Here is a 71,684-nt window from a genome sequence, read left to right as displayed (position 1 = left end):
AGAGGCGCAATTCCAGGAGGCACCCGGCAATTTAAAGCCACAGGACTCTGAACCATTGTCCAGGCTTTTTCCCTGGGAAACAAAACTCACAAGCCACTGTTCTGGGTGTCAGTTTGCAGGAGCCACCTGGCACTCTCAAACCAGACCAAGTTGGCACTGGTGTCATTTTGCGTCTGGGAGGCATCATGCGAGAGGCGGATCTCCAGGAGGCACCCGGCAATTTAAGGCCGCAGGACCCTTAACCATTGTACAGGCTTTTTCCCTGGGAAACAAAACTCACAAGCCACTGTTCTGGGTGTCAGTTTTCAGGACCCACTTGGCACTCTCAAAGCAGACCAAGTTGGAACGGGTGCTACCTTGCGTCTGGGAGGCATCCTGCGAGAGGCCGAATTCCAGGAGTCACCCGGCAATTTAAGGCCTAAGGTCCCTGAACCATTGTACAGGCTTTTTTCCTGGGAAACAAAACTCACAAGCCACTGTTCTGGGTGTCAGTTTTCAGGACCCACTTGGCACTCTTAAACTAGACCAAGTTGGAACTGGTGCCACCATGCGTCGGGGAGGCATCCTGCGAGAGGCCGAACTCCAGGAAACACCCGGCAATTTCAGGCCTCAGGCCCCTGAACCAATCTACAGGCTTTTTCCCTGGGAAACAAAACTCACAAGCCACTGTTCTGGGTGTCCGTTTTCAGGACCCACTTGGCATTCTCAAACCAGACCAAGTTTGAACTGGTGCCATCTTGTGTCTGGGAGGCATCCTGCGAGAGGTGCAATTCCTGAAGGCACCCGGCATTTTAAGGCCTCAGGCCCCTGAACCATTGTACAGGGTTTTTCCCTGGGAAACAAAACTCACAAGCCACTGTTCTGGGTGTCAGTTTGCAGGACCCACTTGGCACTCTCAAACCAGACCAAGTTGGAACTGGTGCCACCTTGCGTCTGGGAGGCATCCTGCGAGAGGCCGAATTCTAGAAGGCACCCGGCAATTTAAGGCCTCAGACCCCTGAACCATTGTACAGGCTTTTTCCCTGGGAAACAAAACTCAGAAGCCACTGTTCTGGGTGTCAGTTTTCAGGACCCTATTGGCACTCTCAAACCAGACCAAGTTGGAACTGGTGCCACCTTGCGTCTGGGAGGCATCCTGCGAGAGGCCGAATTCCAGGAGGCACACGGAAATTTAAGGCCTAAGGTCCCTGAACCATTGTCCAGGCTTTTTCCCTGGGAAACAAAACTCACAAGCCACTGTTCTGGGTGTCAGTTTTCAGGACCCACTTGGCACTCTTAAACCAGACCAAGTTGGAACTTGTGCCACCTTGCGTCTGGCAGGCATCCTGCGAGAGGCGCAATTCCAGGAGGCACCCAGCAATTTAAGGCCTCAGGCCCCTGAACCATTTTACAGGCTTTTTCCCTGGGAAACAAAACTCACAAGCCACTGTCCAGGGTGTCAGTTTTCAGGACCCACCTGGCACTCTTAAACCAGACCAAGTTGGAACTTGTGCCATCTTGCGTCTGGGAGGCATCCTGCGAGAGGCCGAATTCTAGGAGGCACCCGGCAATTTAAGGCCTCAGACCCCTGAACCATTGTACAGGCTTTTTCCCTGGGAAACAAAACTCACAAGCCACTGTTCTGGGTGTCAGTTTTCAGGACCCACTTGGCACTCTCAAACCAGACAAGTTGGAACTGGTGCCACCTTGCGTCTGGGAGGCATCCTGCGAGAGGCGCAATTCCAGGAGCCACCTGGCAATTTAATGCCGCAAGACCCTGAACCATTTTACAGGATTTTTCCCTGGGAAACAAAACTCACAAGCCACTGTTCTGGGTGTCAGTTTGCAGGAGCCACGTGGTACTTTCAAACCAGACAAAGTTGGCTATGGTGTCATTTTGCATCTGGGAGGCATCATGCGAGAGGCGGATCTCCAGGAGGCACCCGGCAATTTAAGGCCGCAGGACCCTGAACCATTGTACAGGCTTTTTCCCTGGGAAACAAAACTCACAAGCCACTGTTCTGGGTGTCAGTTTTCAGGACCCACTTGGTACTCCTGAACCAGACTAAGTTTTCACTGGGGCCACCTTGCGTCTGGGAGCCATCCTGCGAGAGGCCAAATTCCAGGAGGCTCCCGGCAATTTAAGGCCTCAGGACCCTGAACCATTGTACAGGCTTTTTCCTAGGGAAACAAAATTCACAAGCCACTGTTCTGGGTGTCAGTTTGCAGGAGCCACCTGGCACTCTCAAACCAGACCTAGTAGGAACTGGTGCCATCTTGCGTCTGGGAGGCATCCTGTGAGAGGCCGAATTCCAGGAGGCACCCGGCAATTTAAGGCCTCAGGACCCTGAACCATTGTCCAGGCTTTTTCCCTGGGAAACAAAACTCACAAGCCACTGTTCTGGGTGTCAGTTTTCAGGACCCACTTGGCTCTCTCAAACCAGACCAAGTTGGAACTGGAGCCACCTTGCGTCTGGGAGGCATCCTGCGAGAGGCGCAATTCTAGGAGGCACCCGGCAATTTAAAGCCACAGGACCCTGAACCATTGTACAGGCTTTTTCCCTGGGAAACAAAACTCACAAGCCACTGTTCTGGGTGTCAGTTTGCAGGAGCCACCTGGCACTCTCAAACCAGACCAAGTTGGCACTGGTGTCATTTTGCGTCTGGGAGGCATCCTGCGAGAGGCGGATCTCCAGGAGGCACCCGGCAATTTAAGGCCGCAGGACCCTTAACCATTGTACAGGCTTTTTCCCTGGGAAACAAAACTCACAAGCCACTGTTCTGGGTGTCAGTTTTCAGGACCCACTTGGCACTCTTAAACCAGACCAAGTTGGAACTGGTGCTACCTTGCGTCTGGGAGGCATCCTGCGAGAGGCCGAATTCCAGGAGGCACCCGGCAATTTAAGGCCTAAGGTCCCTGAACCATTGTACAGGCTTTTTTCCTGGGAAACAAAACTCACAAGCCACTGTTCTGGGTGTCAGTTTTCAGGACCCACTTGGCACTCTTAAACTAGACCAAGTTGGAACTGGTGCCACCATGCGTCGGGGAGGCATCCTGCGAGAGGCCGAACTCCAGGAAACACCCGGCAATTTCAGGCCTCAGGCCCCTGAACCAATCTACAGGCTTTTTCCCTGGGAAACAAAACTCACAAGCCACTGTTCTGGGTGTCAGTTTTCAGGACCCACTTGGCACTCTTAAACCAGACCAAGTTGGAACTGCTGCCACCTTGCGTCTGGCAGGCATCCTGCGAGAGGCGCAATTCCAGGAGGCACCTGGCAATTTAAGGCCTCAGGCCCCTGAACCATTGTCCAGGCTTTTTCCCTGGGAAACCAAACTCACAAGCCACTGTTCTGGGTGTCAGTTTTCAGGACCCACCTGGCACTCTTAAACCAGACCAAGTTGGCACTGTTGCCACCTTGCGTCTGGGAGGCATCCTGCGAGAGGCGCAATTCCAGGAGGCACCTGGCAATTTAAGGCAGCAAGACCATGAACAAGGTCCAGGCTTTTTCCCTGGGAAACAAAACTCACAAGCCACTGTTCTGGGTGTCAGTTTTCAGGACCCACTTGGTACTCCTGAACCAGACTAAGTTTTCACTGGGGCCACCTTGCGTCTGGGTGCCATCCTGCGAGAGGCCAAATTCCAGGAGGCTCCCGGCAATTTAAGGCCTCAGGACCCTGAACCATTGTACAGGCTTTTTCCTAGGGAAACAAAACTCACAAGCCACTGTTCTGGGTGTCAGTTTTCAGGACCCATTTGGCACTCTTAAACCAGACCCAGTTGGAACTGGTGACACCTTACTTCTGGGAGGCATCCTGCGAGAGGCCGAATTCCAGGAGGCACCAAGCAATTTAAGGCCTCAGGCCCCTGAACCATTTTACAGGCCTTTTTCCCTGGGAAACAAAACTCACAAGCCACTGTTCTGGGTGTCAGTTTGCAGGACCCACTTGGCACTCTCAAACCAGGCCAAGTTGGATCTGGTGCTACCTTGCGTCTGGGAGGCATCCTGCGAGAGGCGGATCTCAGGGAGGCACCCGGCAATTTAAGGCCGCAGAACCCTGAACCATTGTACAGGGTTTTTTCCAGGAAACAAAACTCACAAGCCACTGTTCTGGGTGTCAGTTTTCAGGACCCACTTGGCACTCTTAAACTAGACCAAGTTGGAACTGGTGCCACCATGCGTCGGGGAGGCATCCTGCGAGAGGCCGAACTCCAGGAAACACCCGGCAATTTCAGGCCTCAGGCCCCTGAACCATTGTACAGGCTTTTTCCCTGGGAAACAAAACTCACAAGCCACTGTTCTGGGTGTCAGTTTTATGGACCCACTTGGCACTCTTAAACCAGACCAAGTTGGAACTGGTGCCATCTTGCGTCTGGCAGGCATCCTGCGAGAGGCGCAATTCCAGGAGGCACCTGGCAATTTAAGGCCTCAGGCCCCTGAACCATTGTCCAGGCTTTTTCCCTGGGAAACCAAACTCACAAGCCACTGTTCTGGGTGTCAGTTTGCAGGAGCCACCTGGCCCTCTCAAACCAGACCAAGTTGGAACTGGTGCCACCTTGTGTCTGGGAGGCATCCTGCGAGAGGCGCAATTCCAGGGGCACCCGGCAATTTAAGGCCTCAGGCCCCTGAACCATTGTACAGGCTTTTTCCCTGGGAAACAAAACTCACAAGCCACTGTTCTGGGTGTCAGTTTTCAGGACCCACTTGGCACACTCAAACCAGACCAATTTGGAACTGGTACCACCTTGTGTCTGGGAGGCATCCTGCGAGAGGCGCAATTCCACAAGGCACCCGGCAATTTAAGGCCTCAAGACCCTGAACCATTGTCCAGGCTTTTTCCCTGGGAAACAAAACTCACAAGCCACTGTTCTGGGTGTCAGTTTTCAGGACCACTTGGCACTCACAATCCAGACCAAGTTTGCACTGGTGCCACCTTGCGTCTGGGAGGCATCCTGCGAGTGGCCGAATTCCAGGAGGCACCCGGCATTTTAAGACCTCAGGCCCCTGAACCATTGTACAGGCTTTTTCCCTGGGAAACAAAACTCATAAGCCACTGTTCTGGCTGTCAGTTTTCAGGACCCACTTGGCACTCTTAAACCAGACCAAGCTGGAACTGGTGCCATCTTGCGTCTGGGAGGCATCCTGCGAGAGGCGCAATTCCACAAGGCACCCGGCAATTTAAGGCCGCAGGACCCTGAACTATTTTACAGGCTTTTTCCCTGGGAAACAAAACTCACAAGCCACTGTTCTGGGTGTCCGTTTTCAGGACCCACTTGGCACTCTCAAACCAGACCAAGTTTGAACTGGTGCCATCTTGCGTCTGGGAGGCATCCTGCGAGAGGTGCAATTCCTGAAGGCACCCGGCATTTTAAGGCCTCAGGACCCTGAACCATTGTACAGGGTTTTTCCCTGGGAAACAAAACTCACAAGCCACTGTTCTGGGTGTCAGTTTGCAGGACCCACTTGGCACTCTCAAACCAGACCATGTTGGAACTGGTGCCACCTTGCGTCTGGGAGGCATCCTGCGAGAGGCCGAATTCTAGAAGGCACCCGGCAATTTAAGGCCTCAGACCCCTGAACCATTGTACAGGCTTTTTCCCTGGGAAACAAAACTCACAAGCCACTGTTCTGGGTGTCAGTTTGCAGGACCCTATTGGCACTCTCAAACCAGACCAAGTTGGAACTGGTGCCACCTTGCGTCTGGGAGGCATCCTGCGAGAGGCCGAATTCCAGGAGGCACACGGAAATTTAAGGCCTCAGGCACCTGAACCATTGTACAGGCTTTTTCCCTGGGAAACAAAATTCACAAGCCACTGTTCTGGGTGTCAGTTTGCAGGAGCAACCTGGCACTCTCAAACCAGACCTAGTTGGAACTGGTGCCATCTTGCGTCTGGGAGGCATCCTGTGAGAGGCCGAATTCCAGGAGGCACCCGGCAATTTAAGGCCTCAGGACCCTGAACCATTGTCCAGGCTTTTTCCCTGGGAAACAAAACTCACAAGCCACTGTTCTGGGTGTCAGTTTTCAGGACCCACTTGGCTCTCTCAAACCAGACCAAGTTGGAACTGGAGCCACCTTGCGTCTGGGAGGCATCCTGCGAGAGGCGCAATTCCAGGAGGCACCCGGCAATTTAAAGCCACAGGACTCTGAACCATTGTCCAGGCTTTTTCCCTGGGAAACAAAACTCACAAGCCACTGTTCTGGGTGTCAGTTTGCAGGAGCCACCTGGCACTCTCAAACCAGACCAAGTTGGCACTGGTGTCATTTTGCGTCTGGGAGGCATCATGCGAGAGGCGGATCTCCAGGAGGCACCCGGCAATTTAAGGCCGCAGGACCCTTAACCATTGTACAGGCTTTTTCCCTGGGAAACAAAACTCACAAGCCACTGTTCTGGGTGTCAGTTTTCAGGACCCACTTGGCACTCTCAAAGCAGACCAAGTTGGAACGGGTGCTACCTTGCGTCTGGGAGGCATCCTGCGAGAGGCCGAATTCCAGGAGTCACCCGGCAATTTAAGGCCTAAGGTCCCTGAACCATTGTACAGGCTTTTTTCCTGGGAAACAAAACTCACAAGCCACTGTTCTGGGTGTCAGTTTTCAGGACCCACTTGGCACTCTTAAACTAGACCAAGTTGGAACTGGTGCCACCATGCGTCGGGGAGGCATCCTGCGAGAGGCCGAACTCCAGGAAACACCCGGCAATTTCAGGCCTCAGGCCCCTGAACCAATCTACAGGCTTTTTCCCTGGGAAACAAAACTCACAAGCCACTGTTCTGGGTGTCCGTTTTCAGGACCCACTTGGCATTCTCAAACCAGACCAAGTTTGAACTGGTGCCATCTTGTGTCTGGGAGGCATCCTGCGAGAGGTGCAATTCCTGAAGGCACCCGGCATTTTAAGGCCTCAGGCCCCTGAACCATTGTACAGGGTTTTTCCCTGGGAAACAAAACTCACAAGCCACTGTTCTGGGTGTCAGTTTGCAGGACCCACTTGGCACTCTCAAACCAGACCAAGTTGGAACTGGTGCCACCTTGCGTCTGGGAGGCATCCTGCGAGAGGCCGAATTCTAGAAGGCACCCGGCAATTTAAGGCCTCAGACCCCTGAACCATTGTACAGGCTTTTTCCCTGGGAAACAAAACTCAGAAGCCACTGTTCTGGGTGTCAGTTTTCAGGACCCTATTGGCACTCTCAAACCAGACCAAGTTGGAACTGGTGCCACCTTGCGTCTGGGAGGCATCCTGCGAGAGGCCGAATTCCAGGAGGCACACGGAAATTTAAGGCCTAAGGTCCCTGAACCATTGTCCAGGCTTTTTCCCTGGGAAACAAAACTCACAAGCCACTGTTCTGGGTGTCAGTTTTCAGGACCCACTTGGCACTCTTAAACCAGACCAAGTTGGAACTTGTGCCACCTTGCGTCTGGCAGGCATCCTGCGAGAGGCGCAATTCCAGGAGGCACCCAGCAATTTAAGGCCTCAGGCCCCTGAACCATTTTACAGGCTTTTTCCCTGGGAAACAAAACTCACAAGCCACTGTCCAGGGTGTCAGTTTTCAGGACCCACCTGGCACTCTTAAACCAGACCAAGTTGGAACTTGTGCCATCTTGCGTCTGGGAGGCATCCTGCGAGAGGCCGAATTCTAGGAGGCACCCGGCAATTTAAGGCCTCAGACCCCTGAACCATTGTACAGGCTTTTTCCCTGGGAAACAAAACTCACAAGCCACTGTTCTGGGTGTCAGTTTTCAGGACCCACTTGGCACTCTCAAACCAGACAAGTTGGAACTGGTGCCACCTTGCGTCTGGGAGGCATCCTGCGAGAGGCGCAATTCCAGGAGGCACCTGGCAATTTAATGCCGCAAGACCCTGAACCATTTTACAGGATTTTTCCCTGGGAAACAAAAGTCACAAGCCACTGTTCTGGGTGTCAGTTTGCAGGAGCCACGTGGTACTTTCAAACCAGACAAAGTTGGCTATGGTGTCATTTTGCATCTGGGAGGCATCATGCGAGAGGCGGATCTCCAGGAGGCACCCGGCAATTTAAGGCCGCAGGACCCTGAACCATTGTACAGGCTTTTTCCCTGGGAAACAAAACTCACAAGCCACTGTTCTGGGTGTCAGTTTTCAGGACCCACTTGGTACTCCTGAACCAGACTAAGTTTTCACTGGGGCCACCTTGCGTCTGGGAGCCATCCTGCGAGAGGCCAAATTCCAGGAGGCTCCCGGCAATTTAAGGCCTCAGGACCCTGAACCATTGTACAGGCTTTTTCCTAGGGAAACAAAATTCACAAGCCACTGTTCTGGGTGTCAGTTTGCAGGAGCCACCTGGCACTCTCAAACCAGACCTAGTAGGAACTGGTGCCATCTTGCGTCTGGGAGGCATCCTGTGAGAGGCCGAATTCCAGGAGGCACCCGGCAATTTAAGGCCTCAGGACCCTGAACCATTGTCCAGGCTTTTTCCCTGGGAAACAAAACTCACAAGCCACTGTTCTGGGTGTCAGTTTTCAGGACCCACTTGGCTCTCTCAAACCAGACCAAGTTGGAACTGGAGCCACCTTGCGTCTGGGAGGCATCCTGCGAGAGGCGCAATTCTAGGAGGCACCCGGCAATTTAAAGCCACAGGACCCTGAACCATTGTACAGGCTTTTTCCCTGGGAAACAAAACTCACAAGCCACTGTTCTGGGTGTCAGTTTGCAGGAGCCACCTGGCACTCTCAAACCAGACCAAGTTGGCACTGGTGTCATTTTGCGTCTGGGAGGCATCCTGCGAGAGGCGGATCTCCAGGAGGCACCCGGCAATTTAAGGCCGCAGGACCCTTAACCATTGTACAGGCTTTTTCCCTGGGAAACAAAACTCACAAGCCACTGTTCTGGGTGTCAGTTTTCAGGACCCACTTGGCACTCTTAAACCAGACCAAGTTGGAACTGGTGCTACCTTGCGTCTGGGAGGCATCCTGCGAGAGGCCGAATTCCAGGAGGCACCCGGCAATTTAAGGCCTAAGGTCCCTGAACCATTGTACAGGCTTTTTTCCTGGGAAACAAAACTCACAAGCCACTGTTCTGGGTGTCAGTTTTCAGGACCCACTTGGCACTCTTAAACTAGACCAAGTTGGAACTGGTGCCACCATGCGTCGGGGAGGCATCCTGCGAGAGGCCGAACTCCAGGAAACACCCGGCAATTTCAGGCCTCAGGCCCCTGAACCAATCTACAGGCTTTTTCCCTGGGAAACAAAACTCACAAGCCACTGTTCTGGGTGTCAGTTTTCAGGACCCACTTGGCACTCTTAAACCAGACCAAGTTGGAACTGCTGCCACCTTGCGTCTGGCAGGCATCCTGCGAGAGGCGCAATTCCAGGAGGCACCTGGCAATTTAAGGCCTCAGGCCCCTGAACCATTGTCCAGGCTTTTTCCCTGGGAAACCAAACTCACAAGCCACTGTTCTGGGTGTCAGTTTTCAGGACCCACCTGGCACTCTTAAACCAGACCAAGTTGGCACTGTTGCCACCTTGCGTCTGGGAGGCATCCTGCGAGAGGCGCAATTCCAGGAGGCACCTGGCAATTTAAGGCAGCAAGACCATGAACAAGGTCCAGGCTTTTTCCCTGGGAAACAAAACTCACAAGCCGCTGTTCTGGGTGTCAGTTTTCAGGACCCACTAGGCACTGTCAAACCAGACCAAGTTGGAACTGGTGCCACCTTGCGTCTGGGAGGCATCCTGCGAGAGGCCGAATTCTAGGAGGCACACGGAAATTTAAGGCCTCAGGCCCCTGAACCATTGTACAGGCTTTTTCCCTGGGAAACAAAATTCACAAGCCACTGTTCTGGGTGTCAGTTTGCAGGAGCCACCTGGCACTCTCAAACCAGACCAAGTTTGCACTGGTGTCATTTTGCATCTGGGTGGCATCCTGCGAGAGGTGCAATTACAGGAGGCACCCGTCAATTTTAGGCCGCAGGCCCTGAACCATTCTACAGGCTTTTTCCCTGGGAAACCAAAATCCCAAGCCACTGTTCTGGGTGTCAGTTTTCAGAACCCTATTGGCCCTCTCAAACCAGACCAAGTTGGAACTGGTGCCACCTTGTGTCTGGGAGGCATCCTGCGAGAGGCGCAATTCCAGGAGGCACCTGGCAATTTAATGCCGCAAGACCCTGAACCATTTTACAGGATTTTTCCCTGGGAAACAAAACTCACAAGCCACTGTTCTGGGTGTCAGTTTTCAGGAGCCACGTGGTACTTTCAAACCAGACAAAGTTGGCAATGGTGTCATTTTGCATCTGGGAGGCATCATGCGAGAGGCGGATCTCCAGGAGGCACCCGGCAATTTAAGGCCGCAGGACCCTGAACCATTGTACAGGCTTTTTCCCTGGGAAACAAAACTCACAAGCCACTGTTCTGGGTGTCAGTTTGCAGGACCCACTTGGCACTCTCAAACCAGACCCAGTTGGAACTGGTGACACCTTACTTCTGGGAGGCATCCTGCGAGAGGCCGAATTCCAGGAGGCACCCAGCAATTTAAGGCCTCAGGCCCCTGAACCATTTTACAGGCCTTTTCGCTGGGAAACAAAACTCACAAGCCACTGTTCTGGGTGTCAGTTTGCAGGACCCACTTGGCACTCTCAAACCAGGCCAAGTTGGATCTGGTGCTACCTTGCGTCTGGGAGGCATCCTGCGAGAGGCGGATCTCAGGGAGGCACCCGGCAATTTAAGGCCGCAGAACCCTGAACCATTGTACAGGGTTTTTTCCAGGAAACAAAACTCACAAGCCACTGTTCTGGGTGTCAGTTTTCAGGACCCACTTGGCACTCTTAAACTAGACCAAGTTGGAAATGGTGCCACCATGCGTCGGGGAGGCATCCTGCGAGAGGCCGAACTCCAGGAAACACCCGGCAATTTCAGGCCTCAGGCCCCTGAACCATTGTACAGGCTTTTTTCCTGGGAAACAAAACTCACAAGCCACTGTTCTGGGTGTCAGTTTGCAGGACCCACTTGGCACTCTCAAACCAGACCAAGTTGGAACTGGTGCCACCTTGCGTCTGGCAGGCATCCTGCGAGAGGCGCAAATCCAGGAGGCACCTGGCAATTTAAGGCCTCAGGCCCCTGAACCATTGTCCAGGCTTTTTCCCTGGGAAACCAAACTCACAAGCCACTGTTCTGGGTGTCAGTTTTCAGAACCCTATTGGCCCTCTCAAACCAGACCAAGTTGGAACTGGTGCCACCTTGTGTCTGGGAGGCATCCTGCGAGAGGCGCAATTCCAGGGGCACCCGGCAATTTAAGGCCTCAGGCCCCTGAACCATTGTACAGGCTTTTTCCCTGGGAAACAAAACTCACAAGCCACTGTTCTGGGTGTCAGTTTTCAGGACCCACTTGGCACACTGAAACCAGACCAATTTGGAACTGGTACCACCTTGCGTCTGGGAGGCATCCTACGAGAGGTACAATTCCAGGAGGTACCCGGCAATTTAAGGCCGCAAGACCCTGAACCATTGTACAGGCTTTTTTCCTGGGAAACTAAACTCAGAAGCCACTGTTCTGGGTGTCAGTTTTCAGGACCCACTTGGCTCTCTCAAACCAGACCAAGTTGGCACTGGTGCCACCTTGCGTCTGGGAGGCATCCCGCGAGAGGCCGAATTCCAGGAGGCACACGGAAATTTAAGGCCTCAGGCCCCTGAACCATTGTACAGGCTTTTTCCCTGGGAAACAAAACTCACAAGCCACTGTTCTGGGTGTCAGTTTGCAGGAGCCACCTGGCACTCTCAAACCAGACCTAGTTGGAACTGGTGCCATCTTGCGTCTGCGAGGCATCCTGTGAGAGGCCGAATTCCAAGAGGCACCCGGCAATTTAAGGCCTCAGGACCCTGAACCATTGTCCAGGCTTTTTCCCTGGGAAACCAAACTCACAAGCCACTGTTCTGGGTGTCAGTTTTCAGAACCCTATTGGCACTCTCAAACCAGACCAAGTTGGAACTGGTGCCACCTTGCTTCTGGGAGGCATCCTGCGAGAGGCCGAATTCCAGGAGGCACCCAGCAATTTAAGGCCTCAGGACCCTGAACCATTGTACAGGCTTTTTCCCTGGGAAACAAAACTCAGAAGCCACTGTCCTGGGTGTCAGTTTTCAGGACCCACTTGGCACTCTTAAACCAGACCAAGTTGGAACTGGTGCCACCTAGCGTCTGGGAGGCATCTTGCGAGAGGCCCAATTCCAGGAGGCACCTGGCAATTTAAGGCCTCAGGCCCCTGAACCATTGTACAGGCTTTTTCCCTGGGAAACAAAACTCACAAGCCACTGTTCTGGGTGTCCGTTTTCAGGACCCACTTGGCACTCTCAAACCAGACCAAGTTTGAACTGGTGCCATCTTGCGTCTGGGAGGCATCCTGCGAGAGGTGCAATTCCTGAAGGCACCCAGCATTTTAAGGCCTCAGGCCCCTGAACCATTGTACAGGCTTTTTGCCTGGGAAACAAAACTCACAAGCCACTGTTCTGGGTGTCACTTTGCAGGACCCACTTGGCACTCTCAAACCAGACCAAGTTGGAACTGGTGCCATCTTGCGTCTGGGAGGCATCCTGCGAGAGGCCGAATTCTAGGAGGCACCCGGCAATTTAAGGCCTCAGACCCCTGAACCATTTTACAGGCTTTTTCCCTGGGAAACAAAACTCACAAGCCACTGTCCAGGGTGTCAGTTTTCAGGACCCACCTGGCACTCTTAAACCAGACCAAGTTGGAACTTGTGCCATCTTGCGTCTGGGAGGCATCCTGCGAGAGGCCGAATTCTAGGAGGCACCCGGCAATTTAAGGCCTCAGACCCCTGAACCATTGTACAGGCTTTTTCCCTGGGAAACAAAACTCACAAGCCACTGTTCTGGGTGTCAGTTTTCAGGACCCACTTGGCACTCTCAAACCAGACAAGTTGGAACTGGTGCCACCTTGCGTCTGGGAGGCATCCTGCGAGAGGCGCAATTCCAGGAGGCACCTGGCAATTTAATGCCGCAAGACCCTGAACCATTTTACAGGATTTTTCCCTGGGAAACAAAACTCACAAGCCACTGTTCTGGGTGTCAGTTTGCAGGAGCCACGTGGTACTTTCAAACCAGACAAAGTTGGCTATGGTGTCATTTTGCATCTGGGAGGCATCATGCGAGAGGCGGATCTCCAGGAGGCACCCGGCAATTTAAGGCCGCAGGACCCTGAACCATTGTACAGGCTTTTTCCCTGGGAAACAAAACTCAGAAGCCACTGTTCTGGGTGTCAGTTTTCAGGACCCACTTGGTACTCCTGAACCAGACTAAGTTTTCACTGGGGCCACCTTGCGTCTGGGAGCCATCCTGCGAGAGGCCAAATTCCAGGAGGCTCCCGGCAATTTAAGGCCTCAGGACCCTGAACCATTGTACAGGCTTTTTCCTAGGGAAACAAAATTCACAAGCCACTGTTCTGGGTGTCAGTTTGCAGGAGCCACCTGGCACTCTCAAACCAGACCTAGTAGGAACTGGTGCCATCTTGCGTCTGGGAGGCATCCTGTGAGAGGCCGAATTCCAGGAGGCACCCGGCAATTTAAGGCCTCAGGACCCTGAACCATTGTCCAGGCTTTTTCCCTGGGAAACAAAACTCACAAGCCACTGTTCTGGGTGTCAGTTTTCAGGACCCACTTGGCTCTCTCAAACCAGACCAAGTTGGAACTGGAGCCACCTTGCGTCTGGGAGGCATCCTGCGAGAGGCGCAATTCTAGGAGGCACCCGGCAATTTAAAGCCACAGGACCCTGAACCATTGTACAGGCTTTTTCCCTGGGAAACAAAACTCACAAGCCACTGTTCTGGGTGTCAGTTTGCAGGAGCCACCTGGCACTCTCAAACGAGACCAAGTTGGCACTGGTGTCATTTTGCGTCTGGGAGGCATCCTGCGAGAGGCGGATCTCCAGGAGGCACCCGGCAATTTAAGGCCGCAGGACCCTTAACCATTGTACAGGCTTTTTCCCTGGGAAACAAAACTCACAAGCCACTGTTCTGGGTGTCAGTTTTCAGGACCCACTTGGCACTCTTAAACCAGACCAAGTTGGAACTGGTGCTACCTTGCGTCTGGGAGGCATCCTGCGAGAGGCCGAATTCCAGGAGGCACCCGGCAATTTAAGGCCTAAGGTCCCTGAACCATTGTACAGGCTTTTTTCCTGGGAAACAAAACTCACAAGCCACTGTTCTGGGTGTCAGTTTTCAGGACCCACTTGGCACTCTTAAACTAGACCAAGTTGGAACTGGTGCCACCATGCGTCGGGGAGGCATCCTGCGAGAGGCCGAACTCCAGGAAACACCCGGCAATTTCAGGCCTCAGGCCCCTGAACCAATCTACAGGCTTTTTCCCTGGGAAACAAAACTCACAAGCCACTGTTCTGGGTGTCAGTTTTCAGGACCCACTTGGCACTCTTAAACCAGACCAAGTTGGAACTGCTGCCACCTTGCGTCTGGCAGGCATCCTGCGAGAGGCGCAATTCCAGGAGGCACCTGGCAATTTAAGGCCTCAGGCCCCTGAACCATTGTCCAGGCTTTTTCCCTGGGAAACCAAACTCACAAGCCACTGTTCTGGGTGTCAGTTTTCAGGACCCACCTGGCACTCTTAAACCAGACCAAGTTGGCACTGTTGCCACCTTGCGTCTGGGAGGCATCCTGCGAGAGGCGCAATTCCAGGAGGCACCTGGCAATTTAAGGCAGCAAGACCATGAACAAGGTCCAGGCTTTTTCCCTGGGAAACAAAACTCACAAGCCGCTGTTCTGGGTGTCAGTTTTCAGGACCCACTAGGCACTGTCAAACCAGACCAAGTTGGAACTGGTGCCACCTTGCGTCTGGGAGGCATCCTGCGAGAGGCCGAATTCTAGGAGGCACACGGAAATTTAAGGCCTCAGGCCCCTGAACCATTGTACAGGCTTTTTCCCTGGGAAACAAAATTCACAAGCCACTGTTCTGGGTGTCAGTTTGCAGGAGCCACCTGGCACTCTCAAACCAGACCAAGTTTGCACTGGTGTCATTTTGCATCTGGGTGGCATCCTGCGAGAGGTGCAATTACAGGAGGCACCCGTCAATTTTAGGCCGCAGGCCCTGAACCATTCTACAGGCTTTTTCCCTGGGAAACCAAAATCCCAAGCCACTGTTCTGGGTGTCAGTTTTCAGAACCCTATTGGCCCTCTCAAACCAGACCAAGTTGGAACTGGTGCCACCTTGTGTCTGGGAGGCATCCTGCGAGAGGCGCAATTCCAGGAGGCACCTGGCAATTTAATGCCGCAAGACCCTGAACCATTTTACAGGATTTTTCCCTGGGAAACAAAACTCACAAGCCACTGTTCTGGGTGTCAGTTTTCAGGAGCCACGTGGTACTTTCAAACCAGACAAAGTTGGCAATGGTGTCATTTTGCATCTGGGAGGCATCATGCGAGAGGCGGATCTCCAGGAGGCACCCGGCAATTTAAGGCCGCAGGACCCTGAACCATTGTACAGGCTTTTTCCCTGGGAAACAAAACTCACAAGCCACTGTTCTGGGTGTCAGTTTGCAGGACCCACTTGGCACTCTCAAACCAGACCCAGTTGGAACTGGTGACACCTTACTTCTGGGAGGCATCCTGCGAGAGGCCGAATTCCAGGAGGCACCCAGCAATTTAAGGCCTCAGGCCCCTGAACCATTTTACAGGCCTTTTCGCTGGGAAACAAAACTCACAAGCCACTGTTCTGGGTGTCAGTTTGCAGGACCCACTTGGCACTCTCAAACCAGGCCAAGTTGGATCTGGTGCTACCTTGCGTCTGGGAGGCATCCTGCGAGAGGCGGATCTCAGGGAGGCACCCGGCAATTTAAGGCCGCAGAACCCTGAACCATTGTACAGGGTTTTTTCCAGGAAACAAAACTCACAAGCCACTGTTCTGGGTGTCAGTTTTCAGGACCCACTTGGCACTCTTAAACTAGACCAAGTTGGAAATGGTGCCACCATGCGTCGGGGAGGCATCCTGCGAGAGGCCGAACTCCAGGAAACACCCGGCAATTTCAGGCCTCAGGCCCCTGAACCATTGTACAGGCTTTTTTCCTGGGAAACAAAACTCACAAGCCACTGTTCTGGGTGTCAGTTTGCAGGACCCACTTGGCACTCTCAAACCAGACCAAGTTGGAACTGGTGCCACCTTGCGTCTGGCAGGCATCCTGCGAGAGGCGCAAATCCAGGAGGCACCTGGCAATTTAAGGCCTCAGGCCCCTGAACCATTGTCCAGGCTTTTTCCCTGGGAAACCAAACTCACAAGCCACTGTTCTGGGTGTCAGTTTTCAGAACCCTATTGGCCCTCTCAAACCAGACCAAGTTGGAACTGGTGCCACCTTGTGTCTGGGAGGCATCCTGCGAGAGGCGCAATTCCAGGGGCACCCGGCAATTTAAGGCCTCAGGCCCCTGAACCATTGTACAGGCTTTTTCCCTGGGAAACAAAACTCACAAGCCACTGTTCTGGGTGTCAGTTTTCAGGACCCACTTGGCACACTGAAACCAGACCAATTTGGAACTGGTACCACCTTGCGTCTGGGAGGCATCCTACGAGAGGTACAATTCCAGGAGGTACCCGGCAATTTAAGGCCGCAAGACCCTGAACCATTGTACAGGCTTTTTTCCTGGGAAACTAAACTCAGAAGCCACTGTTCTGGGTGTCAGTTTTCAGGACCCACTTGGCTCTCTCAAACCAGACCAAGTTGGCACTGGTGCCACCTTGCGTCTGGGAGGCATCCCGCGAGAGGCCGAATTCCAGGAGGCACACGGAAATTTAAGGCCTCAGGCCCCTGAACCATTGTACAGGCTTTTTCCCTGGGAAACAAAACTCACAAGCCACTGTTCTGGGTGTCAGTTTGCAGGAGCCACCTGGCACTCTCAAACCAGACCTAGTTGGAACTGGTGCCATCTTGCGTCTGCGAGGCATCCTGTGAGAGGCCGAATTCCAAGAGGCACCCGGCAATTTAAGGCCTCAGGACCCTGAACCATTGTCCAGGCTTTTTCCCTGGGAAACCAAACTCACAAGCCACTGTTCTGGGTGTCAGTTTTCAGAACCCTATTGGCACTCTCAAACCAGACCAAGTTGGAACTGGTGCCACCTTGCTTCTGGGAGGCATCCTGCGAGAGGCCGAATTCCAGGAGGCACCCAGCAATTTAAGGCCTCAGGACCCTGAACCATTGTACAGGCTTTTTCCCTGGGAAACAAAACTCAGAAGCCACTGTCCTGGGTGTCAGTTTTCAGGACCCACTTGGCACTCTTAAACCAGACCAAGTTGGAACTGGTGCCACCTAGCGTCTGGGAGGCATCTTGCGAGAGGCCCAATTCCAGGAGGCACCTGGCAATTTAAGGCCTCAGGCCCCTGAACCATTGTACAGGCTTTTTCCCTGGGAAACAAAACTCACAAGCCACTGTTCTGGGTGTCCGTTTTCAGGACCCACTTGGCACTCTCAAACCAGACCAAGTTTGAACTGGTGCCATCTTGCGTCTGGGAGGCATCCTGCGAGAGGTGCAATTCCTGAAGGCACCCAGCATTTTAAGGCCTCAGGCCCCTGAACCATTGTACAGGCTTTTTGCCTGGGAAACAAAACTCACAAGCCACTGTTCTGGGTGTCACTTTGCAGGACCCACTTGGCACTCTCAAACCAGACCAAGTTGGAACTGGTGCCATCTTGCGTCTGGGAGGCATCCTGCGAGAGGCCGAATTCTAGGAGGCACCCGGCAATTTAAGGCCTCAGACCCCTGAACCATTGTACAGGCTTTTTCCCTGGGAAACAAAACTCACAAGCCACTGTTCTGGGTGTCAGTTTGCAGGACCCACTTGGCACTCTCAAACCAGACCAAGTTGGAACTGGTGCCACCTTGCGTCTGGGAGGCATCCTGCAAGAGGCGCAATTCCAGGAGGCACCTGGCAATTTAATGCCGCAAGACCCTGAACCATTTTACAGGATTTTTCCCTGGGAAACAAAACTCACAAGCCACTGTTCTGGGTGTCAGTTTGCAGGAGCCACGTGGTACTTTCAAACCAGACAAAGTTGGCAATGGTGTCATTTTGCATCTGGGAGGCATCATGCGAGAGGCGGATCTCCAGGAGGCACCCGGCAATTTAAGGCCGCAGGACCCTGAACCATTCTACAGGCTTTTTCCCTGGGAAACAAAACTCAGAAGCCACTGTTCTGGGTGTCAGTTTTCAGGACCCACTTGGCTCTCTCAAACCAGACCAAGTGTGAACTGGAGCCACCTTGCGTCTGGGAGGCATCCTGCGAGAGGCGCAATTCCAGGAGGCACCCGGCAATTTAAAGCCACAGGACCCTGAACCATTGTACAGGCTTTTTCCCTGGGAAACAAAACTCACAAGCCACTGTTCTGGGTGTCAGTTTGCAGGAGCCACCTGGCACTCTCAAACCAGACCAAGTTGGCACTGGTGTCATTTTGCGTCTGGGAGGCATCCTGCGAGAGGCGGATCTCCAGGAGGCACCCGGCAATTTAAGGCCGCAGGACCCTTAACCATTGTACAGGCTTTTTCCCTGGGAAACAAAACTCACAAGCCACTGTTCTGGGTGTCAGTTTTCAGGACCCACTTGGCACTCTTAAACCAGACCAAGTTGGAACTGGTGCTACCTTGCGTCTGGGAGGCATCCTGCGAGAGGCCGAATTCCAGGAGGCACCCGGCAATTTAAGGCCTAAGGTCCCTGAACCATTGTACAGGCTTTTTTCCTGGGAAACAAAACTCACAAGCCACTGTTCTGGGTGTCAGTTTGCAGGACCCACTTGGCACTCTTAAACTAGACCAAGTTGGAACTGGTGCCACCATGCGTCGGGGAGGCATCCTGCGAGAGGCCGAACTCCAGGAAACACCCGGCAATTTCAGGCCTCAGGCCCCTGAACCAATCTACAGGCTTTTTGCCTGGGAAACAAAACTCACAAGCCACTGTTCTGGGTGTCAGTTTTCAGGACCCACTTGGCACTCTTAAACCAGACCAAGTTGGAACTGCTGCCACCTTGCGTCCGGCAGGCATCCTGCGAGAGGCGCAATTCCAGGAGGCACCCGGCAATTTAAGGCCTAAGGCCCCTGAACCATTGTACAGGCTTTTTCCCTGGGAAACAAAACTCACAAGCCACTGTCCAGGGTGTCAGTTTTCAGGACCCACCTGGCACTCTTAAACCAGACCAAGTTGGCACTGTTGCCACCTTGCGTCTGGGTGGCATCCTGCGAGAGGCGCAATTCCAGGAGGCACCTGGCAATTTAAGGCCGCAAGACCATGAACAATGTCCAGGCTTTTTCCCTGGGAAACAAAACTCACAAGCCGCTGTTCTGGGTGTCAGTTTTCAGGACCCACTAGGCACTGTCAAACCAGACCAAGTTGGAACTGGTGCCACCTTGCGTCTGGGAGGCATCCTGCGAGAGGCCGAATTCTAGGAGGCACACGGAAATTTAAGGCCTCAGGCCCCTGAACCATTGTACAGGCTTTTTCCCTGGGAAACAAAATTCACAAGCCACTGTTCTGGGTGTCAGTTTGCAGGAGCCACCTGGCACTCTCAAACCAGACCAAGTTTGCACTGGTGTCATTTTGCATCTGGGTGGCATCCTGCGAGAGGTGCAATTCCAGGAGGCACCCGGCAATTTAAGGCCGCAGGCCCTGAACCATTCTACAGGCTTTTTCCCTGGGAAACCAAAATCACAAGCCACTGTTCTGGGTGTCAGTTTTCAGAACCCTATTGGCCCTCTCAAACCAGACCAAGTTGGAACTGGTGCCACCTTGTGTCTGGGAGGCATCCTGCGAGAGGCGCAATTCCAGGAGGCACCTGGCAATTTAATACCGCAAGACCCTGAACCATTTTACAGGATTTTTCCCTGGGAAACAAAACTCACAAGCCACTGTTCTGGGTGTCAGTTTGCAGGAGCCACGTGGTACTTTCAAACCAGACAAAGTTGGCAATGGTGTCATTTTGCATCTGGGAGGCATCATGCGAGAGGCGGATCTCCAGGAGGAACCCGGCAATTTAAGGCCGCAGGACCCTGAACCATTCTACAGGCTTTTTCCCTGGGAAACAAAACTCACAAGCCACTGTTCTGGGTGTCAGTTTTCAGGACCCACTTGGCACTCTCAAACCAGACCCAGTTGGAACTGGTGACACCTTACTTCTGGGAGGCATCCTGCGAGAGGCCGAATTCCAGGAGGCACCCAGCAATTTAAGGCCTCAGGCCCCTGAACCATTTTACAGGCCTTTTCCCTGGGAAACAAAACTCACAAGCCACTGTTCTGGGTGTCCGTTTTCAGGACCCACTTGGCTCTCTCAAACCAGGCCAAGTTGGATCTGGTGCTACCTTGCGTCTGGGAGGCATCCTGCGAGAGGCGGATCTCAGGGAGGCACCCGGCAATTTAAGGCCGCAGAACCCTGAACCATTGTACAGGGTTTTTTCCAGGAAACAAAACTCACAAGCCACTGTTCTGGGTGTCAGTTTTCAGGACCCACTTGGCACTCTTAAACTAGACCAAGTTGGAACTGGTGCCACCATGCGTCGGGGAGGCATCCTGCGAGAGGCCGAACTCCAGGAAACACCCGGCAATTTCAGGCCTCAGGCCCCTGAACCATTGTACAGGCTTTTTCCCTGGGAAACAAAACTCACAAGCCACTGTTCTGGGTGTCAGTTTTATGGACCCACTTGGCACTCTTAAACCAGACCAAGTTGGAACTGGTGCCACCTTGCGTCTGGCAGGCATCCTGCGAGAGGCGCAATTCCAGGAGGCACCTGGCAATTTAAGGCCTCAGGCCCCTGAACCATTGTCCAGGCTTTTTCCCTGGGAAACCAAACTCACAAGCCACTGTTCTGGGTGTCAGTTTTCAGAACCCTATTGGCCCTCTCAAACCAGACCAAGTTGGACCTGGTGCCACCTTGTGTCTGGGAGGCATCCTGCGAGAGGCGCAATTCCAGGGGCACCCGGCAATTTAAGGCCTCAGGCCCCTGAACCATTTTACAGGCTTTTTCCCTGGGAAACAAAACTCACAAGCCACTGTTCTGGGTGTCAGTTTTCAGGACCCACTTGGCACACTGAAACCAGACCAATTTGGAACTGGTACCACCTTGCGTCTGGGAGGCATCCTACGAGAGGTACAATTCCAGGAGGTACCCGGCAATTTAAGGCCGCAAGACCCTGAACCATTGTACAGGCTTTTTTCCTGGGAAACTAAACTCAGAAGCCACTGTTCTGGGTGTCAGTTTTCAGGACCCACTTGGCTCTCTCAAACCAGACCAAGTTGGCACTGGTGCCACCTTGCGTCTGGGAGGCATCCTGCGAGAGGCCGAATTCCAGGAGGCACACGGAAATTTAAGGCCTCAGGCCCCTGAACCATTGTACAGGCTTTTTCCCTGGGAAACAAAACTCACAAGCCACTGTTCTGGGTGTCAGTTTGCAGGAGCCACCTGGCACTCTCAAACCAGACCTAGTTGGAACTGGTGCCATCTTGCGTCTGCGAGGCATCCTGTGAGAGGCCGAATTCCAAGAGGCACCCGGCAATTTAAGGCCTCAGGACCCTGAACCCTTGTCCAGGCTTTTTCCCTGGGAAACCAAACTCAGAAGCCACTGTCCTGGGTGTCAGTTTTCAGGACCCACTTGGCACTCTTAAACCAGACCAAGTTGGAACTGGTGCCACCTAGCGTCTGGGAGGCATCTTGCGAGAGGCCCAATTCCAGGAGGCACCTGGCAATTTAAGGCCTCAGGCCCCTGAACCATTGTACAGGCTTTTTCCCTGGGAAACAAAACTCACAAGCCACTGTTCTGGGTGTCCGTTTTCAGGACCCACTTGGCACTCTCAAACCAGACCAAGTTTGAACTGGTGCCATCTTGCGTCTGGGAGGCATCCTGCGAGAGGTGCAATTCCTGAAGGCACCCAGCATTTTAAGGCCTCAGGCCCCTGAACCATTGTACAGGCTTTTTGCCTGGGAAACAAAACTCACAAGCCACTGTTCTGGGTGTCACTTTGCAGGACCCACTTGGCACTCTCAAACCAGACCAAGTTGGAACTGGTGCCACCTTGCGTCTGGGAGGCATCCTGCGAGAGGCCGAATTCTAGGAGGCACCCGGCAATTTAAGGCCTCAGACCCCTGAACCATTGTACAGGCTTTTTCCCTGGGAAACAAAACTCACAAGCCACTGTTCTGGGTGTCAGTTTGCAGGACCCACTTGGCACTCTCAAACCAGACCAAGTTGGAACTGGTGCCACCTTGCGTCTGGGAGGCATCCTGCGAGAGGCGCAATTCCAGGAGGCACCTGGCAATTTAATGCCGCAAGACCGTGAACCATTTTACAGGATTTTTCCCTGGGAAACAAAACTCACAAGCCACTGTTCTGGGTGTCAGTTTGCAGGAGCCACGTGGTACTTTCAAACCAGACAAAGTTGGCAATGGTGTCATTTTGCATCTGGGAGGCATCATGCGAGAGGCGGATCTCCAGGAGGCACCCGGCAATTTAAGGCCGCAGGACCCTGAACCATTCTACAGGCTTTTTCCCTGGGAAACAAAACTCAGAAGCCACTGTTCTGGGTGTCAGTTTGCAGGACCCACTTGGCACTCTTAAACCAGACCCAGTTGGAACTGGTGACACCTTACTTCTGGGAGGCATCCTGCGAGAGGCCGAATTCCAGAAGGCACCCAGCAATTTAAGGCCTCAGGCCCCTGAACCATTGTACAGGCTTTTTCCCTGGGAAAAAAAATTCACAAGCCACTATTCTGGGTGTCAGTTTGCAGGAGCCACCTGGCACTCTCAAACCAGACCAAGTTTGCACTGGTGTCATTTTGCATCTGGGTGGCATCCTGCGAGAGGTGCAATTCCAGGAGGCACCCGGCAATTTAAGGCCGCAGGCCCTGAACCATTGTCCAGGCTTTTTCCCTGGGAAACCAAACTCACAAGCCACTGTTCTGGGTGTCAGTTTTCAGAACCCTATTGGCCCTCTCAAACCAGACCAAGTTGGAACTGGTGCCACCTTGTGTCTGGGAGGCATCCTGCGAGAGGCGCAATTCCAGGGGCACCCGGCAATTTAAGGCCTCAGGCCCCTGAACCATTGTACAGGCTTTTTCCCTGGGAAAAAAAACTCACAAGCCACTGTTCTGGGTGTCAGTTTTCAAGACCCACTTGGCACACTCAAACCAGACCAATTTGGAACTGGTACCACCTTGCGTCTGGGAGGCATCCTACGAGAGGTACAATTCCAGGAGGTACCCGGCAATTTAAGGCCGCAAGACCCTGAAGCATTGTACAGGCTTTTTTCCTGGGAAACTAAACTCAGAAGCCACTGTTCTGGGTGTCAGTTTTCAGGACCCACTTGGCTCTCTCAAACCAGACCAAGTTGGAACTGGTGCCACCTTGCGTCTGGGAGGCATCCTGCGAGAGGCGGAACTCCTAGAGGCACCCAGCAATTTAAGGCCTCAGGCCCCTGAACCATTGTCCAGGTTTTTTCCCTGGGAAACAAAACTCACAAGCCACTGTTCTGGGTGTCAGTTTTCAGGACCACTTGCCACTCACAATCCAGACCAAGTTTGCACTGGTGCCACCTTGCGTCTGGGAGGCATCCTGCGAGAGGCCGAATTCCAGGAGGCACCCGGCATTTTAAGACCTCAGGCCCCTGAACCATTGTACAGGCTTTTTCCCTGGGAAACAAAACTCATAAGCCACTGTTCTGGCTGTCAGTTTTCAGGACCCACTTGGCACTCTCAAACCAGACCAAGTTGGAACTGGTGCCACCTTGCGTCTGGGAGGCATCCTGCGAGAGGCCGAATTCCAGGAGGCACACGGAAATTTAAGGCCTCAGGCCCCTGAACCATTGTACAGGCTTTTTCCCTGGGAAACAAAACTCACAAGCCACTGTTCTGGGTGTCAGTTTGCAGGAGCCACCTGGCACTCTCAAACCAGACCTAGTTGGAACTGGTGCCACCTTGCGTCTGGGAGGCATCCTGCGAGAGGCGCAATTCCAGGAGGCACCCGGCAATTTAAGGCCGCAAGACCCTGAACCATTGTACAGGCTTTTTGCCTGGGAAACAAAACTCAGAAGCCACTGTTCTGGGTGTCACTTTGCAGGACCCACTTGGCACTCTCAAACCAGACCAAGTTGGAACTGGTGCCATCTTGCGTCTGGGAGGCATCCTGCGAGAGGCCGAATTCTAGGAGGCACCCGGCAATTTAAGGCCTCAGACCCCTGAACCATTGTACAGGCTTTTTCCCTGGGAAACAAAACTCACAAGCCACTGTTCTGGGTGTCAGTTTGCAGGACCCACTTGGCACTCTCAAACCAGACCAAGTTGGAACTGGTGCCACCTTGCGTCTGGGAGGCATCCTGCGAGAGGCGCAATTCCAGGAGGCACCTGGCAATTTAATGCCGAGAGACCCTGAACCATTTTACAGGATTTTTCCCTGGGAAACAAAACTCACAAGCCACTGTTCTGGGTGTCAGTTTGCAGGAGCCACGTGGTACTTTCAAACCAGACAAAGTTGGCAATGGTGTCATTTTGCATCTGGGAGGCATCATGCGAGAGGCGGATCTCCAGGAGGCACCCGGCAATTTAAGGCCGCAGGACCCTGAACCATTCTACAGGCTTTTTCCCTGGGAAACAAAACTCAGAAGCCACTGTTCTGGGTGTCAGTTTGCAGGACCCACTTGGCACTCTTAAACCAGACCCAGTTGGAACTGGTGCCACCTTACTTATGGGAGGCATCCTGCGAGAGGCCGAATTCCAGGAGGCACCCAGCAATTTAAGGCCGCAGAACCCTGAACCATTGTACAGGGTTTTTTCCAGGAAACAAAACTCACAAGCCACTGTTCTGGGTGTCAGTTTTCAGGACCCACTTGGCACTCTTAAACTAGACCAAGTTGGAACTGGTGCCACCATGCGTCGGGGAGGCATCCTGCGAGAGGCCGAACTCCAGGAAACACCCGGCAATTTCAGGCCTCAGGCCCCTGAACCATTGTACAGGCTTTTTCCCTGGGAGACAAAACTCACAAGCCACTGTTCTGGGTGTCAGTTTTATGGACCCACTTGGCACTCTTAAACCAGACCAAGTTGGAACTGGTGCCACCTTGCGTCTGGCAGGCATCCTGCGAGAGGCGCAATTCCAGGGGCACCCGGCAATTTAAGGCCTCAGGCCCCTGAACCATTTTACAGGCTTTTTCCCTGGGAAAAAAAACTCACAAGCCACTGTTCTGGGTGTCAGTTTTCAGGACCCACTTGGCACACTCAAACCAGACCAATTTGGAACTGGTACCACCTTGCGTCTGGGAGGCATCCTACGAGAGGTACAATTCCAGGAGGTACCCGGCAATTTAAGGCCGCAAGACCCTGAAGCATTGTACAGGCTTTTTTCCTGGGAAACTAAACTCAGAAGCCACTGTTCTGGGTGTCAGTTTTCAGGACCCACTTGGCTCTCTCAAACCAGACCAAGTTGGAACTGGTGCCACCTTGCGTCTGGGAGGCATCCTGCGAGAGGCGGAACTCCTAGAGGCACCCAGCAATTTAAGGCCTCAGGCCCCTGAACCATTGTCCAGGTTTTTTCCCTGGGAAACAAAACTCATAAGCCACTGTTCTGGGTGTCAGTTTTCAGGACCCACTTGGCACTCTCAAACCAGACCAATTTGGAACTGGTACCACCTTGTGTCTGGGAGGCATCCTGCGAGAGGCGCAATTCCAGGAGGTCCCTGGCAATTTAAGGCCTCAAGACCCTGAACCATTGTCCAGGCTTTTTCCCTGGGAAACAAAACTCACAAGCCACTGTTCTGGGTGTCAGTTTTCAGGACCACTTGGCACTCACAATCCAGACCAAGTTGGAACTGGTGCCACCTTGCGTCTGGGAGGCATCCTGCGAGAGGCCGAATTCCAGGAGGCACCCGGCATTTTAAGACCTCAGGCCCCTGAACCATTGTACAGGCTTTTTCCCTGGGAAACAAAACTCATAAGCCACTGTTCTGGCTGTCAGTTTTCAGGACCCACTTGGCACTCTCAAACCAGACCAAGCTGGAACAGGTGCCATCTTGCGTCTGGGAGGCATCCTGCGAGAGGCGCAATTCCACAAGGCACCCGGCAATTTAAGGCCGCAGGACCCTGAACTATTGTACAGGCTTTTTCCCTGGGAAACAAAACTCACAAGCCACTGTTCTGGGTGTCCGTTTTCAGGACCCACTTGGCACTCTCAAACCAGACCAAGTTTGAACTGGTGCCATCTTGCGTCTGGGAGGCATCCTGCGAGAGGTGCAATTCCTGAAGGCACCCGGCATTTTAAGGCCTCAGGACCCTGAACCATTGTACAGGCTTTTTCCCTGGGAAACAAAACTCACAAGCCACTGTTCTGGGTGTCAGTTTGCAGGACCCACTTGGCACTCTCAAACCAGACCAAGTTGGAACTGGTGCCACCTTGCGTCTGGGAGGCATCCTGCGAGAGGCCGAATTCTACAAGGCACCCGGCAATTTAAGGCCTCAGACCCCTGAACCATTGTACAGGCTTTTTCCCTGGGAAACAAAACTCAGAAGCCACTGTTCTGGGTGTCAGTTTGCAGGACCCTATTGGCACTCTCAAACCAGACCAAGTTGGAACTGGTGCCACCTTGCGTCTGGGAGGCATCCTGCGAGAGGCCGAATTCCAGGAGGCACACGGAAATTTAAGGCCTCAGGCCCCTGAACCATTGTACAGGCTTTTTCCCTGGGAAACAAAACTCACAAGCCACTGTTCTGGGTGTCAGTTTGCAGGAGCCACCTGGCACTCTCAAACCAGACCTAGTTGGAACTGGTGCCACCTTGCGTCTGGGAGGCATCCTGCGAGAGGCGCAATTCCAGGAGGCAGCCGGCAATTTAAGGCCGCAAGACCCTGAACCATTGTACAGGCTTTTTTCCTGGGAAACAAAACTCACAAGCCACTGTTCTGGGTGTCAGTTTTCAGGACCCACTTGGCACTCTTAAACCAGACCAAGTTTGAACTGGTGCCACCTTGCTTCTGGGAGGCATCCTGCGAGAGGCCGAATTCCAGGAGGCACCCAGCAATTTAAGGCCTCAGGACCCTGAACCATTGTACAGGCTTTTTCCCTGGGAAACAAAACTCAGAAGCCACTGTTCTGGGTGTCAGTTTTCAGGACCCACTTGGCACTCTTAAACCAGACCAAGTTGGAACTGGTGCCACCTAGCGTCTGGGAGGCATCTTGCGAGAGGCCCAATTCCAGGAGGCACCTGGCAATTTAAGGCCTCAGGCCCCTGAACCATTGTACAGGCTTTTTCCCTGGGAAACAAAACTCACAAGCCACTGTTCTGGGTGTCCGTTTTCAGGACCCACTTGGCACTCTCAAACCAGACCAAGTTTGAACTGGTGCCATCTTGCGTCTGGGAGGCATCCTGCGAGAGGTGCAATTCCTGAAGGCACCCAGCATTTTAAGGCCTCAGGCCCCTGAACCATTGTACAGGCTTTTTGCCTGGGAAACAAAACTCAGAAGCCACTGTTCTGGGTGTCACTTTGCAGGACCCACTTGGCACTCTCAAACCAGACCAAGTTGGAACTGGTGCCATCTTGCGTCTGGGAGGCATCCTGCGAGAGGCCGAATTCTAGGAGGCACCCGGCAATTTAAGGCCTCAGGCCCCTGAACCATTGTACAGGCTTTTTCCCTGGGAAACAAAACTCACAAGCCACTGTTCTGGGTGTCAGTTTGCAGGACCCACTTGGCACTCTCAAACCAGACCAAGTTGGAACTGGTGCCACCTTGCGTCTGGGAGGCATCCTGCGAGAGGCGCAATTCCAGGAGGCACCTGGCAATTTAATGCCGCAAGACCCTGAACCATTTTACAGGATTTTTCCCTGGGAAACAAAACTCACAAGCCACTGTTCTGGGTGTCAGTTTGCAGGAGCCACGTGGTACTTTCAAACCAGACAAAGTTGGCAATGGTGTCATTTTGCATCTGGGAGGCATCATGCGAGAGGCGGATCTCCAGGAGGCACCCGGCAATTTAAGGCCGCAGGACCCTGAACCATTCTACAGGCTTTTTCCCTGGGAAACAAAACTCACAAGCCACTGTTCTGGGTGTCAGTTTTATGGACCCACTTGGCACTCTTAAACCAGACCAAGTTGGAACTGGTGCCACCTTGCGTCTGGGAGGCATCCTGCGAGAGGCGCAATTCCAGGGGCACCCGGCAATTTAAGGCCTCAGGCCCCTGAACCATTTTACAGGCTTTTTCCCTGGGAAAAAAAACTCACAAGCCACTGTTCTGGGTGTCAGTTTTCAGGACCCACTTGGCACACTCAAACCAGACCAATTTGGAACTGGTACCACCTTGCGTCTGGGAGGCATCCTACGAGAGGTACAATTCCAGGAGGTACCCGGCAATTTAAGGCCGCAAGACCCTGAAGCATTGTACAGGCTTTTTTCCTGGGAAACTAAACTCAGAAGCCACTGTTCTGGGTGTCAGTTTTCAGGACCCACTTGGCTCTCTCAAACCAGACCAAGTTGGAACTGGTGCCACCTTGCGTCTGGGAGGCATCCTGCGAGAGGCGGAACTCCTAGAGGCACCCAGCAATTTAAGGCCTCAGGCCCCTGAACCATTGTCCAGGTTTTTTCCCTGGGAAACAAAACTCATAAGCCACTGTTCTGGGTGTCAGTTTTCAGGACCCACTTGGCACTCTCAAACCAGACCAATTTGGAACTGGTACCACCTTGTGTCTGGGAGGCATCCTGCGAGAGGCGCAATTCCAGGAGGTCCCTGGCAATTTAAGGCCTCAAGACCCTGAACCATTGTCCAGGCTTTTTCCCTGGGAAACAAAACTCACAAGCCACTGTTCTGGGTGTCAGTTTTCAGGACCACTTGGCACTCACAATCCAGACCAAGTTGGCACTGGTGCCACCTTGCGTCTGGTAGGCATCCTGCGAGAGGCCGAATTCCAGGAGGCACCCGGCATTTTAAGACCTCAGGCCCCTGAACCATTGTACAGGCTTTTTCCCTGGGAAACAAAACTCATAAGCCACTGTTCTGGCTGTCAGTTTTCAGGACCCACTTGGCACTCTCAAACCAGACCAAGCTGGAACTGGTGCCATCTTGCGTCTGGGAGGCATCCTGCGAGAGGCGCAATTCCACAAGGCACCCGGCAATTTAAGGCCGCAGGACCCTGAACTATTGTACAGGCTTTTTCCCTGGGAAACAAAACTCACAAGCCACTGTTCTGGGTGTCCGTTTTCAGGACCCACTTGGCACTCTCAAACCAGACCAAGTTGGAACTGGTGCCATCTTGCGTCTGGGAGGCATCCTGCGAGAGGTGCAATTCCTGAAGGCACCCGGCATTTTAAGGCCTCAGACCCCTGAACCATTGTACAGGCTTTTTCCCTGGGAAACAAAACTCACAAGCCACTGTTCTGGCTGTCAGTTTGCAGGACCCACTTGGCACTCTCAAACCAGACCAAGTTGGAACTGGTGCCACCTTGCGTCTGGGAGGCATCCTGCGAGAGGCCGAATTCCAGGAGGCACACGGAAATTTAAGGCCTCAGGCCCCTGAACCATTGTACAGGCTTTTTCCCTGGGAAACAAAACTCACAAGCCACTGTTCTGGGTGTCAGTTTTCAGGACCCACTTGGCACTCTCAAACCAGACCAAGTTTGCACTGGTGTTGCTTGCGTCTGGGAAGCATCCTGCGAGAGGCTGAATTCCAGGAGGCACCCGGCAATTTAAGGCCGCAGGACCCTGAACCATTGTACAGGCTTTTTCCCTGGGAAACAAAACTCACAAGCCACTGTTCTGGGTGTCACTTTGCAGGACCCACTTGGCACTCTCAAACCAGACCAAGTTGGAACTGGTGCCACCTTGCGTCTGGGAGGCATCCTGCGAGAGGCGCAATTCCAGGAGGCACCTGGCAATTTAATGCCGCAAGACCCTGAACCATTTTACAGGATTTTTCCCTGGGAAACAAAACTCACAAGCCACTGTTCTGGGTGTCAGTTTGCAGGAGCCACGTGGTACTTTCAAACCAGACAAAGTTGGCAATGGTGTCATTTTGCATCTGGGAGGCATCATGCGAGAGGCGGATCTCCAGGAGGCACCCGGCAATTTAAGGCCGCAGGACCCTGAACCATTCTACAGGCTTTTTCCCTGGGAAACAAAACTCACAAGCCACTGTTCTGGGTGTCAGTTTTCAGGACCCACTGGGCACTCTTAAACCAGACCCAGTTGGAACTGGTGACACCTTACTTCTGGGAGGCATCCTGCGAGAGGCCGAATTCCAGGAGGCACCCAGCAATTTAAGGCCTCAGGCCCCTGAACCATTGTACAGGCTTTTTCCCTGGGAAACAAAATTCACAAGCCACTGTTCTGGGTGTCAGTTTGCAGGAGCCACCTGGCACTCTCAAACCAGACCAAGTTTGCACTGGTGTCATTTTGCATCTGGGTGGCATCCTGCGAGAGGTGCAATTCCAGGAGGCACCTGGCAATTTAAGGCCTCAGGCCCCTGAACCATTGTACAGGCTTTTTCCCTGGGAAACAAAACTCACAAGCCACTGTTCTGGGTGTCAGTTTTCAGAACCCTATTGGCCCTCTCAAACCAGACCAAGTTGGAACTGGTGCCACCTTGTGTCTGGGAGGCATCCTGCGAGAGGCGCAATTCCAGGGGCACCCGGCAATTTAAGGCCTCAGGCCCCTGAACCATTTTACAGGCTTTTTCCCTGGGAAAAAAAACTCACAAGCCACTGTTCTGGGTGTCAGTTTTCAGGACCCACTTGGCACACTCAAACCAGACCAATTTGGAACTGGTACCACCTTGCGTCTGGGAGGCATCCTACGAGAGGTACAATTCCAGGAGGTACCCGGCAATTTAAGGCCGCAAGACCCTGAAGCATTGTACAGGCTTTTTTCCTGGGAAACTAAACTCAGAAGCCACTGTTCTGGGTGTCAGTTTTCAGGACCCACTTGGCTCTCTCAAACCAGACCAAGTTGGAACTGGTGCCACCTTGCATCTGGGAGGCATCCTGCGAGAGGCGGAACTCCTAGAGGCACCCAGCAATTTAAGGCCTCAGGCCCCTGAACCATTGTCCAGGTTTTTTCCCTGGGAAACAAAACTCATAAGCCACTGTTCTGGGTGTCAGTTTTCAGGACCCACTTGGCACTCTCAAACCAGACCAATTTGGAACTGGTACCACCTTGTGTCTGGGAGGCATCCTGCGAGAGGCGCAATTCCAGGAGGTCCCTGGCAATTTAAGGCCTCAAGACCCTGAACCATTGTCCAGGCTTTTTCCCTGGGAAACAAAACTCACAAGCCACTGTTCTGGGTGTCAGTTTGCAGGACCCACTTGGCACTCTCAAACCAGACCAAGTTGGAACTGGTGCCACCTTGCGTCTGGCAGGCATCCTGCGAGAGGCGCAAATCCAGGAGGCACCTGGCAATTTAAGGCCTCAGGCCCCTGAACCATTGTCCAGGCTTTTTCCCTGGGAAACCAAACTCACAAGCCACTGTTCTGGGTGTCAGTTTTCAGAACCCTATTGGCCCTCTCAAACCAGACCAAGTTGGAACTGGTGCCACCTTGTGTCTGGGAGGCATCCTGCGAGAGGCGCAATTCCAGGGGCACCCGGCAATTTAAGGCCTCAGGCCCCTGAACCATTGTACAGGCTTTTTCCCTGGGAAACAAAACTCACAAGCCACTGTTCTGGGTGTCAGTTTTCAGGACCCACTTGGCACACTGAAACCAGACCAATTTGGAACTGGTACCACCTTGCGTCTGGGAGGCATCCTACGAGAGGTACAATTCCAGGAGGTACCCGGCAATTTAAGGCCGCAAGACCCTGAACCATTGTACAGGCTTTTTTCCTGGGAAACTAAACTCAGAAGCCACTGTTCTGGGTGTCAGTTTTCAGGACCCACTTGGCTCTCTCAAACCAGACCAAGTTGGCACTGGTGCCACCTTGCGTCTGGGAGGCATCCCGCGAGAGGCCGAATTCCAGGAGGCACACGGAAATTTAAGGCCTCAGGCCCCTGAACCATTGTACAGGCTTTTTCCCTGGGAAACAAAACTCACAAGCCACTGTTCTGGGTGTCAGTTTGCAGGAGCCACCTGGCACTCTCAAACCAGACCTAGTTGGAACTGGTGCCATCTTGCGTCTGCGAGGCATCCTGTGAGAGGCCGAATTCCAAGAGGCACCCGGCAATTTAAGGCCTCAGGACCCTGAACCATTGTCCAGGCTTTTTCCCTGGGAAACCAAACTCACAAGCCACTGTTCTGGGTGTCAGTTTTCAGAACCCTATTGGCACTCTCAAACCAGACCAAGTTGGAACTGGTGCCACCTTGCTTCTGGGAGGCATCCTGCGAGAGGCCGAATTCCAGGAGGCACCCAGCAATTTAAGGCCTCAGGACCCTGAACCATTGTACAGGCTTTTTCCCTGGGAAACAAAACTCAGAAGCCACTGTCCTGGGTGTCAGTTTTCAGGACCCACTTGGCACTCTTAAACCAGACCAAGTTGGAACTGGTGCCACCTAGCGTCTGGGAGGCATCTTGCGAGAGGCCCAATTCCAGGAGGCACCTGGCAATTTAAGGCCTCAGGCCCCTGAACCATTGTACAGGCTTTTTCCCTGGGAAACAAAACTCACAAGCCACTGTTCTGGGTGTCCGTTTTCAGGACCCACTTGGCACTCTCAAACCAGACCAAGTTTGAACTGGTGCCATCTTGCGTCTGGGAGGCATCCTGCGAGAGGTGCAATTCCTGAAGGCACCCAGCATTTTAAGGCCTCAGGCCCCTGAACCATTGTACAGGCTTTTTGCCTGGGAAACAAAACTCACAAGCCACTGTTCTGGGTGTCACTTTGCAGGACCCACTTGGCACTCTCAAACCAGACCAAGTTGGAACTGGTGCCATCTTGCGTCTGGGAGGCATCCTGCGAGAGGCCGAATTCTAGGAGGCACCCGGCAATTTAAGGCCTCAGACCCCTGAACCATTGTACAGGCTTTTTCCCTGGGAAACAAAACTCACAAGCCACTGTTCTGGGTGTCAGTTTGCAGGACCCACTTGGCACTCTCAAACCAGACCAAGTTGGAACTGGTGCCACCTTGCGTCTGGGAGGCATCCTGCAAGAGGCGCAATTCCAGGAGGCACCTGGCAATTTAATGCCGCAAGACCCTGAACCATTTTACAGGATTTTTCCCTGGGAAACAAAACTCACAAGCCACTGTTCTGGGTGTCAGTTTGCAGGAGCCACGTGGTACTTTCAAACCAGACAAAGTTGGCAATGGTGTCATTTTGCATCTGGGAGGCATCATGCGAGAGGCGGATCTCCAGGAGGCACCCGGCAATTTAAGGCCGCAGGACCCTGAACCATTCTACAGGCTTTTTCCCTGGGAAACAAAACTCAGAAGCCACTGTTCTGGGTGTCAGTTTTCAGGACCCACTTGGCTCTCTCAAACCAGACCAAGTGTGAACTGGAGCCACCTTGCGTCTGGGAGGCATCCTGCGAGAGGCGCAATTCCAGGAGGCACCCGGCAATTTAAAGCCACAGGACCCTGAACCATTGTACAGGCTTTTTCCCTGGGAAACAAAACTCACAAGCCACTGTTCTGGGTGTCAGTTTGCAGGAGCCACCTGGCACTCTCAAACCAGACCAAGTTGGCACTGGTGTCATTTTGCGTCTGGGAGGCATCCTGCGAGAGGCGGATCTCCAGGAGGCACCCGGCAATTTAAGGCCGCAGGACCCTTAACCATTGTACAGGCTTTTTCCCTGGGAAACAAAACTCACAAGCCACTGTTCTGGGTGTCAGTTTTCAGGACCCACTTGGCACTCTTAAACCAGACCAAGTTGGAACTGGTGCTACCTTGCGTCTGGGAGGCATCCTGCGAGAGGCCGAATTCCAGGAGGCACCCGGCAATTTAAGGCCTAAGGTCCCTGAACCATTGTACAGGCTTTTTTCCTGGGAAACAAAACTCACAAGCCACTGTTCTGGGTGTCAGTTTGCAGGACCCACTTGGCACTCTTAAACTAGACCAAGTTGGAACTGGTGCCACCATGCGTCGGGGAGGCATCCTGCGAGAGGCCGAACTCCAGGAAACACCCGGCAATTTCAGGCCTCAGGCCCCTGAACCAATCTACAGGCTTTTTGCCTGGGAAACAAAACTCACAAGCCACTGTTCTGGGTGTCAGTTTTCAGGACCCACTTGGCACTCTTAAACCAGACCAAGTTGGAACTGCTGCCACCTTGCGTCCGGCAGGCATCCTGCGAGAGGCGCAATTCCAGGAGGCACCCGGCAATTTAAGGCCTAAGGCCCCTGAACCATTGTACAGGCTTTTTCCCTGGGAAACAAAACTCACAAGCCACTGTCCAGGGTGTCAGTTTTCAGGACCCACCTGGCACTCTTAAACCAGACCAAGTTGGCACTGTTGCCACCTTGCGTCTGGGTGGCATCCTGCGAGAGGCGCAATTCCAGGAGGCACCTGGCAATTTAAGGCCGCAAGACCATGAACAATGTCCAGGCTTTTTCCCTGGGAAACAAAACTCACAAGCCGCTGTTCTGGGTGTCAGTTTTCAGGACCCACTAGGCACTGTCAAACCAGACCAAGTTGGAACTGGTGCCACCTTGCGTCTGGGAGGCATCCTGCGAGAGGCCGAATTCTAGGAGGCACACGGAAATTTAAGGCCTCAGGCCCCTGAACCATTGTACAGGCTTTTTCCCTGGGAAACAAAATTCACAAGCCACTGTTCTGGGTGTCAGTTTGCAGGAGCCACCTGGCACTCTCAAACCAGACCAAGTTTGCACTGGTGTCATTTTGCATCTGGGTGGCATCCTGCGAGAGGTGCAATTCCAGGAGGCACCCGGCAATTTAAGGCCGCAGGCCCTGAACCATTCTACAGGCTTTTTCCCTGGGAAACCAAAATCACAAGCCACTGTTCTGGGTGTCAGTTTTCAGAACCCTATTGGCCCTCTCAAACCAGACCAAGTTGGAACTGGTGCCACCTTGTGTCTGGGAGGCATCCTGCGAGAGGCGCAATTCCAGGAGGCACCTGGCAATTTAATACCGCAAGACCCTGAACCATTTTACAGGATTTTTCCCTGGGAAACAAAACTCACAAGCCACTGTTCTGGGTGTCAGTTTGCAGGAGCCACGTGGTACTTTCAAACCAGACAAAGTTGGCAATGGTGTCATTTTGCATCTGGGAGGCATCATGCGAGAGGCGGATCTCCAGGAGGAACCCGGCAATTTAAGGCCGCAGGACCCTGAACCATTCTACAGGCTTTTTCCCTGGGAAACAAAACTCACAAGCCACTGTTCTGGGTGTCAGTTTTCAGGACCCACTTGGCACTCTCAAACCAGACCCAGTTGGAACTGGTGACACCTTACTTCTGGGAGGCATCCTGCGAGAGGCCGAATTCCAGGAGGCACCCAGCAATTTAAGGCCTCAGGCCCCTGAACCATTTTACAGGCCTTTTCCCTGGGAAACAAAACTCACAAGCCACTGTTCTGGGTGTCCGTTTTCAGGACCCACTTGGCTCTCTCAAACCAGGCCAAGTTGGATCTGGTGCTACCTTGCGTCTGGGAGGCATCCTGCGAGAGGCGGATCTCAGGGAGGCACCCGGCAATTTAAGGCCGCAGAACCCTGAACCATTGTACAGGGTTTTTTCCAGGAAACAAAACTCACAAGCCACTGTTCTGGGTGTCAGTTTTCAGGACCCACTTGGCACTCTTAAACTAGACCAAGTTGGAACTGGTGCCACCATGCGTCGGGGAGGCATCCTGCGAGAGGCCGAACTCCAGGAAACACCCGGCAATTTCAGGCCTCAGGCCCCTGAACCATTGTACAGGCTTTTTCCCTGGGAAACAAAACTCACAAGCCACTGTTCTGGGTGTCAGTTTTATGGACCCACTTGGCACTCTTAAACCAGACCAAGTTGGAACTGGTGCCACCTTGCGTCTGGCAGGCATCCTGCGAGAGGCGCAATTCCAGGAGGCACCTGGCAATTTAAGGCCTCAGGCCCCTGAACCATTGTCCAGGCTTTTTCCCTGGGAAACCAAACTCACAAGCCACTGTTCTGGGTGTCAGTTTTCAGAACCCTATTGGCCCTCTCAAACCAGACCAAGTTGGACCTGGTGCCACCTTGTGTCTGGGAGGCATCCTGCGAGAGGCGCAATTCCAGGGGCACCCGGCAATTTAAGGCCTCAGGCCCCTGAACCATTTTACAGGCTTTTTCCCTGGGAAACAAAACTCACAAGCCACTGTTCTGGGTGTCAGTTTTCAGGACCCACTTGGCACACTGAAACCAGACCAATTTGGAACTGGTACCACCTTGCGTCTGGGAGGCATCCTACGAGAGGTACAATTCCAGGAGGTACCCGGCAATTTAAGGCCGCAAGACCCTGAACCATTGTACAGGCTTTTTTCCTGGGAAACTAAACTCAGAAGCCACTGTTCTGGGTGTCAGTTTTCAGGACCCACTTGGCTCTCTCAAACCAGACCAAGTTGGCACTGGTGCCACCTTGCGTCTGGGAGGCATCCTGCGAGAGGCCGAATTCCAGGAGGCACACGGAAATTTAAGGCCTCAGGCCCCTGAACCATTGTACAGGCTTTTTCCCTGGGAAACAAAACTCACAAGCCACTGTTCTGGGTGTCAGTTTGCAGGAGCCACCTGGCACTCTCAAACCAGACCTAGTTGGAACTGGTGCCATCTTGCGTCTGCGAGGCATCCTGTGAGAGGCCGAATTCCAAGAGGCACCCGGCAATTTAAGGCCTCAGGACCCTGAACCCTTGTCCAGGCTTTTTCCCTGGGAAACCAAACTCAGAAGCCACTGTCCTGGGTGTCAGTTTTCAGGACCCACTTGGCACTCTTAAACCAGACCAAGTTGGAACTGGTGCCACCTAGCGTCTGGGAGGCATCTTGCGAGAGGCCCAATTCCAGGAGGCACCTGGCAATTTAAGGCCTCAGGCCCCTGAACCATTGTACAGGCTTTTTCCCTGGGAAACAAAACTCACAAGCCACTGTTCTGGGTGTCCGTTTTCAGGACCCACTTGGCACTCTCAAACCAGACCAAGTTTGAACTGGTGCCATCTTGCGTCTGGGAGGCATCCTGCGAGAGGTGCAATTCCTGAAGGCACCCAGCATTTTAAGGCCTCAGGCCCCTGAACCATTGTACAGGCTTTTTGCCTGGGAAACAAAACTCACAAGCCACTGTTCTGGGTGTCACTTTGCAGGACCCACTTGGCACTCTCAAACCAGACCAAGTTGGAACTGGTGCCACCTTGCGTCTGGGAGGCATCCTGCGAGAGGCCGAATTCTAGGAGGCACCCGGCAATTTAAGGCCTCAGACCCCTGAACCATTGTACAGGCTTTTTCCCTGGGAAACAAAACTCACAAGCCACTGTTCTGGGTGTCAGTTTGCAGGACCCACTTGGCACTCTCAAACCAGACCAAGTTGGAACTGGTGCCACCTTGCGTCTGGGAGGCATCCTGCGAGAGGCGCAATTCCAGGAGGCACCTGGCAATTTAATGCCGCAAGACCGTGAACCATTTTACAGGATTTTTCCCTGGGAAACAAAACTCACAAGCCACTGTTCTGGGTGTCAGTTTGCAGGAGCCACGTGGTACTTTCAAACCAGACAAAGTTGGCAATGGTGTCATTTTGCATCTGGGAGGCATCATGCGAGAGGCGGATCTCCAGGAGGCACCCGGCAATTTAAGGCCGCAGGACCCTGAACCATTCTACAGGCTTTTTCCCTGGGAAACAAAACTCAGAAGCCACTGTTCTGGGTGTCAGTTTGCAGGACCCACTTGGCACTCTTAAACCAGACCCAGTTGGAACTGGTGACACCTTACTTCTGGGAGGCATCCTGCGAGAGGCCGAATTCCAGAAGGCACCCAGCAATTTAAGGCCTCAGGCCCCTGAACCATTGTACAGGCTTTTTCCCTGGGAAAAAAAATTCACAAGCCACTATTCTGGGTGTCAGTTTGCAGGAGCCACCTGGCACTCTCAAACCAGACCAAGTTTGCACTGGTGTCATTTTGCATCTGGGTGGCATCCTGCGAGAGGTGCAATTCCAGGAGCCACCCGGCAATTTAAGGCCGCAGGCCCTGAACCATTGTCCAGGCTTTTTCCCTGGGAAACCAAACTCACAAGCCACTGTTCTGGGTGTCAGTTTTCAGAACCCTATTGGCCCTCTCAAACCAGACCAAGTTGGAACTGGTGCCACCTTGTGTCTGGGAGGCATCCTGCGAGAGGCGCAATTCCAGGGGCACCCGGCAATTTAAGGCCTCAGGCCCCTGAACCATTGTACAGGCTTTTTCCCTGGGAAAAAAAACTCACAAGCCACTGTTCTGGGTGTCAGTTTTCAAGACCCACTTGGCACACTCAAACCAGACCAATTTGGAACTGGTACCACCTTGCGTCTGGGAGGCATCCTACGAGAGGTACAATTCCAGGAGGTACCCGGCAATTTAAGGCCGCAAGACCCTGAAGCATTGTACAGGCTTTTTTCCTGGGAAACTAAACTCAGAAGCCACTGTTCTGGGTGTCAGTTTTCAGGACCCACTTGGCTCTCTCAAACCAGACCAAGTTGGAACTGGTGCCACCTTGCGTCTGGGAGGCATCCTGCGAGAGGCGGAACTCCTAGAGGCACCCAGCAATTTAAGGCCTCAGGCCCCTGAACCATTGTCCAGGTTTTTTCCCTGGGAAACAAAACTCACAAGCCACTGTTCTGGGTGTCAGTTTTCAGGACCACTTGCCACTCACAATCCAGACCAAGTTTGCACTGGTGCCACCTTGCGTCTGGGAGGCATCCTGCGAGAGGCCGAATTCCAGGAGGCACCCGGCATTTTAAGACCTCAGGCCCCTGAACCATTGTACAGGCTTTTTCCCTGGGAAACAAAACTCATAAGCCACTGTTCTGGCTGTCAGTTTTCAGGACCCACTTGGCACTCTCAAACCAGACCAAGTTGGAACTGGTGCCACCTTGCGTCTGGGAGGCATCCTGCGAGAGGCCGAATTCCAGGAGGCACACGGAAATTTAAGGCCTCAGGCCCCTGAACCATTGTACAGGCTTTTTCCCTGGGAAACAAAACTCACAAGCCACTGTTCTGGGTGTCAGTTTGCAGGAGCCACCTGGCACTCTCAAACCAGACCTAGTTGGAACTGGTGCCACCTTGCGTCTGGGAGGCATCCTGCGAGAGGCGCAATTCCAGGAGGCACCCGGCAATTTAAGGCCGCAAGACCCTGAACCATTGTACAGGCTTTTTGCCTGGGAAACAAAACTCACAAGCCACTGTTCTGGGTGTCACTTTGCAGGACCCACTTGGCACTCTCAAACCAGACCAAGTTGGAACTGGTGCCATCTTGCGTCTGGGAGGCATCCTGCGAGAGGCCGAATTCTAGGAGGCACCCGGCAATTTAAGGCCTCAGACCCCTGAACCATTGTACAGGCTTTTTCCCTGGGAAACAAAACTCACAAGCCACTGTTCTGGGTGTCAGTTTGCAGGACCCACTTGGCACTCTCAAACCAGACCAAGTTGGAACTGGTGCCACCTTGCGTCTGGGAGGCATCCTGCGAGAGGCGCAATTCCAGGAGGCACCTGGCAATTTAATGCCGAGAGACCCTGAACCATTTTACAGGATTTTTCCCTGGGAAACAAAACTCACAAGCCACTGTTCTGGGTGTCAGTTTGCAGGAGCCACGTGGTACTTTCAAACCAGACAAAGTTGGCAATGGTGTCATTTTGCATCTGGGAGGCATCATGCGAGAGGCGGATCTCCAGGAGGCACCCGGCAATTTAAGGCCGCAGGACCCTGAACCATTCTACAGGCTTTTTCCCTGGGAAACAAAACTCAGAAGCCACTGTTCTGGGTGTCAGTTTGCAGGACCCACTTGGCACTCTTAAACCAGACCCAGTTGGAACTGGTGCCACCTTACTTATGGGAGGCATCCTGCGAGAGGCCGAATTCCAGGAGGCACCCAGCAATTTAAGGCCGCAGAACCCTGAACCATTGTACAGGGTTTTTTCCAGGAAACAAAACTCACAAGCCACTGTTCTGGGTGTCAGTTTTCAGGACCCACTTGGCACTCTTAAACTAGACCAAGTTGGAACTGGTGCCACCATGCGTCGGGGAGGCATCCTGCGAGAGGCCGAACTCCAGGAAACACCCGGCAATTTCAGGCCTCAGGCCCCTGAACCATTGTACAGGCTTTTTCCCTGGGAGACAAAACTCACAAGCCACTGTTCTGGGTGTCAGTTTTATGGACCCACTTGGCACTCTTAAACCAGACCAAGTTGGAACTGGTGCCACCTTGCGTCTGGCAGGCATCCTGCGAGAGGCGCAATTCCAGGGGCACCCGGCAATTTAAGGCCTCAGGCCCCTGAACCATTTTACAGGCTTTTTCCCTGGGAAAAAAAACTCACAAGCCACTGTTCTGGGTGTCAGTTTTCAGGACCCACTTGGCACACTCAAACCAGACCAATTTGGAACTGGTACCACCTTGCGTCTGGGAGGCATCCTACGAGAGGTACAATTCCAGGAGGTACCCGGCAATTTAAGGCCGCAAGACCCTGAAGCATTGTACAGGCTTTTTTCCTGGGAAACTAAACTCAGAAGCCACTGTTCTGGGTGTCAGTTTTCAGGACCCACTTGGCTCTCTCAAACCAGACCAAGTTGGAACTGGTGCCACCTTGCGTCTGGGAGGCATCCTGCGAGAGGCGGAACTCCTAGAGGCACCCAGCAATTTAAGGCCTCAGGCCCCTGAACCATTGTCCAGGTTTTTTCCCTGGGAAACAAAACTCATAAGCCACTGTTCTGGGTGTCAGTTTTCAGGACCCACTTGGCACTCTCAAACCAGACCAATTTGGAACTGGTACCACCTTGTGTCTGGGAGGCATCCTGCGAGAGGCGCAATTCCAGGAGGTCCCTGGCAATTTAAGGCCTCAAGACCCTGAACCATTGTCCAGGCTTTTTCCCTGGGAAACAAAACTCACAAGCCACTGTTCTGGGTGTCAGTTTTCAGGACCACTTGGCACTCACAATCCAGACCAAGTTGGAACTGGTGCCACCTTGCGTCTGGGAGGCATCCTGCGAGAGGCCGAATTCCAGGAGGCACCCGGCATTTTAAGACCTCAGGCCCCTGAACCATTGTACAGGCTTTTTCCCTGGGAAACAAAACTCATAAGCCACTGTTCTGGCTGTCAGTTTTCAGGACCCACTTGGCACTCTCAAACCAGACCAAGCTGGAACAGGTGCCATCTTGCGTCTGGGAGGCATCCTGCGAGAGGCGCAATTCCACAAGGCACCCGGCAATTTAAGGCCGCAGGACCCTGAACTATTGTACAGGCTTTTTCCCTGGGAAACAAAACTCACAAGCCACTGTTCTGGGTGTCCGTTTTCAGGACCCACTTGGCACTCTCAAACCAGACCAAGTTTGAACTGGTGCCATCTTGCGTCTGGGAGGCATCCTGCGAGAGGTGCAATTCCTGAAGGCACCCGGCATTTTAAGGCCTCAGGACCCTGAACCATTGTACAGGCTTTTTCCCTGGGAAACAAAACTCACAAGCCACTGTTCTGGGTGTCAGTTTGCAGGACCCACTTGGCACTCTCAAACCAGACCAAGTTGGAACTGGTGCCACCTTGCGTCTGGGAGGCATCCTGCGAGAGGCCGAATTCTACAAGGCACCCGGCAATTTAAGGCCTCAGACCCCTGAACCATTGTACAGGCTTTTTCCCTGGGAAACAAAACTCAGAAGCCACTGTTCTGGGTGTCAGTTTGCAGGACCCTATTGGCACTCTCAAACCAGACCAAGTTGGAACTGGTGCCACCTTGCGTCTGGGAGGCATCCTGCGAGAGGCCGAATTCCAGGAGGCACACGGAAATTTAAGGCCTCAGGCCCCTGAACCATTGTACAGGCTTTTTCCCTGGGAAACAAAACTCACAAGCCACTGTTCTGGGTGTCAGTTTGCAGGAGCCACCTGGCACTCTCAAACCAGACCTAGTTGGAACTGGTGCCACCTTGCGTCTGGGAGGCATCCTGCGAGAGGCGCAATTCCAGGAGGCAGCCGGCAATTTAAGGCCGCAAGACCCTGAACCATTGTACAGGCTTTTTTCCTGGGAAACAAAACTCACAAGCCACTGTTCTGGGTGTCAGTTTTCAGGACCCACTTGGCACTCTTAAACCAGACCAAGTTTGAACTGGTGCCACCTTGCTTCTGGGAGGCATCCTGCGAGAGGCCGAATTCCAGGAGGCACCCAGCAATTTAAGGCCTCAGGACCCTGAACCATTGTACAGGCTTTTTCCCTGGGAAACAAAACTCAGAAGCCACTGTTCTGGGTGTCAGTTTTCAGGACCCACTTGGCACTCTTAAACCAGACCAAGTTGGAACTGGTGCCACCTAGCGTCTGGGAGGCATCTTGCGAGAGGCCCAATTCCAGGAGGCACCTGGCAATTTAAGGCCTCAGGCCCCTGAACCATTGTACAGGCTTTTTCCCTGGGAAACAAAACTCACAAGCCACTGTTCTGGGTGTCCGTTTTCAGGACCCACTTGGCACTCTCAAACCAGACCAAGTTTGAACTGGTGCCATCTTGCGTCTGGGAGGCATCCTGCGAGAGGTGCAATTCCTGAAGGCACCCAGCATTTTAAGGCCTCAGGCCCCTGAACCATTGTACAGGCTTTTTGCCTGGGAAACAAAACTCAGAAGCCACTGTTCTGGGTGTCACTTTGCAGGACCCACTTGGCACTCTCAAACCAGACCAAGTTGGAACTGGTGCCATCTTGCGTCTGGGAGGCATCCTGCGAGAGGCCGAATTCTAGGAGGCACCCGGCAATTTAAGGCCTCAGGCCCCTGAACCATTGTACAGGCTTTTTCCCTGGGAAACAAAACTCACAAGCCACTGTTCTGGGTGTCAGTTTGCAGGACCCACTTGGCACTCTCAAACCAGACCAAGTTGGAACTGGTGCCACCTTGCGTCTGGGAGGCATCCTGCGAGAGGCGCAATTCCAGGAGGCACCTGGCAATTTAATGCCGCAAGACCCTGAACCATTTTACAGGATTTTTCCCTGGGAAACAAAACTCACAAGCCACTGTTCTGGGTGTCAGTTTGCAGGAGCCACGTGGTACTTTCAAACCAGACAAAGTTGGCAATGGTGTCATTTTGCATCTGGGAGGCATCATGCGAGAGGCGGATCTCCAGGAGGCACCCGGCAATTTAAGGCCGCAGGACCCTGAACCATTCTACAGGCTTTTTCCCTGGGAAACAAAACTCACAAGCCACTGTTCTGGGTGTCAGTTTTATGGACCCACTTGGCACTCTTAAACCAGACCAAGTTGGAACTGGTGCCACCTTGCGTCTGGCAGGCATCCTGCGAGAGGCGCAATTCCAGGGGCACCCGGCAATTTAAGGCCTCAGGCCCCTGAACCATTTTACAGGCTTTTTCCCTGGGAAAAAAAACTCACAAGCCACTGTTCTGGGTGTCAGTTTTCAGGACCCACTTGGCACACTCAAACCAGACCAATTTGGAACTGGTACCACCTTGCGTCTGGGAGGCATCCTACGAGAGGTACAATTCCAGGAGGTACCCGGCAATTTAAGGCCGCAAGACCCTGAAGCATTGTACAGGCTTTTTTCCTGGGAAACTAAACTCAGAAGCCACTGTTCTGGGTGTCAGTTTTCAGGACCCACTTGGCTCTCTCAAACCAGACCAAGTTGGAACTGGTGCCACCTTGCGTCTGGGAGGCATCCTGCGAGAGGCGGAACTCCTAGAGGCACCCAGCAATTTAAGGCCTCAGGCCCCTGAACCATTGTCCAGGTTTTTTCCCTGGGAAACAAAACTCATAAGCCACTGTTCTGGGTGTCAGTTTTCAGGACCCACTTGGCACTCTCAAACCAGACCAATTTGGAACTGGTACCACCTTGTGTCTGGGAGGCATCCTGCGAGAGGCGCAATTCCAGGAGGTCCCTGGCAATTTAAGGCCTCAAGACCCTGAACCATTGTCCAGGCTTTTTCCCTGGGAAACAAAACTCACAAGCCACTGTTCTGGGTGTCAGTTTTCAGGACCACTTGGCACTCACAATCCAGACCAAGTTGGCACTGGTGCCACCTTGCGTCTGGTAGGCATCCTGCGAGAGGCCGAATTCCAGGAGGCACCCGGCATTTTAAGACCTCAGGCCCCTGAACCATTGTACAGGCTTTTTCCCTGGGAAACAAAACTCATAAGCCACTGTTCTGGCTGTCAGTTTTCAGGACCCACTTGGCACTCTCAAACCAGACCAAGCTGGAACTGGTGCCATCTTGCGTCTGGGAGGCATCCTGCGAGAGGCGCAATTCCACAAGGCACCCGGCAATTTAAGGCCGCAGGACCCTGAACTATTGTACAGGCTTTTTCCCTGGGAAACAAAACTCACAAGCCACTGTTCTGGGTGTCCGTTTTCAGGACCCACTTGGCACTCTCAAACCAGACCAAGTTGGAACTGGTGCCATCTTGCGTCTGGGAGGCATCCTGCGAGAGGTGCAATTCCTGAAGGCACCCGGCATTTTAAGGCCTCAGACCCCTGAACCATTGTACAGGCTTTTTCCCTGGGAAACAAAACTCACAAGCCACTGTTCTGGCTGTCAGTTTGCAGGACCCACTTGGCACTCTCAAACCAGACCAAGTTGGAACTGGTGCCACCTTGCGTCTGGGAGGCATCCTGCGAGAGGCCGAATTCCAGGAGGCACACGGAAATTTAAGGCCTCAGGCCCCTGAACCATTGTACAGGCTTTTTCCCTGGGAAACAAAACTCACAAGCCACTGTTCTGGGTGTCAGTTTTCAGGACCCACTTGGCACTCTCAAACCAGACCAAGTTTGCACTGGTGTTGCTTGCGTCTGGGAAGCATCCTGCGAGAGGCTGAATTCCAGGAGGCACCCGGCAATTTAAGGCCGCAGGACCCTGAACCATTGTACAGGCTTTTTCCCTGGGAAACAAAACTCACAAGCCACTGTTCTGGGTGTCACTTTGCAGGACCCACTTGGCACTCTCAAACCAGACCAAGTTGGAACTGGTGCCACCTTGCGTCTGGGAGGCATCCTGCGAGAGGCGCAATTCCAGGAGGCACCTGGCAATTTAATGCCGCAAGACCCTGAACCATTTTACAGGATTTTTCCCTGGGAAACAAAACTCACAAGCCACTGTTCTGGGTGTCAGTTTGCAGGAGCCACGTGGTACTTTCAAACCAGACAAAGTTGGCAATGGTGTCATTTTGCATCTGGGAGGCATCATGCGAGAGGCGGATCTCCAGGAGGCACCCGGCAATTTAAGGCCGCAGGACCCTGAACCATTCTACAGGCTTTTTCCCTGGGAAACAAAACTCACAAGCCACTGTTCTGGGTGTCAGTTTTCAGGACCCACTGGGCACTCTTAAACCAGACCCAGTTGGAACTGGTGACACCTTACTTCTGGGAGGCATCCTGCGAGAGGCCGAATTCCAGGAGGCACCCAGCAATTTAAGGCCTCAGGCCCCTGAACCATTGTACAGGCTTTTTCCCTGGGAAACAAAATTCACAAGCCACTGTTCTGGGTGTCAGTTTGCAGGAGCCACCTGGCACTCTCAAACCAGACCAAGTTTGCACTGGTGTCATTTTGCATCTGGGTGGCATCCTGCGAGAGGTGCAATTCCAGGAGGCACCTGGCAATTTAAGGCCTCAGGCCCCTGAACCATTGTACAGGCTTTTTCCCTGGGAAACAAAACTCACAAGCCACTGTTCTGGGTGTCAGTTTTCAGAACCCTATTGGCCCTCTCAAACCAGACCAAGTTGGAACTGGTGCCACCTTGTGTCTGGGAGGCATCCTGCGAGAGGCGCAATTCCAGGGGCACCCGGCAATTTAAGGCCTCAGGCCCCTGAACCATTTTACAGGCTTTTTCCCTGGGAAAAAAAACTCACAAGCCACTGTTCTGGGTGTCAGTTTTCAGGACCCACTTGGCACACTCAAACCAGACCAATTTGGAACTGGTACCACCTTGCGTCTGGGAGGCATCCTACGAGAGGTACAATTCCAGGAGGTACCCGGCAATTTAAGGCCGCAAGACCCTGAAGCATTGTACAGGCTTTTTTCCTGGGAAACTAAACTCAGAAGCCACTGTTCTGGGTGTCAGTTTTCAGGACCCACTTGGCTCTCTCAAACCAGACCAAGTTGGAACTGGTGCCACCTTGCATCTGGGAGGCATCCTGCGAGAGGCGGAACTCCTAGAGGCACCCAGCAATTTAAGGCCTCAGGCCCCTGAACCATTGTCCAGGTTTTTTCCCTGGGAAACAAAACTCATAAGCCACTGTTCTGGGTGTCAGTTTTCAGGACCCACTTGGCACTCTCAAACCAGACCAATTTGGAACTGGTACCACCTTGTGTCTGGGAGGCATCCTGCGAGAGGCGCAATTCCAGGAGGTCCCTGGCAATTTAAGGCCTCAAGACCCTGAACCATTGTCCAGGCTTTTTCCCTGGGAAACAAAACTCACAAGCCACTGTTCTGGGTGTCAGTTTTCAGGACCACTTGGCACTCACAATCCAGACCAAGTTTGCACTGGTGCCACCTTGCGTCTGGGAGGCATCCTGCGAGAGGCCGAATTCCAGGAGGCACCCGGCATTTTAAGACCTCAGGCCCCTGAACCATTGTACAGGCTTTTTCCCTGGGAAACAAAACTCATAAGCCACTGTTCTGGCTGTCAGTTTTCAGGACCCACTTGGCACTCTCAAACCAGACCAAGCTGGAACTGGTGCCATCTTGCGTCTGGGAGGCATCCTGCGAGAGGCGCAATTCCACAAGGCACCCGGCAATTTAATGCCGCAGGACCGTGAACCATTGTCCAGGCTTTTTCCCTGGGAAACAAAACTCACAAGCCACTGTTCTGGGTGTCCGTTTTCAGGACCCACTTGGCACTCTCAAACCAGACCAAGTTTGAACTGGTGCCATCTTGCGTCTGGGAGGCATCCTGCGAGAGGTGCAATTCCTGAAGGCACCCGGCATTTTAAGGCCTCAGGACCCTGAACCATTGTACAGGCTTTTTCCCTGGGAAAAAAAACTCACAAGCCACTGTTCTGGGTGTCAGTTTGCAGGACCCACTTGGCACTCTCAAACCAGACCAAGTTGGAACTGGTGCCACCTTGCGTCTGGGAGGCATCCTGCGAGAGGCCGAATTCTACAAGGCACCCGGCAATTTAAGGCCTCAGACCCCTGAACCATTGTACAGGCTTTTTCCCTGGGAAACAAAACTCAGAAGCCACTGTTCTGGGTGTCAGTTTTCAGGACCCACTTGGCACTCTTAAACCAGACCAAGTTTGAACTGGTGCCACCTTGCTTCTGGGAGGCATCCTGCGAGAGGCCGAATTCCAGGAGGCACCCAGCAATTTAAGGCCTCAGGACCCTGAACCATTGTACAGGCTTTTTCCCTGGGAAACAAAACTCAGAAGCCACTGTCCTGGGTGTCAGTTTTCAGGACCCACTTGGCACTCTTAAACCAGACCTAGTTGGAACTGGTGCCACCTAGCGTCTGGGAGGCATCTTGCGAGAGGCCCAATTCCAGGAGGCACCTGGCAATTTAAGGCCTCAGGCCCCTGAACCATTGTACAGGCTTTTTCCCTGGGAAACAAAACTCACAAGCCACTGTTCTGGGTGTCCGGTTTCAGGACCCACTTGGCATTCTCAAACCAGACCAAGTTTGAACTGGTGCCATCTTGCGTCTGGGAGGCATCCTGCGAGAGGTGCAATTCCTGAAGGCACCCAGCATTTTAAGGCCTCAGGCCCCTGAACCATTGTACAGGCTTTTTGCCTGGGAAACAAAACTCAGAAGCCACTGTTCTGGGTGTCACTTTGCAGGACCCACTTGGCACTCTCAAACCAGACCAAGTTGGAACTGGTGCCATCTTGCGTCTGGGAGGCATCCTGCGAGAGGCCGAATTCTAGGAGGCACCCGGCAATTTAAGGCCTCAGGCCCCTGAACCATTGTACAGGCTTTTTCCCTGGGAAACAAAACTCACAAGCCACTGTTCTGGGTGTCAGTTTGCAGGACCCACTTGGCACTCTCAAACCAGACCAAGTTGGAACTGGTGCCACCTTGCGTCTGGGAGGCATCCTGCGAGAGGCGCAATTCCAGGAGGCACCTGGCAATTTAATGCCGCAAGACCCTGAACCATTTTACAGGATTTTTCCCTGGGAAACAAAACTCACAAGCCACTGTTCTGGGTGTCAGTTTGCAGGAGCCACGTGGTACTTTCAAACCAGACAAAGTTGGCAATGGTGTCATTTTGCATCTGGGAGGCATCATGCGAGAGGCGGATCTCCAGGAGGCACCCGGCAATTTAAGGCCGCAGGACCCTGAACCATTCTACAGGCTTTTTCCCTGGGAAACAAAACTCAGAAGCCACTGTTCTGGGTGTCAGTTTGCAGGACCCACTTGGCACTCTTAAACCAGACCCAGTTGGAACTGGTGACACCTTACTTCTGGGAGGCATCCTGCGAGAGGCCGAATTCCAGGAGGCACCCAGCAATTTAAGGCCTCAGGCCCCTGAACCATTTTACAGGCCTTTTTCCCTGGGAAACAAAACTCACAAGCCACTGTTCTGGGTGTCAGTTTGCAGGACCCACTTGGCTCTCTCAAACCAGGCCAAGTTGGATCTGGTGCTACCTTGCGTCTGGGAGGCATCCTGCGAGAGGCGGATCTCAGGGAGGCACCCGGCAATTTAAGGCCGCAGAACCCTGAACCATTGTACAGGGTTTTTTCCAGGAAACAAAACTCACAAGCCACTTTTCTGGGTGTCAGTTTTCAGGACCCACTTGGCACTCTTAAACTAGACCAAGTTGGAACTGGTGCCACCATGCGTCGGGGAGGCATCCTGCGAGAGGCCGAACTCCAGGAAACACCCGGCAATTTCAGGCCTCAGGCCCCTGATCCATTGTACAGGCTTTTTTCCTGGGAAACAAAACTCACAAGCCACTGTTCTGGGTGTCAGTTTTATGGACCCACTTGGCACTCTTAAACCAGACCAAGTTGGAACTGGTGCCACCTTGCGTCTGGCAGGCATCCTGCGAGAGGCGCAATTCCAGGAGGCACCTGGCAATTTAAGGCCTCAGGCCCCTGAACCATTGTCCAGGCTTTTTCCCTGGGAAACCAAACTCACAAGCCACTGTTCTGGGTGTCAGTTTTCAGAACCCTATTGGCCCTCTCAAACCAGACCAAGTTGGAACTGGTGCCACCTTGTGTCTGGGAGGCATCCTGCGAGAGGCGCAATTCCAGGGGCACCCGGCAATTTAAGGCCTCAGGCCCCTGAACCATTGTACAGGCTTTTTCCCTGGGAAACAAAACTCACAAGCCACTGTTCTGGGTGTCAGTTTTCAGGACCCACTTGGCACACTGAAACCAGACCAATTTGGAACTGGTACCACCTTGCGTCTGGGAGGCATCCGACGAGAGGTACAATTCCAGGAGGTACCCGGCAATTTAAGGCCGCAAGACCCTGAACCATTGTACAGGCTTTTTTCCTGGAAAACTAAACTCAGAAGCCACTGTTCTGGGTGTCAGTTTTCAGGACCCACTTGGCTCTCTCAAACCAGACCAAGTTGGAACTGGTGCCACCTTGCGTCTGGGAGGCATCCTGCGAGAGGCCGAATTCCAGGAGGCACACGGAAATTTAAGGCCTCAGGCCCCTGAACCATTGTACAGGCTTTTTCCCTGGGAAACAAAACTCACAAGCCACTGTTCTGGGTGTCAGTTTGCAGGAGCCACCTGGCACTCTCAAACCAGACCTAGTTGGAACTGGTGCCATCTTGCGTCTGCGAGGCATCCTGTGAGAGGCCGAATTCCAGGAGGCACCCGGCAATTTAAGGCCTCAGGACCCTGAACCATTGTCCAGGCTTTTTCCCTGGGAAACCAAACTCACAAGCCACTGTTCTGGGTGTCAGTTTTCAGAACCCTATTGGCCCTCTCAAACCAGACCAAGTTGGAACTGGTGCCACCTTGCGTCTGGGAGGCATCCTGCGAGAGGCGCAATTCCAGGAGGAACCCGGCAATTTAAGGCCGCAAGACCCTGAACCATTGTACAGGCTTTTTTCCTGGGAAACAAAACTCACAAGCCACTGTTCTGGGTGTCAGTTTTCAGGACCCACTTGGCACTCTTAAACCAGACCAAGTTTGAACTGGTGCCACCTTGCTTCTGGGAGGGATCCTGCGAGAGGCCGAATTCCAGGAGGCACCCAGCAATTTAAGGCCTCAGGACCCTGAACCATTGTACAGGCTTTTTCCCTGGGAAACAAAACTCAGAAGCCACTGTCCTGGGTGTCAGTTTTCAGGACCCACTTGGCACTCTTAAACCAGACCAAGTTGGAACTGGTGCCACCTAGCGTCTGGGAGGCATCTTGCGAGAGGCCCAATTCCAGGAGGCACCTGGCAATTTAAGGCCTCAGGCCCCTGAACCATTGTACAGGCTTTTTCCCTGGGAAACAAAACTCACAAGCCACTGTTCTGGGTGTCCGTTTTCAAGACCCACTTGGCACTCTCAAACCAGACCAAGTTTGAACTGGTGCCATCTTGCGTCTGGGAGGCATCCTGCGAGAGGTGCAATTCCTGAAGGCACCCAGCATTTTAAGGCCTCAGGCCCCTGAACCATTGTACAGGCTTTTTGCCTGGGAAACAAAACTCAGAAGCCACTGTTCTGGGTGTCACTTTGCAGGACCCACTTGGCACTCTCAAACCAGACCAAGTTGGAACTGGTGCCATCTTGCGTCTGGGAGGCATCCTGCGAGAGGCGCAATTCCAGGAGGCACCTGGCAATTTAAGGCCTCAGACCCCTGAACCATTGTACAGGCTTTTTCCCTGGGAAACAAAACTCACAAGCCACTGTTCTGGGTGTCAGTTTGCAGGACCCACTTGGCACTCTCAAACCAGACCAAGTTGGAACTGGTGCCACCTTGCGTCTGGGAGGCATCCTGCGAGACGCGCAATTCCAGGAGGCACCTGGCAATTTAATGCCGCAAGACCCTGAACCATTTTACAGGATTTTTCCCTGGGAAACAAAACTCACAAGCCACTGTTCTGGGTGTCAGTTTGCAGGAGCCACGTGGTACTTTCAAACCAGACAAAGTTGGCAATGGTGTCATTTTGCATCTGGGAGGCATCATGCGAGAGGCGGATCTCCAGGAGGCACCCGGCAATTTAAGGCCGCAGGACCCTGAACTATTGTACAGGCTTTTTCCCTGGGAAACAAAACTCACAAGCCACTGTTCTGGGTGTCCGTTTTCAGGACCCACTTGGCACTCTCAAACCAGACCAAGTTTGAACTGGTGCCATCTTGCGTCTGGGAGGCATCCTGCGAGAGGTGCAATTCCTGAAGGCACCCGGCATTTTAAGGCCTCAGGCCCCTGAACCATTGTACAGGCTTTTTCCCTGGGAAACAAAACTCACAAGCCACTGTTCTGGGTGTCAGTTTGCAGGACCCACTTGGCACTCTCAAACCAGACCAAGTTGGAACTGGTGCCACCTTGCGTCTGGGAGGCATCCTGCGAGAGGCCGAATTCTAGAAGGCACCCGGCAATTTAAGGCCTCAGACCCCTGAACCATTGTACAGGCTTTTTCCCTGGGAAACAAAACTCAGAAGCCACTGTTCTGGGTGTCAGTTTGCAGGACCCTATTGGCACTCTCAAACCAGACCAAGTTGGAACTGGTGCCACCTTGCGTCTGGGAGGCATCCTGCGAGAGGCCGAATTCCAGGAGGCACACGGAAATTTAAGGCCTCAGGCCCCTGAACCATTGTACAGGCTTTTTCCCTGGGAAACAAAACTCACAAGCCACTGTTCTGGGTGTCAGTTTGCAGGAGCCACCTGGCACTCTCAAACCAGACCAAGTTGGAACTGGTGCCACCTTGCGTCTGGGAGGCATCCTGCGAGAGGCGCAATTCCAGGAGGCACCCGGCAATTTAAGGCCGCAAGACCCTGAACCATTGTCCAGGCTTTTTTCCTGGGAAACAAAACTCACAAGCCACTGTTCTGGGTGTCAGTTTTCAGGACCACTTGGCACTCACAATCCAGACCAAGTTTGCACTGGTGCCACCTTGCGTCTGGGAGGCATCCTGCGAGAGGCGGATCTCCAGGAGGCACCCGGCATTTTAAGACCTCAGGCCCCTGAACCATTGTACAGGCTTTTTCCCTGGGAAACAAAACTCATAAGCCACTGTTCTGGCTGTCAGTTTTCAGGACCCACTTGGCACTCTCAAACCAGACCAAGCTGGAACTGGTGCCATCTTGCGTCTGGGAGGCATCCTGCGAGAGGCGCAATTCCACAAGGCACCCGGCAATTTAAGGCCGCAGGACCCTGAACTATTGTACAGGCTTTTTCCCTGGGAAACAAAACTCACAAGCCACTGTTCTGGGTGTCAGTTTGCAGGACCCACTTGGCACTCTCAAACCAGACCAAGTTGGAACTGGTGCCACCTTGCGTCTGGGAGGCATCCTGCGAGAGGCCGAATTCTAGAAGGCACCCGGCAATTTAAGGCCTCAGACACCTGAACCATTGTACAGGCTTTTTCCCTGGGAAACCAAACTCACAAGCCACTGTTCTGGGTGTCAGTTTGCAGGACCCTATTGGCACTCTCAAACCAGACCAAGTTGGAACTGGTGCCACCTTGCGTCTGGGAGGCATCCTGCGAGAGGCCGAATTCCAGGAGGCACACGGAAATTTAAGGCCTCAGGCACCTGAACCATTGTACAGGCTTTTTCCCTGGGAAACAAAATTCACAAGCCACTGTTCTGGGTGTCAGTTTGCAGGAGCCACCTGGCACTCTCAAACCAGACCTAGTTGGAACTGGTGCCATCTTGCGTCTGGGAGGCATCCTGTGAGAGGCCGAATTCCAGGAGGCACCCGGCAATTTAAGGCCTCAGGACCCTGAACCATTGTCCAGGCTTTTTCCCTGGGAAACAAAACTCACAAGCCACTGTTCTGGGTGTCAGTTTTCAGGACCCACTTGGCTCTCTCAAACCAGACCAAGTGTGAACTGGAGCCACCTTGCGTCTGGGAGGCATCCTGCGAGAGGCGCAATTCCAGGAGGCACCCGGCAATTTAAAGCCACAGGACCCTGAACCATTGTACAGGCTTTTTCCGTGGGAAACAAAACTCACAAGCCACTGTTCTGGGTGTCAGTTTGCAGGAGCCACCTGGCACTCTCAAACCAGACCAAGTTGGCACTGGTGTCATTTTGCGTCTGGGAGGCATCCTGCGAGAGGCGGATCTCCAGGAGGCACCCGGCAATTTAAGGCCGCAGGACCCTTAACCATTGTACAGGCTTTTTCCCTGGGAAACAAAACTCACAAGCCACTGTTCTGGGTGTCAGTTTTCAGGACCCACTTGGCACTCTTAAACTAGACCAAGTTGGAACTGGTGCCACCATGCGTCGGGGAGGCATCCTGCGAGAGGCCGAACTCCAGGAAACACCCGGCAATTTCAGGCCTCAGGCCCCTGATCCATTGTACAGGCTTTTTCCCTGGGAAACAAAACTCACAAGCCACTGTTCTGGGTGTCAGTTTTATGGACCCACTTGGCACTCTTAAACCAGACCAAGTTGGAACTGGTGCCACCTTGCGTCTGGCAGGCATCCTGCGAGAGGCGCAATTCCAGGAGGCACCTGGCATTTTAAGACCTCAGGCCCCTGAACCATTGTCCAGGCTTTTTCCCTGGGAAACCAAACTCACAAGCCACTGTTCTGGGTGTCAGTTTTCAGAACCCTATTGGCCCTCTCAAACCAGACCAAGTTGGAACTGGTGCCACCTTGTGTCTGGGAGGCATCCTGCGAGAGGCGCAATTCCAGGGGCACCCGGCAATTTAAGGCCTCAGGCCCCTGAACCATTGTACAGGCTTTTTCCCTGGGAAGCAAAACTCACAAGCCACTGTTCTGGGTGTCAGTTTTCAGGACCCACTTGGCACACTCAAACCAGACCAACTTGGAACTGGTACCACCTTGCGTCTGTGAGGCATCCTGCGAGAGGTACAACTCCAGGAGGTACCCGGCAATTTAAGGCCGCAAGACCCTGAACCATTGTACAGGCTTTTTCCCTGGGAAACAAAACTCACAAGCCACTGTTCTGGGTGTCAGTTTTCAGGACCACTTGGCACTCACAATCCAGACCAAGTTTGCACTGGTGCCACCTTGCGTCTGGGAGGCATCCTGCGAGTGGCCGAATTCCAGGAGGCACCCGGCATTTTAAGACCTCAGGCCCCTGAACCATTGTACAGGCTTTTTCCCTGGGAAACAAAACTCATAAGCCACTGTTCTGGCTGTCAGTTTTCAGGACCCACTTGGCACTCTCAAACCAGACCAAGCTGGAACTGGTGCCATCTTGCGTCTGGGAGGCATCCTGCGAGAGGCGCAATTCCACAAGGCACCCGGCAATTTAAGGCCGCAGGACCCTGAACTATTGTACAGGCTTTTTCCCTGGGAAACAAAACTCACAAGCCACTGTTCTGGGTGTCAGTTTGCAGGACCCACTTGGCACTCTCAAACCAGACCAAGTTGGAACTGGTGCCACCTTGCGTCTGGGAGGCATCCTGCGAGAGGCCGAATTCTAGAAGGCACCCGGCAATTTAAGGCCTCAGACCCCTGAACCATTGTACAGGCTTTTTCCCTGGGAAACAAAACTCAGAAGCCACTGTTCTGGGTGTCAGTTTGCAGGACCCTATTGGCACTCTCAAACCAGACCAAGTTGGAACTGGTGCCACCTTGCGTCTGGGAGGCATCCTGCGAGAGGCCGAATTCCAGGAGGCACACGGAAATTTAAGGCCTCAGGCACCTGAACCATTGTACAGGCTTTTTCCCTGGGAAACAAAATTCACAAGCCACTGTTCTGGGTGTCCGTTTGCAGGAGCCACCTGGCACTCTCAAACCAGACCTAGTTGGAACTGGTGCCATCTTGCGTCTGGGAGGCATCCTGTGAGAGGCCGAATTCCAGGAGGCACCCGGCAATTTAAGGCCTCAGGACCCTGAACCATTGTCCAGGCTTTTTCCCTGGGAAACAAAACTCACAAGCCACTGTTCTGGGTGTCAGTTTTCAGGACCCACTTGGCTCTCTCAAACCAGACCAAGTGTGAACTGGAGCCACCTTGCGTCTGGGAGGCATCCTGCGAGAGGCGCAATTCCAGGAGGCACCCGGCAATTTAAAGCCACAGGACCCTGAACCATTGTACAGGCTTTTTCCCTGGGAAACAAAACTCACAAGCCACTGTTCTGGGTGTCAGTTTGCAGGAGCCACCTGGCACTCTCAAACCAGACCAAGTTGGCACTGGTGTCATTTTGCGTCTGGGAGGCATCCTGCGAGAGGCGGATCTCCAGGAGGCACCCGGCAATTTAAGGCCGCAGGACCCTTAACCATTGTACAGGCTTTTTCCCTGGGAAACAAAACTCACAAGCCACTGTTCTGGGTGTCAGTTTGCAGGACCCACTTGGCACTCTTAAACTAGACCAAGTTGGAACTGGTGCCACCATGCGTCGGGGAGGCATCCTGCGAGAGGCCGAACTCCAGGAAACACCCGGCAATTTCAGGCCTCAGGCCCCTGAACCAATCTACAGGCTTTTTGCCTGGGAAACAAAACTCACAAGCCACTGTTCTGGGTGTCAGTTTTCAGGACCCACTTGGCACTCTTAAACCAGACCAAGTTGGAACTGCTGCCACCTTGCGTCCGGCAGGCATCCTGCGAGAGGCGCAATTCCAGGAGGCACCCGGCAATTTAAGGCCTAAGGCCCCTGAACCATTGTACAGGCTTTTTCCCTGGGAAACAAAACTCACAAGCCACTGTCCAGGGTGTCAGTTTTCAGGACCCACCTGGCACTCTTAAACCAGACCAAGTTGGCACTGTTGCCACCTTGCGTCTGGGTGGCATCCTGCGAGAGGCGCAATTCCAGGAGGCACCTGGCAATTTAAGGCCGCAAGACCATGAACAATGTCCAGGCTTTTTCCCTGGGAAACAAAACTCACAAGCCGCTGTTCTGGGTGTCAGTTTTCAGGACCCACTAGGCACTGTCAAACCAGACCAAGTTGGAACTGGTGCCACCTTGCGTCTGGGAGGCATCCTGCGAGAGGCCGAATTCTAGGAGGCACACGGAAATTTAAGGCCTCAGGCCCCTGAACCATTGTACAGGCTTTTTCCCAGGGAAACAAAATTCACAAGCCACTGTTCTGGGTGTCAGTTTGCAGGAGCCACCTGGCACTCTCAAACCAGACCAAGTTTGCACTGGTGTCATTTTGCATCTGGGTGGCATCCTGCGAGAGGTGCAATTCCAGGAGGCACCCGGCAATTTAAGGCCGCAGGCCCTGAACCATTCTACAGGCTTTTTCCCTGGGAAACCAAAATCACAAGCCACTGTTCTGGGTGTCAGTTTTCAGAACCCTATTGGCCCTCTCAAACCAGACCAAGTTGGAACTGGTGCCACCTTGTGTCTGGGAGGCATCCTGCGAGAGGCGCAATTCCAGGAGGCACCTGGCAATTTAATACCGCAAGACCCTGAACCATTTTACAGGATTTTTCCCTGGGAAACAAAACTCACAAGCCACTGTTCTGGGTGTCAGTTTGCAGGAGCCACGTGGTACTTTCAAACCAGACAAAGTTGGCAATGGTGTCATTTTGCATCTGGGAGGCATCATGCGAGAGGCGGATCTCCAGGAGGCACCCGGCAATTTAAGGCCGCAGGACCCTGAACCATTCTACAGGCTTTTCCCCTGGGAAACAAAACTCACAAGCCACTGTTCTGGGTGTCCGTTTTCAGGACCCACTTGGCTCTCTCAAACCAGGCCAAGTTGGATCTGGTGCTACCTTGCGTCTGGGAGGCATCCTGCGAGAGGCGGATCTCAGGGAGGCACCCGGCAATTTAAGGCCGCAGAACCCTGAACCATTGTACAGGGTTTTTTCCAGGAAACAAAACTCACAAGCCACTGTTCTGGGTGTCAGTTTTCAGGACCCACTTGGCACTCTTAAACTAGACCAAGTTGGAACTGGTGCCACCATGCGTCGGGGAGGCATCCTGCGAGAGGCCGAACTCCAGGAAACACCCGGCAATTTCAGGCCTCAGGCCCCTGAACCATTGTACAGGCTTTTTCCCTGGGAAACAAAACTCACAAGCCACTGTTCTGGGTGTCAGTTTTATGGACCCACTTGGCACTCTTAAACCAGACCAAGTTGGAACTGGTGCCACCTTGCGTCTGGCAGGCATCCTGCGAGAGGCGCAATTCCAGGAGGCACCTGGCAATTTAAGGCCTCAGGCCCCTGAACCATTGTCCAGGCTTTTTCCCTGGGAAACCAAACTCACAAGCCACTGTTCTGGGTGTCAGTTTTCAGAACCCTATTGGCCCTCTCAAACCAGACCAAGTTGGAACTGGTGCCACCTTGTGTCTGGGAGGCATCCTGCGAGAGGCGCAATTCCAGGGGCACCCGGCAATTTAAGGCCTCAGGCCCCTGAACCATTTTACAGGCTTTTTCCCTGGGAAACAAAACTCACAAGCCACTGTTCTGGGTGTCAGTTTTCAGGACACACTTGGCACACTGAAACCAGACCAATTTGGAACTGGTACCACCTTGCGTCTGGGAGGCATCCTACGAGAGGTACAATTCCAGGAGGTACCCGGCAATTTAAGGCCGCAAGACCCTGAACCATTGTACAGGCTTTTTTCCTGGGAAACTAAACTCAGAAGCCACTGTTCTGGGTGTCAGTTTTCAGGACCCACTTGGCTCTCTCAAACCAGACCAAGTTGGCACTGGTGCCACCTTGCGTCTGGGAGGCATCCTGCGAGAGGCCGAATTCCAGGAGGCACACGGAAATTTAAGGCCTCAGGCCCCTGAACCATTGTACAGGCTTTTTCCCTGGGAAACAAAACTCACAAGCCACTGTTCTGGGTGTCAGTTTGCAGGAGCCACCTGGCACTCTCAAACCAGACCTAGTTGGAACTGGTGCCATCTTGCGTCTGCGAGGCATCCTGTGAGAGGCCGAATTCCAAGAGGCACCCGGCAATTTAAGGCCTCAGGACCCTGAACCCTTGTCCAGGCTTTTTCCCTGGGAAACCAAACTCAGAAGCCACTGTCCTGGGTGTCAGTTTTCAGGACCCACTTGGCACTCTTAAACCAGACCAAGTTGGAACTGGTGCCACCTAGCGTCTGGGAGGCATCTTGCGAGAGGCCCAATTCCAGGAGGCACCTGGCAATTTAAGGCCTCAGGCCCCTGAACCATTGTACAGGCTTTTTCCCTGGGAAACAAAACTCACAAGCCACTGTTCTGGGTGTCCGTTTTCAGGACCCACTTGGCACTCTCAAACCAGACCAAGTTTGAACTGGTGCCATCTTGCGTCTGGGAGGCATCCTGCGAGAGGTGCAATTCCTGAAGGCACCCAGCATTTTAAGGCCTCAGGCCCCTGAACCATTGTACAGGCTTTTTGCCTGGGAAACAAAACTCACAAGCCACTGTTCTGGGTGTCACTTTGCAGGACCCACTTGGCACTCTCAAACCAGACCAAGTTGGAACTGGTGCCACCTTGCGTCTGGGAGGCATCCTGCGAGAGGCCGAATTCTAGGAGGCACCCGGCAATTTAAGGCCTCAGACCCCTGAACCATTGTACAGGCTTTTTCCCTGGGAAACAAAACTCACAAGCCACTGTTCTGGGTGTCAGTTTGCAGGACCCACTTGGCACTCTCAAACCAGACCAAGTTGGAACTGGTGCCACCTTGCGTCTGGGAGGCATCCTGCGAGAGGCGCAATTCCAGGAGGCACCTGGCAATTTAATGCCGCAAGACCCTGAACCATTTTACAGGATTTTTCCCTGGGAAACAAAACTCACAAGCCACTGTTCTGGGTGTCAGTTTGCAGGAGCCACGTGGTACTTTCAAACCAGACAAAGTTGGCAATGGTGTCATTTTGCATCTGGGAGGCATCATGCGAGAGGCGGATCTCCAGGAGGCACCCGGCAATTTAAGGCCGCAGGACCCTGAACCATTGTACAGGCTTTTTCCCTGGGAAACAAAACTCAGAAGCCACTGTTCTGGGTGTCAGTTTGCAGGACCCACTTGGCACTCTTAAACCAGACCCAGTTGGAACTGGTGACACCTTACTTCTGGGAGGCATCCTGCGAGAGGCCGAATTCCAGAAGGCACCCAGCAATTTAAGGCCTCAGGCCCCTGAACCATTGTACAGGCTTTTTCCCTGGGAAAAAAAATTCACAAGCCACTGTTCTGGGTGTCAGTTTGCAGGAGCCACCTGGCACTCTCAAACCAGACCAAGTTTGCACTGGTGTCATTTTGCATCTGGGTGGCATCCTGCGAGAGGTGCAATTCCAGGAGGCACCCGGCAATTTAAGGCCGCAGGCCCTGAACCAATCTACAGGCTTTTTCCCTGGGAAACCAAACTCACAAGCCACTGTTCTGGGTGTCAGTTTTCAGAACCCTATTGGCCCTCTCAAACCAGACCAAGTTGGAACTGGTGCCACCTTGTGTCTGGGAGGCATCCTGCGAGAGGCGCAATTCCAGGGGCACCCGGCAATTTAAGGCCTCAGGCCCCTGAACCATTGTACAGGCTTTTTCCCTGGGAAAAAAAACTCACAAGCCACTGTTCTGGGTGTCAGTTTTCAAGACCCACTTGGCACACTCAAACCAGACCAATTTGGAACTGGTACCACCTTGCGTCTGGGAGGCATCCTACGAGAGGTACAATTCCAGGAGGTACCCGGCAATTTAAGGCCGCAAGACCCTGAAGCATTGTACAGGCTTTTTTCCTGGGAAACTAAACTCAGAAGCCACTGTTCTGGGTGTCAGTTTTCAGGACCCACTTGGCTCTCTCAAACCAGACCAAGTTGGAACTGGTGCCACCTTGCGTCTGGGAGGCATCCTGCGAGAGGCGGAACTCCTAGAGGCACCCAGCAATTTAAGGCCTCAGGCCCCTGAACCATTGTCCAGGTTTTTTCCCTGGGAAACAAAACTCACAAGCCACTGTTCTGGGTGTCAGTTTTCAGGACCACTTGCCACTCACAATCCAGACCAAGTTTGCACTGGTGCCACCTTGCGTCTGGGAGGCATCCTGCGAGAGGCCGAATTCCAGGAGGCACCCGGCATTTTAAGACCTCAGGCCCCTGAACCATTGTACAGGCTTTTTCCCTGGGAAACAAAACTCATAAGCCACTGTTCTGGCTGTCAGTTTTCAGGACCCACTTGGCACTCTCAAACCAGACCAAGTTGGAACTGGTGCCACCTTGCGTCTGGCAGGCATCCTGCGAGAGGCCGAATTCCAGGAGGCACACGGAAATTTAAGGCCTCAGGCCCCTGAACCATTGTACAGGCTTTTTCCCTGGGAAACAAAACTCACAAGCCACTGTTCTGGGTGTCAGTTTGCAGGAGCCACCTGGCACTCTCAAACCAGACCTAGTTGGAACTGGTGCCACCTTGCGTCTGGGAGGCATCCTGCGAGAGGCGCAATTCCAGGAGGCACCCGGCAATTTAAGGCCGCAAGACCCTGAACCATTGTACAGGCTTTTTTCCTGGGAAACAAAACTCACAAGCCACTGTTCTGGGTGTCAGTTTTCAGGACCCACTTGGCACTCTTAAACCAGACCAAGTTTGAACTGGTGCCACCTTGCTTCTGGGAGGCATCCTGCGAGAGGCCGAATTCCAGGAGGCACCTGGCAATTTAAGGCCTCAGGCCCCTGAACCATTGTACAGGCTTTTTCCCTGGGAAACAAAACTCACAAGCCACTGTTCTGGGTGTCCGTTTTCAGGACCCACTTGGCACTCTCAAACCAGACCAAGTTTGAACTGGTGCCATCTTGCGTCTGGGAGGCATCCTGCGAGAGGTGCAATTCCTGAAGGCACCCAGCATTTTAAGGCCTCAGGCCCCTGAACCATTGTACAGGCTTTTTGCCTGGGAAACAAAACTCAGAAGCCACTGTTCTGGGTGTCACTTTGCAGGACCCACTTGGCACTCTCAAACCAGACCAAGTTGGAACTGGTGCCATCTTGCGTCTGGGAGGCATCCTGCGAGAGGCCGAATTCTAGGAGGCACCCGGCAATTTAAGGCCTCAGACCCCTGAACCATTGTACAGGCTTTTTCCCTGGGAAACAAAACTCACAAGCCACTGTTCTGGGTGTCAGTTTGCAGGACCCACTTGGCACTCTCAAACCAGACCAAGTTGGAACTGGTGCCACCTTGCGTCTGGGAGGCATCCTGCGAGAGGCGCAATTCCAGGAGGCACCTGGCAATTTAATGCCGAGAGACCCTGAACCATTTTACAGGATTTTTCCCTGGGAAACAAAACTCACAAGCCACTGTTCTGGGTGTCAGTTTGCAGGAGCCATGTGGTACTTTCAAACCAGACAAAGTTGGCAATGGTGTCATTTTGCATCTGGGAGGCATCATGCGAGAGGCGGATCTCCAGGAGGCACCCGGCAATTTAAGGCCGCAGGACCCTGAACCATTCTACAGGCTTTTTCCCTGGGAAACAAAACTCAGAAGCCACTGTTCTGGGTGTCAGTTTGCAGGACCCACTTGGCACTCTTAAACCAGACCCAGTTGGAACTGGTGACACCTTACTTCTGGGAGGCATCCTGTGAGAGGCCGAATTCCAGGAGGCACCCAGCAATTTAAGGCCTCAGGCCCCTGAACCATTTTACAGGCCTTTTTCCCTGGGAAACAAAACTCACAAGCCACTGTTCTGGGTGTCAGTTTGCAGGACCCACTTGGCTCTCTCAAACCAGGCCAAGTTGGATCTGGTGCTACCTTGCGTCTGGGAGGCATCCTGCGAGAGGCGGATCTCAGGGAGGCACCCGGCAATTTAAGGCCGCAGAACCCTGAACCATTGTACAGGGTTTTTTCCAGGAAACAAAACTCACAAGCCACTGTTCTGGGTGTCAGTTTTCAGGACCCACTTGGCACTCTTAAACTAGACCAAGTTGGAACTGGTGCCACCATGCGTCTGGGAGGCATCCTGCGAGAGGCCGAACTCCAGGAAACACCCGGCAATTTCAGGCCTCAGGCCCCTGATCCATTGTACAGGCTTTTTCCCTGGGAAACAAAACTCACAAGCCACTGTTCTGGGTGTCAGTTTTCAGGACCCACTTGGCACTCTTAAACCAGACCAAGTTGGAACTGGTGCCACCTTGCGTCTGGCAGGCATCCTGCGAGAGGCGCAATTCCAGGAGGCACCTGGCAATTTAAGGCCTCAGGCCCCTGAACCATTGTCCAGGCTTTTTCCCTGGGAAACCAAACTCACAAGCCACTGTTCTGGGTGTCAGTTTTCAGAACCCTATTGGCCCTCTCAAACCAGACCAAGTTGGAACTGGTGCCACCTTGTGTCTGGGAGGCATCCTGCGAGAGGCGCAATTCCAGGGGCACCCGGCAATTTAAGGCCTCAGGCCCCTGAACCATTGTACAGGCTTTTTCCCTGGGAAACAAAACTCACAAGCCACTGTTCTGGGTGTCCGTTTTCAGGACCCACTTGGCACACTGAAACCAGACCAATTTGGAACTGGTACCACCTTGCGTCTGGGAGGCATCCGACGAGAGGTACAATTCCAGGAGGTACCCGGCAATTTAAGCCCGCAAGACCCTGAACCATTGTACAGGCTTTTTTCCTGGGAAACTAAACTCAGAAGCCACTGTTCTGGGTGTCAGTTTTCAGGACCCACTTGGCACTCTCAAACCAGACCAAGTTGGAACTGGTGCCACCTTGCGTCTGGCAGGCATCCTGCGAGAGGCGCAATTCCAGGAGGCACCTGGCAATTTAATGCCGCAAGACCCTGAACCATTGTACAGGCTTTTTTCCTGGGAAACAAAACTCACAAGCCACTGTTCTGGGTGTCAGTTTTCAGGACCCACTTGGCACTCTTAAGCCAGACCAAGTTTGAACTGGTGCCACCTTGCTTCTGGGAGGCATCCTGCGAGAGGCCGAATTCCAGGAGGCACCCAGCAATTTAAGGCCTCAGGACCCTGAACCATTGTACAGGCCTTTTTCCCTGGGAAACAAAACTCAGAAGCCACTGTCCTGGGTGTCAGTTTTCAGGACCCACTTGGCACTCTTAAACCAGACCAAGTTGGAACTGGTGCCACCTAGCATCTGGGAGGCATCTTGCGAGAGGCCCAATTCCAGGAGGCACCTGGCAATTTAAGGCCTCAGGCCCCTGAACCATTGTACAGGCTTTTTCCCTGGGAAACAAAACTCACAAGCCACTGTTCTGGGTGTCCGTTTTCAGGGCCCACTTGGCACTCTCAAACCAGACCAAGTTTGAACTGGTGCCATCTTGCGTCTGGGAGGCATCCTGCGAGAGGTGCAATTCCTGAAGGCACCCAGCATTTTAAGGCCTCAGGCCCCTGAACCATTGTACAGGCTTTTTGCCTGGGAAACAAAACTCAGAAGCCACTGTTCTGGGTGTCACTTTGCAGGACCCACTTGGCACTCTCAAACCAGACCAAGTTGGAACTGGTGCCACCTTGCGTCTGGGAGGCATCCTGCGAGAGGCCGAATTCTAGGAGGCACCCGGCAATTTAAGGCCTCAGACCCCTGAACCATTGTACAGGCTTTTTCCCTGGGAAACAAAACTCACAAGCCACTGTTCTGGGTGTCAGTTTGCAGGACCCACTTGGCACTCTCAAACCAGACCAAGTTGGAACTGGTGCCACCTTGCGTCTGGGAGGCATCCTGCGAGAGGCGCAATTCCAGGAGGCACCTGGCAATTTAATGCCGCAAGACCCTGAACCATTTTACAGGATTTTTCCCTGGGAAACAAAACTCACAAGCCACTGTTCTGGGTGTCAGTTTGCAGGAGCCACGTGGTACTTTCAAACCAGACAAAGTTGGCAATGGTGTCATTTTGCATCTGGGAGGCATCATGCGAGAGGCGGATCTCCAGGAGGCACCCGGCAATTTAAGGCCGCAGGACCCTGAACCATTCTACAGGCTTTTTCCCTGGGAAACAAAACTCACAAGCCACTGTTCTGGGTGTCAGTTTTCAGGACCCACTTTGCACTCTTAAACCAGACCCAGTTGGAACTGGTGCCACCTTACTTATGGGAGGCATCCTGCGAGAGGCCGAATTCCAGGAGGCACCCAGCAATTTAAGGCCGCAGAACCCTGAACCATTGTACAGGGTTTATTCCAGGAAACAAAACTCACAAGCCACTGTTCTGGGTGTCAGTTTTCAGGACCCACTTGGCACTCTTAAACTAGACCAAGTTGGAACTGGTGCCACCATGCGTCGGGGAGGCATCCTGCGAAAGGCCGAACTCCAGGAAACACCCGGCAATTTCAGGCCTCAGGCCCCTGAACCATTGTACAGGCTTTTTCCCTGGGAGACAAAACTCACAAGCCACTGTTCTGGGTGTCAGTTTTATGGACCCACTTGGCACTCTTAAACCAGACCAAGTTGGAACTGGTGCCACCTTGCGTCTGGCAGGCATCCTGCGAGAGGCGCAATTCCAGGGGCACCCGGCAATTTAAGGCCTCAGGCCCCTGAACCATTTTACAGGCTTTTTCCCTGGGAAAAAAAACTCACAAGCCACTGTTCTGGGTGTCAGTTTTCAGGACCCACTTGGCACACTCAAACCAGACCAATTTGGAACTGGTACCACCTTGCGTCTGGGAGGCATCCTACGAGAGGTACAATTCCAGGAGGTACCCGGCAATTTAAGGCCGCAAGACCCTGAAGCATTGTACAGGCTTTTTTCCTGGGAAACTAAACTCAGAAGCCACTGTTCTGGGTGTCAGTTTTCAGGACCCACTTGGCTCTCTCAAACCAGACCAAGTTGGAACTGGTGCCACCTTGCGTCTGGGAGGCATCCTGCGAGAGGCGGAACTCCTAGAGGCACCCAGCAATTTAAGGCCTCAGGCCCCTGAACCATTGTCCAGGTTTTTTCCCTGGGAAACAAAACTCATAAGCCACTGTTCTGGGTGTCAGTTTTCAGGACCCACTTGGCACTCTCAAACCAGACCAATTTGGAACTGGTACCACCTTGTGTCTGGGAGGCATCCTGCGAGAGGCGCAATTCCAGGAGGTCCCTGGCAATTTAAGGCCTCAAGACCCTGAACCATTGTCCAGACTTTTTCCCTGGGAAACAAAACTCACAAGCCACTGTTCTGGGTGTCAGTTTTCAGGACCACTTGGCACTCACAATCCAGACCAAGTTGGCACTGGTGCCACCTTGCGTCTGGGAGGCATCCTGCGAGAGGCCGAATTCCAGGAGGCACCCGGCATTTTAAGACCTCAGGCCCCTGAACCATTGTACAGGCTTTTTCCCTGGGAAACAAAACTCATAAGCCACTGTTCTGGCTGTCAGTTTTCAGGACCCACTTGGCACTCTCAAACCAGACCAAGCTGGAACTGGTGCCATCTTGCGTCTGGGAGGCATCCTGCGAGAGGCGCAATTCCACAAGGCACCCGGCAATTTAAGGCCGCAGGACCCTGAACTATTGTACAGGCTTTTTCCCTGGGAAACAAAACTCACAAGCCACTGTTCTGGGTGTCCGTTTTCAGGACCCACTTGGCACTCTCAAACCAGACCAAGTTTGAACTGGTGCCATCTTGCGTCTGGGAGGCATCCTGCGAGAGGTGCAATTCCTGAAGGCACCCGGCATTTTAAGGCCTCAGGACCCTGAACCATTGTACAGGCTTTTTCCCTGGGAAACAAAACTCACAAGCCACTGTTCTGGGTGTCAGTTTGCAGGACCCACTTGGCACTCTCAAACCAGACCAAGTTGGAACTGGTGCCACCTTGCGTCTGGGAGGCATCCTGCGAGAGGCCGAATTCTACAAGGCACCCGGCAATTTAAGGCCTCAGACCCCTGAACCATTGTACAGGCTTTTTCCCTGGGAAACAAAACTCAGAAGCCACTGTTCTGGGTGTCAGTTTGCAGGACCCTATTGGCACTCTCAAACCAGACCAAGTTGGAACTGGTGCCACCTTGCGTCTGGGAGGCATCCTGCGAGAGGCCGAATTCCAGGAGGCACACGGAAATTTAAGGCCTCAGGCCCCTGAACCATTGTACAGGCTTTTTCCCTGGGAAACAAAACTCACAAGCCACTGTTCTGGGTGTCAGTTTGCAGGAGCCACCTGGCACTCTCAAACCAGACCTAGTTGGAACTGGTGCCACCTTGCGTCTGGGAGGCATCCTGCGAGAGGCGCAATTCCAGGAGGCAGCCGGCAATTTAAGGCCGCAAGACCCTGAACCATTGTACAGGCTTTTTTCCTGGGAAACAAAACTCACAAGCCACTGTTCTGGGTGTCAGTTTTCAGGACCCACTTGGCACTCTTAAACCAGACCAAGTTTGAACTGGTGCCACCTTGCTTCTGGGAGGCATCCTGCGAGAGGCCGAATTCCAGGAGGCACCCAGCAATTTAAGGCCTCAGGACCCTGAACCATTGTACAGGCTTTTTCCCTGGGAAACAAAACTCAGAAGCCACTGTTCTGGGTGTCAGTTTTCAGGACCCACTTGGCACTCTTAAACTAGACCAAGTTGGAACTGGTGCCACCATGCGTCGGGGAGGCATCCTGCGAAAGGCCGAACTCCAGGAAACACCCGGCAATTTCAGGCCTCAGGCCCCTGAACCATTGTACAGGCTTTTTCCCTGGGAGACAAAACTCACAAGCCACTGTTCTGGGTGTCAGTTTTATGGACCCACTTGGCACTCTTAAACCAGACCAAGTTGGAACTGGTGCCACCTTGCGTCTGGCAGGCATCCTGCGAGAGGCGCAATTCCAGGGGCACCCGGCAATTTAAGGCCTCAGGCCCCTGAACCATTTTACAGGCTTTTTCCCTGGGAAAAAAAACTCACAAGCCACTGTTCTGGGTGTCAGTTTTCAGGACCCACTTGGCACACTCAAACCAGACCAATTTGGAACTGGTACCACCTTGCGTCTGGGAGGCATCCTACGAGAGGTACAATTCCAGGAGGTACCCGGCAATTTAAGGCCGCAAGACCCTGAAGCATTGTACAGGCTTTTTTCCTGGGAAACTAAACTCAGAAGCCACTGTTCTGGGTGTCAGTTTTCAGGACCCACTTGGCTCTCTCAAACCAGACCAAGTTGGAACTGGTGCCACCTTGCGTCTGGGAGGCATCCTGCGAGAGGCGGAACTCCTAGAGGCACCCAGCAATTTAAGGCCTCAGGCCCCTGAACCATTGTCCAGGTTTTTTCCCTGGGAAACAAAACTCATAAGCCACTGTTCTGGGTGTCAGTTTTCAGGACCCACTTGGCACTCTCAAACCAGACCAATTTGGAACTGGTACCACCTTGTGTCTGGGAGGCATCCTGCGAGAGGCGCAATTCCAGGAGGTCCCTGGCAATTTAAGGCCTCAAGACCCTGAACCATTGTCCAGACTTTTTCCCTGGGAAACAAAACTCACAAGCCACTGTTCTGGGTGTCAGTTTTCAGGACCACTTGGCACTCACAATCCAGACCAAGTTGGCACTGGTGCCACCTTGCGTCTGGGAGGCATCCTGCGAGAGGCCGAATTCCAGGAGGCACCCGGCATTTTAAGACCTCAGGCCCCTGAACCATTGTACAGGCTTTTTCCCTGGGAAACAAAACTCATAAGCCACTGTTCTGGCTGTCAGTTTTCAGGACCCACTTGGCACTCTCAAACCAGACCAAGCTGGAACTGGTGCCATCTTGCGTCTGGGAGGCATCCTGCGAGAGGCGCAATTCCACAAGGCACCCGGCAATTTAAGGCCGCAGGACCCTGAACTATTGTACAGGCTTTTTCCCTGGGAAACAAAACTCACAAGCCACTGTTCTGGGTGTCCGTTTTCAGGACCCACTTGGCACTCTCAAACCAGACCAAGTTTGAACTGGTGCCATCTTGCGTCTGGGAGGCATCCTGCGAGAGGTGCAATTCCTGAAGGCACCCGGCATTTTAAGGCCTCAGGACCCTGAACCATTGTACAGGCTTTTTCCCTGGGAAACAAAACTCACAAGCCACTGTTCTGGGTGTCAGTTTGCAGGACCCACTTGGCACTCTCAAACCAGACCAAGTTGGAACTGGTGCCACCTTGCGTCTGGGAGGCATCCTGCGAGAGGCCGAATTCTACAAGGCACCCGGCAATTTAAGGCCTCAGACCCCTGAACCATTGTACAGGCTTTTTCCCTGGGAAACAAAACTCAGAAGCCACTGTTCTGGGTGTCAGTTTGCAGGACCCTATTGGCACTCTCAAACCAGACCAAGTTGGAACTGGTGCCACCTTGCGTCTGGGAGGCATCCTGCGAGAGGCCGAATTCCAGGAGGCACACGGAAATTTAAGGCCTCAGGCCCCTGAACCATTGTACAGGCTTTTTCCCTGGGAAACAAAACTCACAAGCCACTGTTCTGGGTGTCAGTTTGCAGGAGCCACCTGGCACTCTCAAACCAGACCTAGTTGGAACTGGTGCCACCTTGCGTCTGGGAGGCATCCTGCGAGAGGCGCAATTCCAGGAGGCAGCCGGCAATTTAAGGCCGCAAGACCCTGAACCATTGTACAGGCTTTTTTCCTGGGAAACAAAACTCACAAGCCACTGTTCTGGGTGTCAGTTTTCAGGACCCACTTGGCACTCTTAAACCAGACCAAGTTTGAACTGGTGCCACCTTGCTTCTGGGAGGCATCCTGCGAGAGGCCGAATTCCAGGAGGCACCCAGCAATTTAAGGCCTCAGGACCCTGAACCATTGTACAGGCTTTTTCCCTGGGAAACAAAACTCAGAAGCCACTGTTCTGGGTGTCAGTTTTCAGGACCCACTTGGCACTCTTAAACCAGACCAAGTTGGAACTGGTGCCACCTAGCGTCTGGGAGGCATCTTGCGAGAGGCCCAATTCCAGGAGGCACCTGGCAATTTAAGGCCTCAGGCCCCTGAACCATTGTACAGGCTTTTTCCCTGGGAAACAAAACTCACAAGCCACTGTTCTGGGTGTCCGTTTTCAGGACCCACTTGGCACTCTCAAACCAGACCAAGTTTGAACTGGTGCCATCTTGCGTCTGGGAGGCATCCTGCGAGAGGTGCAATTCCTGAAGGCACCCAGCATTTTAAGGCCTCAGGCCCCTGAACCATTTTACAGGCTTTTTGCCTGGGAAACAAAACTCAGAAGCCACTGTTCTGGGTGTCACTTTGCAGGACCCACTTGGCACTCTCAAACCAGACCAAGTTGGAACTGGTGCCATCTTGCGTCTGGGAGGCATCCTGCGAGAGGCGCAATTCTAGGAGGCACCCGGCAATTTAAGGCCTCAGGCCCCTGAACCATTGTACAGGCTTTTTCCCTGGGAAACAAAACTCACAAGCCACTGTTCTGGGTGTCAGTTTGCAGGACCCACTTGGCACTCTCAAACCAGACCAAGTTGGAACTGGTGCCACCTTGCGTCTGGGAGGCATCCTGCGAGAGGCGCAATTCCAGGAGGCACCTGGCAATTTAATGCCGCAAGACCCTGAACCATTTTACAGGATTTTTCCCTGGGAAACAAAACTCACAAGCCACTGTTCTGGGTGTCAGTTTGCAGGAGCCACGTGGTACTTTCAAACCAGACAAAGTTGGCAATGGTGTCATTTTGCATCTGGGAGGCATCATGCGAGAGGCGGATCTCCAGGAGGCACCCGGCAATTTAAGGCCGCAGGACCCTGAACCATTTTACAGGCCTTTTTCCCTGGGAAACAAAACTCACAAGCCACTGTTCTGGGTGTCAGTTTTATGGACCCACTTGGCACTCTTAAACCAGACCAAGCTGGAACTGGTGCCACCTTGCGTCTGGCAGGCATCCTGCGAGAGGCGCAATTCCAGGGGCACCCGGCAATTTAAGGCCTCAGGCCCCTGAACCATTTTACAGGCTTTTTCCCTGGGAAAAAAAACTCACAAGCCACTGTTCTGGGTGTCAGTTTTCAGGACCCACTTGGCACACTCAAACCAGACCAATTTGGAACTGGTACCACCTTGCGTCTGGGAGGCATCCTACGAGAGGTACAATTCCAGGAGGTACCCGGCAATTTAAGGCCGCAAGACCCTGAAGCATTGTACAGGCTTTTTTCCTGGGAAACTAAACTCAGAAGCCACTGTTCTGGGTGTCAGTTTTCAGGACCCACTTGGCTCTCTCAAACCAGACCAAGTTGGAACTGGTGCCACCTTGCGTCTGGGAGGCATCCTGCGAGAGGCGGAACTCCTAGAGGCACCCAGCAATTTAAGGCCTCAGGCCCCTGAACCATTGTCCAGGTTTTTTCCCTGGGAAACAAAACTCATAAGCCACTGTTCTGGGTGTCAGTTTTCAGGACCCACTTGGCACTCTCAAACCAGACCAATTTGGAACTGGTACCACCTTGTGTCTGGGAGGCATCCTGCGAGAGGCGCAATTCCAGGAGGTCCCTGGCAATTTAAGGCCTCAAGACCCTGAACCATTGTCCAGGCTTTTTCCCTGGGAAACAAAACTCACAAGCCACTGTTCTGGGTGTCAGTTTTCAGGACCACTTGGCACTCACAATCCAGACCAAGTTGGCACTGGTGCCACCTTGCGTCTGGGAGGCATCCTGCGAGAGGCCGAATTCCAGGAGGCACCCGGCATTTTAAGACCTCAGGCCCCTGAACCATTGTACAGGCTTTTTCCCTGGGAAACAAAACTCATAAGCCACTGTTCTGGCTGTCAGTTTTCAGGACCCACTTGGCACTCTCAAACCAGACCAAGCTGGAACTGGTGCCATCTTGCGTCTGGGAGGCATCCTGCGAGAGGCGCAATTCCACAAGGCACCCGGCAATTTAAGGCCGCAGGACCCTGAACTATTGTACAGGCTTTTTCCCTGGGAAACAAAACTCACAAGCCACTGTTCTGGGTGTCCGTTTTCAGGACCCACTTGGCACTCTCAAACCAGACCAAGTTTGAACTGGTGCCATCTTGCGTCTGGGAGGCATCCTGCGAGAGGTGCAATTCCTGAAGGCACCCGGCATTTTAAGGCCTCAGGCCCCTGAACCATTGTACAGGCTTTTTCCCTGGGAAACAAAACTCACAAGCCACTGTTCTGGCTGTCAGTTTGCAGGACCCACTTGGCACTCTCAAACCAGACCAAGTTGGAACTGGTGCCACCTTGCGTCTGGGAGGCATCCTGCGAGAGGCCGAATTCTAGAAGGCACCCGGCAATTTAAGGCCTCAGACCCCTGAACCATTGTACAGGCTTTTTCCCTGGGAAACAAAACTCAGAAGCCACTGTTCTGGGTGTCAGTTTGCAGGACCCTATTGGCACTCTCAAACCAGACCAAGTTGGAACTGGTGCCACCTTGCGTCTGGGAGGAGCCCTGCGAGAGGCCGAATTCCAGGAGGCACACGGAAATTTAAGGCCTCAGGCCCCTGAACCATTGTACAGGCTTTTTCCCTGGGAAACAAAACTCACAAGCCACTGTTCTGGGTGTCACTTTGCAGGACCCACTTGGCACTCTCAAACCAGACCAAGTTGGAACTGGTGCCACCTTGCGTCTGGGAGGCATCCTGCGAGAGGCCGAATTCTAGGAGGCACCCGGCAATTTAAGGCCTCAGACCCCTGAACCATTGTACAGGCTTTTTCCCTGGGAAACAAAACTCACAAGCCACTGTTCTGGGTGTCACTTTGCAGGACCCACTTGGCACTCTCAAACCAGACCAAGTTGGAACTGGTGCCACCTTGCGTCTGGGAGGCATCCTGCGAGAGGCGCAATTCCAGGAGGCACCTGGCAATTTAATGCCGCAAGACCCTGAACCATTTTACAGGATTTTTCCCTGGGAAACAAAACTCACAAGCCACTGTTCTGGGTGTCAGTTT

The sequence above is a fragment of the Fringilla coelebs genome, assembly GCF_963513975.1.
Source record: "Fringilla coelebs genome assembly, chromosome: 31".
Classification (NCBI taxonomy): Eukaryota; Metazoa; Chordata; class Aves; order Passeriformes; family Fringillidae; genus Fringilla; species Fringilla coelebs.
The sequence above is the reverse complement of the archived record's forward strand: the minus strand, read 5'-3'. Positions refer to the sequence as shown.